Raw genomic sequence first — 64,140 nt, forward strand, 5'->3', positions numbered from 1 at the left:
CCCATTAAAAAGGGATTCATTGGTAATTTCAAGGAAGACGACCATTGTTATTTATCGCACAGGATTCTGAGGAAACTCTGGTTCAACCATCAGGAAATGAAGGAAAAAATTGGCACAATTGTGATATCACCTGTTTACTGTAATATTATTTCACATGCATATATATATATATATATATATATATATATATATATATATATATATATATATATATATATATATATATATATATATATATATATATATATATATATGTATATATATATATATATTATATACACATATATATATAAAAAATACATATATATATATATATATATAATATATATATATATATATATATATAATATATAAATATATATATGTATATTTATATATGTAGATCGAGGAGAGAGAGAGAGAGAGAGACAGACAGACAGACAGACAGAGACAGAGAGACAGACAGTGAGAGAGAGAGAGAGAGAGAGTGAGAGAGAGAGTGAGAGAGATAGAGAGAGAGATAGAGAGAGAGACAGGGAGAGAGAGAGAGAGAGAGAGAGAGAGAGAGAGAGTGAGAGAGAGAGAGAGAGAAAGAGAGAGAGAGAGAGAGAGAGAGAGAGAGAGAGAAGCCTACAGATCAGCCTTGGTTTGGCTTTCGTTGTAGAGAGCTACTGCTAAGTACAAAGCATGGCAGAAGGTATAAGAGACATCCTACCACCTATAACAGGAACTTGCACAGGCAAGCCTGTAGGCATATGGTGATGTTCAAAAGTGGGCCATTGCTAAATGGGAGGTGGACACTAAAAGAAAGCTTGCATCAGGTAGGGTAGGCTCCAAAACCTGGTGGTCCCTGGTCAAGGACAGGCAAGGTTATCTGCCTGATGAACTTATTCCACCTCTAAATCGACAGGATGGGACCACCTCTACTAGTAGTCAAGAGAAGGTGGACCTCTTTGCTGAACACTTTGCTACCAAAATCCAAGTTCCTGATCCAGCAAGGGTCCATCCTTGGCTAGAGAGGCAAATGTAGTCCCTGTTCACAAAAAGAAGAGCAGAGCAGAAATCAGCAACTACAGACCAGTGTCACTCCTGTCAATCACTGGCAAGATCCTTGAGACAATAATCTCAAGACAAATGACAGAGTTTTTTGACTACCACTCACTACATTGTGATCGTCAATATGGCTTCAGGAAAGGTTACTCCGCTGCTGATCTGTTGTTAAACCTCTCCACTAAGTGGCACCAGTCACTGGATGAATCCAAAGTCAGCTGTGTGGTAACACTGGACATTGCTGGCGCTTTCGACCGGGTGTGGCACCAGGGCCTCTTAGCAATACTTCAAGCACTGGGAATTGCAGGCTCTACACTATGTCTCCTCAGTGATTACCTTCATGGTAGATCTCTAAGTGTAGTTCTCAATGGAACGGAATCAGCAAGACATCCTATTGGGGCAAGTGTTCCACAAGGAAGCGTGCTGGGTCCATTGTTACGGAATGTCTACTTAACGACCTTCTTCATCTCATCCCAGAATCACATGCATATGCAGACGACTGTACACTGACATTCACTTATCCAAGAGAAGAAATGCCAGCTGCTCTAAGCTACATCAATCACCAGCTGAGAGCTATTTCAGCTTGGGGAAATAGATGGCAAGTAACATTTGCACCTGAGAAAACGCAAATGATGATCGTCTCTAGGCACCATGATGGTAATGCTGGTGTAGTAGTAAGGATGAATGGGAGGGTGTTGGCACCTAGAGAAGAAGTTGATATCCTTGGGGTGAAATTTGACTCCAAACTAACCATGAAGAACCATGTTGTAAATCTTGCAAACAAGGCAGCAAGGAAGTTTACAGCACTTCGCCGTATCTCGCATCTGCTTGACAGTTAGGGTTGCAAGATCCTGTACGAGGCGCAAGTACGCTCACACCTTGAGTATGCTCCACTTTCTTGGTTTGCCTGCCCCCCCTCTCATCTGCGACTGCTTGACAGAGTAGAGAACAGAGCAAGACGTCTCATCTCTCGCCTGGACCCATCCTGGATAGATCTGTCATTTCAGCAGAGCCTTCAACATAGGAGGGATGTGGGTGGCCTTACTGTTATAAACAAGGCCAATATTGTCAAAATACCACACTTGGATCCACTTCGAAGACAGCGTGAAACAAGCTTTTATGCCACAAGAAGGGCAGAAAGCAGCAACTTCACTCTGGCTGTACCCTTCTCCAGAACATCACTCCATCTGGGATCATACATACCCAGGATGACTCGAGTATGGAATACATTCGTACAGCATAATGATGTCAACGAGATAAAGTCAGTTGATCATATGAAAATGCTGGCCCACAAATGGCTCCAACTTCATCCTGTTCCCTACTAGTATGTCTCTTAACAATAAAAATGTTTTCAAATGAGTTGATGTAGGTAACAGCTCTTAGCTTGCCAATAAAGTTAGGAATCCTTAACCTGTAAATAGCTTGTCAATGAAGCTAGGGATCCTTAAAAAAAAAAAAAAAAAAGAGAGAGAGAGAGAGAGAGAGAGAGAGAGAGAGGATCCTTAACCTGTCAAACCCTGTGTAAAAAGAGAGAGAGAGAGAGAGAGAGAGAGAGAGAGAGAGAGAGAGAAGGGGGACAAAAGAGATCGTAAAAATTATAGATCCGAGTGTCCTCGGATCACGAGAAAACCATGTAGCTCAGTAGCATGCGTGATTCTTCGTAGGATTGCTGACTCAAGTGGTAACGCGATGCGTACATTGTGCAGTCTTGGAGGAGGTATAAGGTTCGTAGGGTCGAGTCCTGGCCTGCTGCAGTTTGGTAAATGAATTAAAATCACTTGTTTCACGATTTATTTGATATATATATATATATATATATATATATATATATATATATATATATATATATAGATATATATATATATATATATATATATATATATATATATATATATATATATATATATATATATATATATGCAAGGAAGTCGCGAGAGCAGACGAAATATACACAAACACTGATATCTGGCTGAAGGAGACTCGAACCTACGAACCTTAGGACAAGGTACGCACACTGGACAATAACTTGGCGTGTAGCATGCACTACACGTTTGATCCAAGGCAGCCAGCTTTCAGGGAGAACGCTTACAGCATTTTCATCTCATCCCCGAAATATCATGCTGAAGGAGATCTAGAACCTTACAAGGTACGCAGACTGGACTATACCTTGGCGTGTAGCATGCACTACACGTTTGATCCAAGGCAGCCAGCTTTCAGGGAGAAGGCTTACAGCTTTTCATCTCATCCCCTGCATGCATCAGCCTTACTAGAGATTTGAACAATGCAAGGAATTCGCGAGAGCACGAAATATACACAAACACTGATCTCTGGCTGAAGGAGACTCGAACCTACGAACCTTAGGACAAGGTATGCAGTGCTTTACCAATCTATCCACACTGGACAATACCTTGGCGTGTAGCTGGCACTACCCGTTTGAAAGCTGGCTGCCTTGGATCAAACGTGTAGCGCATGCTACACGCCAAGGTATTGTCCAGTGTGGGTAGATTGGTAAAGCACTGCGTACCTTGTCCTAAGGTTTGTAGGTTCGAGTCTCCTTCAGCCAGAGATCAGTGTTTGCATCGAACACTGACTTCTTTGTTATGGAGTGAACAACTTTTCAAGTTATACTTGAGCCAGCTTCTTGTCTTAAGATCATTGTTGATGTTCATATCTTCTGTTTCGAAAATGAAACTTCTGAGAATCTCAGCGAAATGCTGTAAGGTGATCAGGAAAGAGTGTTTTTTTAGTAATGGAATAACATGAATATGAGGGAGGCATTACCCTGAAGGATCCAAAGACACTTGGCTGGTCACTGGCTAAGAATTTGTCTGCCGACAACTTTACAAGTGGCATTAAAGACGAGCGCTCACAGACATTTTATTACTTGAACTTTCAACCCTTTCTCACTGAACACAATCAGTAGACATTTACAAATTTGCTGTACTTTCTGTGACTATGAATAATACTTCAATAACAAAATGCTACAAACCTGGGGATTTCATTAAGTTGAGAACTAAACTCATCAGCCATTGGACCTGAAGTTCCACAGGAGAATTTCTTTGTCATGTAATGAGGATTGGACACTCCAGTCATAGTAAGTTGATCACTACCTTCACCTGAGTATCTTACCATTTCTGGTGATTTCATTTTCAGGTAGCTGTTCTCAGTGTTCCTATCATCAGCTTTCTGTTGATTAAAAAATTAGAAGCAGATTTTTTACTATAAAGACCGACTCGTTTAATAATTCAAAATTAGTCAATAAAAATTTACATGCATAATTTACTAAGAAAAATATGTAAATCAATTACTGTAGATAGTGTCTAGAAACATAATCTATGGATGCAGCACAGCTTTTGTGTTAATAGCTAGTTACAGCAATTATACATGATTCAATATTTCCTTAATTCACAAAATCAGTATCATTTTCATTCACATCATCTAAATTTGCAGGAATTAAGATGACTATTTAAGAAAGTTTAACATAAGAACATAAGAAGAACATAAGAAAGAAGGAACACTGCGGCAGGCCTACTAGCCTATACGAGGCAGGTCTAATTCTCCCACCGGCTTAAGCCAATGCCTTGACCTAGTGAAGTCAGACACGTCACATAAGGCCTCCGACTTAGAAGCACAAGCTATTCAAGTCCAACTCACACCCACCGACACCCACTCATATACGCTGAGGCCAATGGTCACCTGCGGTCATACCTGTCCTAAGCTCTGGGAGTTAGTGTGGGGTGTTACTAAGCACCATGGCTTGTTGTAGTGTTTTAGGTTAAAGTGTTGAAGAAGGACGTTCTACTTCTTCAGGAAGAAAATAGGAGACTGAAGCTTCACCTATATGAGTTTGGCAGCGAGTATGAGAAGGGTTTAGCTGGTAAGGAGGAAATGGTAACTAGCAATGATAGTGGCAGCCGCTTTAATTAAGTGGCACGTGGTTCACAGTTCAGGAAGAATGAAGATAAGGAGGGTTAACAGAGACGTGAAGGTAGAAAATCGATTCTCTGTTCTCCAGGAAGAGTGCGCTTTAATGGTTAGTGAGGTTGGAGGTACCAATGATTCCCCTGCTAATCAAGGTAAGAGTATCTTAATAGTAGATGATTCTCATGTAAGATATTTGGACCGTGCTTTTTGTAACAGAGACAGAAAGGTCAGACAGAAAGTGTGCCTTCCAGGAGCTGGTGTTGGTGACATAGTCAGCAGGATGGATAATATTATGTCAGGAAATGGGAACAAGCCCATTATCTGTCTTAGTGCTGGGGGTAATGACACTGGGAAGGGCAGGAGAGAGGAGCTGCTAGATAAGTACAGGTCAGCCATAGAAGCAGTTAGGTCTAACGGAGGGATCCCAGTCATGTGTAGCATCTTGACTAGAAAGGGAGTGGGCAATGAATGGATGTCTAGGGCAATTGGTATAAATTGCTGGCTAGATAGGTACTGCAAGGAACTTGCAATACCATTCATTGCTAACTGGGACCTATTCTTTGGCAAACGTGATATGTATGCAAGGGATGGAGAAGGAGTCGTTGCATTAGCCAATTCGATTGCGAGGGTAATTGATGACTTGTCTAGTAATTTAAACTGATAGATTATAGAGGTATGGGTGTTTGTGGGAAACAATCAGGCTTCAGCATTAGGGTTAAAAACAGTAGTTATTACTTGGATACCTCAGGGAAATGTTTAAAAGAAAATATTCAAAATAAAGTTGCTAGGAATGGCAAATCAATTGATCAATAAAAAAAGAGAGATAGCAGAGGGCAACAAGGGACTAGCTCCCTTAAGGTTTATTATACAAATAGTAGGAATTTAAGAAATAAGATAGATGAGCTAAGATTACTTGCAAGTGTAGGTAATATAGATATTATTGGTATAACAGAGACCTGGTTCAACCTGAAAGATAGAGAAATGCTTTCTGAATGCAACATACAGGGTTACAAATTATTCCACACTGATAGGTCAACAGGAAGGGTGGTGGAGTGGCGATGTTGGTCAGAGAAAATTTAAATTGTTGTCTTAGATATGATATAAGATTAGAAACATCGAACACAGAATCTCTTTGGCTACAGTTTCTCGAGGGTACTGACAAATTAATTTTGGGTGTGATTTATAGGCTCCCAAACCTTGATAAGGAGTGCAGTAAGCGGTTATGGGACGAAATTCATAAGGCATCTAGATATGAAAATGTTGTGATAATGGGAGATTTTAACTTTAGACAAATTGATTGGAACAATATGACAGGAAATCTTGAGTTTAGTGACTTTCTTGATGCAGTTCATGATTGTTTTTTAGAGCAGGTTGTGACAGAACCAACTAGAGGAAAATCTGCTTGACTTGGTTCTTGCCAACAAAGATTCACTAATTAATATTCTTGAGGTTAATGATGAGCTTGGGGAAAGTGATCACAAATCACTTAGTTTCAATATATCTTGGAATTACCCAGATAACTGCAATCAAATCTCTGTCCCAGATTTTCGCTTGACCGACATCATGGGATTGAAAAATTACCTGGGTGGGCTAAATTGGGATGTCCTGACTATGGGTCAGGTAGGTGATCTTGGTTGCCAATGTGACGCTTTTCAGAGCATAGTTCTAGCTGCCCAAACAACTTTTGTTCCTAGTAGGGAAATTAGTTCTAACAAAAATTATCCCAAATGGATGAACAATAGATTAAAGCATCTCATTGGTCAATAGAGAGGCATATATAAGCGTATCAAAAGAGGGGATGGGCAGTTAAGAAATCAATATATTCAATTAAAGAGAGAAATAAAGAAAGGAATAAGAAAAGTGAAAAGGGATTATGAGGCTAAGGTTGCAAGTGATTCAAAGACTAACCCAAAAAGGTTTTTTCAGGTATACAGAAGTAAAATTAGGGACAAGATACGCCCACTTAAGAGTAACTCTGGTCAGATCACTGACAGTGATAAGGATATGTGTGAAATTTTCAGTTCTTACTTCCTCTCAGTTTTTACCCAGGAAAATGCTAGCAAAATTCCAGAAATAATAGATTATGTAGAACAGGACGATAATAAACTATGCACGATTGCGGTAACTAGTGACATGGTCCTCAGACAAATAGAGAAATTAAAACCTAACAAATCCCCAGGCCTTGATGGACTGTTTGCAATGGTGTCAAAGGAATGTAAAGAAGAACAGCACGACACGGCACCAGATCCAGCAGCACAAGCTAGTCAGGTCCAACTCACACCCACCCACACCCACTCATGTATTTATCTAACCTATTTTTAAAACTACACAACGTTTTATCCTCAATAACTGTACTCGGGAGTTTGTTCCACTCATCCACAACTCTATTACCAAACCAGTGCTTTCCTATATCCTTCCTGAATCTTAATTTTTCCAATTTGAAACCATTGCTGCGAGTCCTGTCTTGGCTGGAAATTTTAAGCGCACTATTTACATCTCGTTTATTTATTCCTGTTTTCCATTTATACACCTCGATCATATCCCTCCTAATTCTACGCCTTTCGAGAGAGTGCAGATTCAGGGCCCTCAGTCTATCCTCATTCGGAAGATTTCTGATACACTGGATGATCTTTGTCATTCTCCTCTGTACGTTTTCCAGAGCTTTTATATCCATTCTGTAATACGGTGACCCGAACTGAGCAGCATAGTCTAAATGAGGCCTAACCAAGGATATTCAGAGTTGAAGAACAACCTGAGGACTTCTATTATTTATACTTCTAGATATGAAGCCAAGAATTTTCTTAGCTTTATTGCAAACACTAATGCACTGTTGTCTTGGTTTTAGATTGCTGCTAATCAGAACTCCTAAATCCTTTTTGCAATCAGTAGTATTAAGGTCTACATTATTTAGTTTATATGTGGTATGGTTATTTTCCTGTCCATCATTTAGAAATTTGCGTTTGTCTGTATTAAACTGCATCTGCCACTTCTCCGACCATTGCATCAGTCAATTCAAATCATCCTGGAGTGCTTTAGTATCCTCAACAGAATGAATTAGACGGCCTATTTTGGTGTCATCAGGAAATTTGCTTATGTCGCTATTTATTCCCTCATCTATGTCGTTTATATAAATTGTGAACAACAACGGGCCCAACACTGACCCCTGTGGAACACCGCTTGTGACGTTCCCCGATTCTGTTTTCTCCCCATTTATGCAAACTCTCTACTGTCTATTTGTCAGTAATGCCTCTACCTAGAAAAAAAATTCTCCTTGTCTTCCGTGTGCCTTAAGTTTCCTCAGTAGCCTCTGATGTGGAACTCTATCGAAAGCTTTACTGAACTCCATATACACAATATCATACTCATTACCATGATCTACCTCCTCAAACACTTTAGTGAAAAAAGTTAGTAAATTCGTAAGACAGGAACGTTCCTTTGTAAAACCGTGTTGAGATTCATTAATCAATCTGTGCCTATCAAGATGGCAACGAATTGCTTTTGCAATTATTGATTCCATAAATTTTTTCCCTATGGGGGTAAGGCTTATTTGGCTATAGTTCGAAGTCAAAGACCTGTCACCTGCCTAATAAATAGGTATTACTTATGCCATTTTCCACTTATCAGGCACTATGTCAGTATGTAGTGATATGTTGAAAAGATTAGCGAAAGGAATGCTAAGTTCCTCTTTACATTCCTTTAACACCCTTGCAAACAGTTCATCAGGGCCTGGGAATTTATTAGGTTTTAATTTCTCTATTTTTCTGAGGACCGTGTCACTAGTTACCGCAATTTTGCATAGTTTATTATCGTTCTGTTCTACATAATCTATTGTTTATTGAAATTTGCTAGTATTTTCCTGGGTAAAACCTGAGAATAAGTAAGTATTGAAAATTTCACACATATTCTTATCACTGTCAGCGAACTGACCTGAGTTACTCTTAAGTGAGTGTATATTGTCCCTTATCTTACATTCCTTTCTGTAACTTAAATTCATAATGTAACTAATATAATACAAAAATTGTGAAATAATATAAGTATGCATGATACAAAAAATATTCAAGAGAAGTTTAACGAGTTTTGATATATGATTCACCTCTACGTTGATGTACACAGTCCTGGCATCATCATCTTGCCGGTGGAGGTTGTCATAATCAGGACTTGACATCATGTTCAGATAATCAGTTTCTGTGTTGAACCGCTGCTCATTCATCCTCAGATACGGATTATTCATTTCCAAATAATGCTGAAAATCAGACAATTAATTATATGAGCATTTACTCAACTGTCTTCTTCAACCTTTAGAAGAAATCATGTTTGATAGAAAATGAGGGCAACAGTATTTCCATGGATGAAGATCTTTCCAACAGAATCAAGAGACTACATAATAGGGTTTATATGTATACAAAGAGGTGAATGCCTTTCACATATAACATTGAAGGCTACAGTTTTGACTTTTGCCCGTCAACTGGTTTCCTAAAAATGTTCTTAATCTTGATGTTGTTGTTGTTGAGGTTCGCTGGTACTACCGGTGAGGGTTTTCTCCAGATGACGACCCGGTCTTGGCTCCCAGCATTACCAAGTAAAATTCCAATTAATATAATTCCTTTATGAAAAATGAAAATGCTGCTATCTGAATTTACATTATGTTACTTGTAGATTAAGAAGAGACCAATCATTTTTATTACTGAATTTCTGGATTTCTGTTTAGCTCTAATGATTTAAGATTGATGCAATCTTAAATTCATTAGAGCTAAACAGTGGAAGATAAAAATAAGAGTTTTTTTATATTTAGTACATATTTTTTAGCCTAAACCCACTATTTGTTAAAGAAATATTATTTTGTTTTATGTGTTGACATATGAACATATTTTGACCAATGTAAGTTAATTTTATTGTAACACAATTAAAATATATCATAGTCCGCTATTTTATGTTTGAAGGAAACACAAGAAGTTTGGCAGCGATGAATGTCAGAGGTTATCCCAGTGTAAAATATCGTGGAAGACTAATATAAGGAGAAGCTTATGAAACTGATCTATGAATATAAAACTGATGGAACCATTACTGTAGAGGGAAATGTTGGGAGAAAACTTGAGTGGAGAATTGTAGACGATTTATTGTTCACTACAAGAATTATGTACATGTTCCCCAGAATAAGGGAAGCGTATGGACAGTTTAACTTATCATCACTGATCGCATCTTTCTGAGGATCGTATAACACCCAATTAAGCAGTGTGAGTACAACTTGGTGAGTGCAAGTCAGTCAGTACAACTCGGCGAGTACAATTGTTGAATATAATTTGGTTAATATGCAAAAAGACTGTTAGCTAACAAGTCACAGGTGGAAAGAGGTGCAGGCAAACACGTATTTCCACAGTTGGATATTCTTAAAATTGTTTTCAATTTTGCTGTTGCTGTTATTGTTATATTTATTACTTTTAATGTTGGTTTAACTGCTGTTTTATTGTTGTTATTCTTGTACTTTTTTCTTCTTTTTCAATTTTAGTAAAATCTTATTTTCCGAAGATGGAATTTAAGTACCGTATTAAAGAGGAACATTTAAGTGTTGAGTTTCATCTAATCATTAGAATAAAATCAATCATTTGTGAATGACTTAAATACTGGTCAGTCTTACTACAGAACAGTTTGTATTGATTTTGACTTGTGTAAGTCCCAAGTCGCTTCCTCCGGTTTGTTTCAACACTTCAACGATGATAAGTTGATTATGTAATTTCTGAGCATCTTGGTTATTGGATTCTCTAAGAGTATGTCTCTTCGGTTTGTCGTGATAAAGAGTTTCTTATTGACTTTAACTAAGAATTATGTTTGTCTTAACTTACCGTTGACATTGAAAGAATTGAGATCACTATCAGTGTGATAACTTGTGAATACCTCTTTTTATTTGCTTTATGTCATTAATGCTAATAAATAACCGCAACTTATGCAGCACTATCTGTATCGTTGCTACAGTGTGTTATGAGGTACACTGGGCTGGGGTTATACTGTTCGGATGACATCTTTCTCGAATCCGAATCGCACAGTGACAGAAACACATCTAGTTATTTTTGTGGTTGTGTTAAACATAATGTTCTCAGTTTGTTTTTCCTGCACCTGTGAAGCTCGAGACAAACATTTTATTTTCACAATCAGGTTTCATCTCTATTAGATCAACAGTTCACAGAAGGACCCTGTAAATGTTGTTACATCCTTATTGTTAGTGTTATTATAAATTAACTCCTATGTACTAGTACGTAATTATAGAACAAGAAGAACATAAACCTATATAACACTGAGTATCACATAAAAAGGATGCCCCAGCACAGATTTTTAAAATACTTAAAAGTATTCAAACAATTTCCAATTCACATAATGTGGGGCAAACTATTTAAGTTTACAACTTACTCCTGTAAGATCTGGCAACATAAGAGCAGCAAGATGTTCAGCAGCTTGAGAGAAGCTTGGCCGGTTTATGGGTTCCTTTTCCCAACACTGGATTAGCACATCATATCTGGAAATGGAGAATAAAGAATACTGTGTCTTGAGCACTTCACAACTAAACCACTAATTGGATAGGACATTTTAGGTTAAATTTCAGTCTAAACACGTATTAATAATAGTCTAGAACAAACAAAATAGCTGTCTAAAGTTTCCTCTTCATATTCTGGGATATTTTTTTTTTAATAATTGAGTGTGTAATAGCTGTTATTACTGCTAGACATTAAGCAATAAAATTTCATAAATCAAGAGAATGAACAGCACAGTTTGGTTGAAGACTTTTGTTTAAGAGAGAAACTCACAAATGACTGAGTTATCACATATAATGAAACGAGTAGGATACTGATACATATGAAATCTAAATTTTGAAACGACTCATGGATAGTGATTCAACAAAATGGAACTACAAATGTGGCATCACATTGTGCCACATTCCCAGTGGTAATGTTGTTACCATGTACGCCTGGCAGAGCTGTATACGCCTGGCATTGCTGCCCACCGAAGCCTTTCTGACCCGACATATACCACACACCACAATAATCTTATTGTATAAATGTTGGTAGAATTACCGACAATATGTAAAGTAAAAGGACACGGCTTGACGAAGCTCCTGGAGAGCGAAACGTTGCCACAATAAAATGTCATATTAGTTGCACTTGTGTCCTTTTACCTTACACAATAATCTTAGCAAGAATTCATGCACTTGTGTATGTGCGGAGATCAGGAAATGTACCCTAACTGGAAAAGTCTGTGATGTTATACATAGAAATGTTTCTGATGGGTAACAAGTCTCGGTTTTTAAATTCATCTCATATACCCTATTACTGTCACCCTTAAACAACCAGTGCTGAGCAGAAAGATAAGGTGGAAATCAGATTTTTAGAAACATGCAGACTGAAGTAGGATACAGGCAAGATGTGAGTACAGTATACCTGTGGGACATGGGATAAGTTCCTTGGATGGAAGTCCAGGATCACATGCAACCTGTTTTTTTCTAAACATCATATTTCTTGTGCAAGAATGAACACTGCTTCTAAAAATGACATTCAACTAGCAAGGTGCTTCTGAATTTGCAAAAAGGATATAAAACTTTGGACAGGTATCAGAAAAGTACTCAGGAGGGTGTTAAATAATAAGCAAGAAAACAAAGAGGAACTCTTGGACAGTCTACCCAAGATATATAGAACATGGGAGGAAGGGAGAGGAGTAAAACTTTAAATACAGAATATTAACACATACTACAACAGATGACTCGGAAATAGTCACCCACTGTAAAAATACAGGAAACAAAAAACATCTGCTCTCCTTACCCCTACTCATAGTGATAACCCAGACTCAGTCCCCAGCCCTAGTACTGATTCAGATTCAGCCCCCAGCCCTAATACTGATTCAGACTCAGCCAACAGCCTTAGTACTAATCCATACTCTGGTAAAGACTCTACCACAGCCACAACTAAACCTTAAAGTTTAAACCACCATTACACAAAAAAACAATCCACAATACAGATGTAGTAGAGGTCTTCTACCAGGGAAAATGTTGGCCTGGAAATAGATAGTGGTGACTCTGGCTTGACTACTGACGATTGTAGTGCAGTCCTACAAACCGCACAAAATGAGAACACATCTATCACAAATTCTATCCAACCAAAAGAAAAATGGTGCAGATTGTTTGCATGTGGCATCTGTAAGCATGGAATATCAGGAATAACAAATGGGACATGCAACTTTGAGCATCCCACAAAATATCACGACCTCCTGTCTAATGAAGTGTGTCTTTCTACCTCCTGCAAATTCTTTCACCCGAAAATTGCCACTCCTCTGTCCTCCAAAAACAATGCTTCAACGTCAACTGCCCTGTATACCATCTAAAAGGAACCCCATAAAACAAACCATAGTAGTTACGACAACCCCACTGCAAGTGATTTTTTAGTGGCAGCAAACGAAGCAAGAAAATGGAAGGAAATAACCAAAATAGTAGACCACCTTGAACTTTGTTGGACAGGAGTCACAACCAGTGGCCCACCTGGTCCTCCAGAACTTCAGCTGCTGATGCCAACAACAAAATCTCCCAACAAACACACAATATGACTTCATTTATATTTGCTAATATACAGGGCCTTAAGCCATCCACTACCAACAAAATATCTTTCATCAGTGGACTAAAAGAGGAATCATATTCGATGTTTGTAGCCTTCACAGAGACCCACACAAAGAAATATGGATAAATGGGTAAAACATTTTTAGATGCGACAGAAAGAACAGGTAACAAGGGGAGGTTGACCTTTATGTCAAAGAGTCGCTTATTTGCACAGAGATGCTGAACACCACAAATGATGTAGTTGAAGTTCGAGAACCAGAACCTAGTCATTGTGGTTGTATATAAGCCACCAGATGCAACTTCCCAACAGTTCAAGGAACAGCTACTGAAAATCGATTACTGTCTGGAAAGCTTTGCTGTCCCATCCCCGAACATCGTGCTGCTTGGTAATTTCAGTCTAAGGGATACAAAAGCGAAGAATGATGTTATAGTAAATGAAAATCACAGTGCAGATGAAAATCACACACACATGAACTGCTAAATCTCTGCAATAAACACTCTAAGTCAGCAGACAGTGGAGCCAACATGACTGGAAAATACATTTGACATCATTTTGGCAATTAATGAGAACCTGTTAAGAAATATAACAATAAAAAAAGTCTAATTCCGATCACAATCTAATCGAAGTTCAGACTTACATGCACAAGGGCCAAGACCAGCAAAATGCACGCAGCCATGAAGATGTCTTTACCACATTCATATTCAATAACATGAACATCAGCTGGGATCAGGTGAACCTTTACTTAAATGAAATATGTTAAGAAGATATCTTAAATAACATTGATCCAAACCAGTGCCTTGAAAGGATCAGCTTTCTGGTAGCTGAAGGAATATTCCTCTAAGAAAAAGAAGAGAAGTAAACTGGACACAGAAAGATGTTCACTCTACAGAAGACGACATCGAGTCACCGAGCTTGTCATAAACGTTACATTATCTGGTATAGGGAAAAAAGCGCTGACAAATAAAGTGAAAAGTATTGAGCTTAAGTTCAAGGATTCATTTCAGGATCCAGGAGAGACAGAAGGAGCTAGAAGAGATTAGTAAAACTGGAAGAAATTCAAAATATTTCTTTTCATATATAAAAAGAAGGGCAAAAATCACATCTTATATTGGGTTCTTGCTCAGACAAAATGGGGCTTACACAGATGACAGCAAAGAAATGAGTGATACACTGAAATCTCAATACCACTCTGTGTTCAGAGAGCCACTAAACAGCCTGAAGAACGACAGTCCAAATGATATTTTCATGAATGAGCCTCGAAACTCCGTCAATGCACGCCAAATACCGGACTTTACAATAACTACATTGGACTTTGAGAAAGCCATTCACAACATGCCCATGCACTCAGACCCAGTCCCAGAATCGTGGAATTCTGTGTTTATTAAGAACTACAAGAAACCCTTTTCGTGTGCTATGGTGAAGGAGCATAGACATGGGTGAAATTCCAGTCACTAAAAACAGCAGATATATACAGACTAAGTAAAGCTAGCAGCAAAGCAATAGCTAAGAACTATAGACCGCTTTAACGTCCAACATCATAAAAATCTTTGAAAGAGTACTAAGAAACGTGATTGCAAACCACTTGGATTCCCAAAAACTGCACAATCCAGGGCAACATGGGTTCCAAGCTGGTGGCTCGTGCCTCTCACAACTACTGGACCACTTTGATATGGTTTTCGATGCACTGGAAGACAAACGGAGTACAAATGTAATGTACACATATTTTGCAAAAGCCTTTAACAAGTGTGATAATGGTGTAAGATCACACAAAATGCGTGCTAAAGTTAAAACTGGCAAAATGGGCAGATGGACCTTCAACAAAGAGAAGTAGTAGAAAGAGTTAAATCGGAAGCTGCCATAGGAAAAGCTCTGTTCCACAAGGCACAGTACTCGTTCCTATCTTGTTCCTCACCCTCATATCAGACAGAGATGTCATCCATTGCAGACGATATTAGGATCTACATGACACTGTCATTCACTGAGAACAGAGTAAACCTCCAAGAGCAGAAAAGTAATGTGAAGGACCTGGTAGGCATAATGTCTGAGGATCTCACCTTGAAAGATAATAACAGTGCCACTATCACATCTGCGAAGAAAATGATTGGATGGATAATGAGAACGTTCTAAACAAGAGATGCCAAGCAAATGATGATCTTTTTAAATCACTTGTTCTGTCTTGCCTGGAATACTGCTGTACATTAACATCCCCATTTAAAGCATATGAAATTGCAGATCTCAATAATGTACAGAGAACCTTTACTACACATATTAGTTCCATCAAACACCTTAATTACTGGGAATGCTTAGAAGCACTTGACTTGTACTCAGTCAAGTGCGAGAGAGAGGTACATCAAAATCTATACTTGGAAATTACTCCCTACGAAAGCAAAAAAAAAAAAAAACTGGGCAGGCGGTGCAAAATACCCCCAATGAAAAGTAGGGGTACCATTGATACACTAAGAGAAAACACAATAAGTGTCCAGGGCTCAAGATTGTTCAACATCCTCCCACCAGGCATAAGGGGAATTACCAATGGACCTCTGGCTGCCTTCAAGAGGGAGCTTAACAGATACTTTAAGTTGATGCCGGATTTATCGGGCTGTGGTTCGTATGTTGAACTACGTGCGGCCAGCAGTAACAGTCTGGTTGATCAGGTCCTGTCCACCTGGATGCCTGGTCGTGGACCGAGCCGTGGGGGCATTGAACCACGGAGTACCCTCCAGGTAGACCCTCAAGGTAGGTATTTCATTGTCCAAGGATTCATAGTATTTCAACGTTTTTATTTATAGTTGTTCCTATTATTATTAGAGTAAATAGGCTATTACAAAATTAGAGATATTATCAGATTTGGGATGAATTACTACCGGTTAATTTTCTGATCAATCAACTGGTCCCAACTGATCTGGAATGTTCATGAACTCATTAATTCAAATATTTGGAGCAATCCAATAGTCGAGGTTCAGCGGAAATACAACAATAATAGAAAATGTTGATGAAATAATCAAAGCAAATCAAATAATAATCAAAATTATCTATATAAACTGAAAAGATCAACAACGCAGAAGTTATAAGGTACTAAAACTGTGGTCCAAAAATATGACATAATAAGGTGCTATTGGTTCCTTTAATAAATACTTGTATAATAGTACTAACACTTGTATAATACTTGTATAATAGTACTAACACTTGTATAATACTTGTATAATAGTACTAACACTTGTATAATACTTGTATAATAGTACTAACACTTGTATAATACTTGTATAATAGTGCTAACACTTGTATAATACTTGTATAATAGTACTAACACTTGTATAATACTTGTATAATAGTACTAACACTTGTATAATACTTGTATAATAGTACTAACACTTGTATAATACTTGTATAATAGTACTAACACTTGTATAATACTTGTATAATAGTACTAACACTTGTATAATACTTGTATAATAGTGCTAACACTTGTATAATACTTGTATAATAGTGCTAACACTTGTATAATACTTGTATAATAGTGCTAACACTTGTATAATACTTGTATAATAGTACTAACACTTGTATAATACTTGTATAATAGTGCTAACACTTGTATAATACTTGTATAATAGTACTAACACTTGTATAATACTTGTATAATAGTACTAACACTTGTATAATACTTGTATAATAGCACTAACACTTGTATAATACTTGTATAATAGTACTAACACTTGTATAATACTTATATAATAGTGCTAATACTTGTATAATACTTGTATAATAGTACTAACACTTGTATAATACTTGTATAATAGTACTAACACTTGTATAATACTTGTATAATAGTACTAACACTTGTATAATACTTGTATAATAGTACTAACACTTGTATAATACTTGTATAATAGTACTAACACCGAGCGACACAACATAACCTGTGTATACTAACATAGTATTGAGATAAATAGTGTAATGCATAGAACTTAAGTAATGTGTGAAGGAAACAGGAAAAGTTACTACAATATATTAGTGCCATTTATTGTTTATAATTTTCAGACAATAATATACATGTGGCAAAAATACTTCAAAAGTAATAGTTTCTTATGAGGACGAAAGATTTGATAACCAGTGTAGCCACAGGGGTCATATAATAATAATAATAATAATAATAATAATAATAATAATAATAATAATAATAATAATAATAATAATAATAATAATAAGAAGAAGAAGAAGAAGAAGAAGAAGAAGAAGAAGAAGAAAGGATATTAACTCCTCCCTCCTACCTAGGACATGCCTCTGCCAAGTATTCTTGTTTTCTCTTCTTTTTCTCACTTGTTCTCATACAACATACATCTGGAAGTTTTTACAGTGTCTTTTTTAGAAACTCCACATTATTATAATAATTATTATTATTATTATTATTATTATTAATAGTAGTAGTAGTAGTAGTAGTAGTAGTAGTAGTAGTAGTAGTAGTAGTAGTAGTAGTAGTAGTAGTAGTAGTAGTGGTAGTAGTAGTAGTAGATTATTTCTGAGGTAAAGTGCTACGTCTGTTTTGGTTCTACAACGTCAGTGAACTGAGAAAAGTTGGTTGTAATTAGTATAAAACTGTACATCATGTCCACACATTATTCATGCTGTCAAACACATCATTAACTGAATACAAACATTTGTTGGTTGGCATATTTTGGTTTTTCCATGCGGTAGCCGTTTTCCAGCAAGTTAAAGAAGTCCTTGTTGACCTCTATACCAGGGTAAGGTGTTGACCCTAAAGAGAATATTTCCCACAAGGTGACGCCAAAGGCCCACACATCACTCTGGACGCTGAATATAAGATCACGGATAGCTTCCACTGACAGCCATTTAATTGGCATTAAATCCTGAAACAAAATGAATTGTGTTTTAGCTAATACAACTTGAAAGGAAGATAAGGAATTTATTAGGCTACGTAAGATTCGAAGGAAGCCTGACAAGTATTTTCTGAGGCGTGTCTTAGTCATATGAAGTTCCATCCCTGGAGCTTTTGGACAACTGGTCAAGGCCTTCAGCTGGCATACAAGTATGCTTTTTAAATATGGTATATATATATATATATATATATATATATATATATATATATATATATATATATATATATATATATATATATATATATATATATATATATATATATATATATATATATATATGTCGTGCCGAATAGGTAAAACGGGTCAGTTAGCCAGAACTCATTTAAAATTAAGTCATTTCTAAAATTTTCTCATATACGTTTAAAGATATATTTTTTTCATTAATGTTGATGTAAAAATTTATAATTTTGCACCAAAAGGAACTTAGAAAACTTACCTAACCTTATTATAACAAGCGTAATTTATTTTAGCTTAACCAAACAAAATATATTTTAGATTTGTTTACAGTAATTTAATACTAAACAAACACAGTGATATATATTTTTTTCGTTAGGTTCAGAATGATTTTGGCGAAATTATTGCATACACAAATTTTCACTTGTCCTATATGGCAAGATGAGCGTTGCTATTTAAGCCAAGATGCCAAGTTCTGCCTATTCGGCACGACATACATATATATATATATATATATATATATATATATATATATATATATATATATATATATATATATATATATATATATATATATATATATATATATATATATATATATATATATATATATATATATATATATATATATATATATATATATATATATATATATATATATATATATATATATATATATATATATATATAGTAGGTAGTAGGTTGGTAGACAGCAACCACCCAGGGAAGTACTACCGTCCTGCCAGATGACATATATATATATATATATATATATATATATATATATATATATATATATATATATATATATATATATATATATATATATATATATATATATATATATATATATACATATATATATATATATATATATATATATATATATATATATATATATATATATATATATATATTATATATATATATATATATATATATATATATATATATATATATATATATATATATATATAGTAGGTAGTAGGTTGTGAAACAGAAACCTGTAACTGTTTTGCATGATGGTAGGATTGCTGGTCTCTTTTTCTGTCTCATAAACACGCTAGATAACAGGGATATCTTGCTACTCCTACTTACACTTTGGTCACACTTCACAGACACGCACATGCATATATATATATATACATACATCTAGGTTTTTCTCCTTTTTCTAAATAGCTCTTGTTCTTCTTTATTTCTTCTATTGTCCATGGGGAAGTGGAAAAGAATCTTTCCTCTGTAAGCCATGCGTGTCGCATGAGGCGACTAAAATGCCGGGAGCATTGGGCTAGTAACCCCTTCTCCTGTAGACACTTACTAAAAAAGAGAAGAAGAAAAACTTTATAAAACTGGGATGCTTAAATGTGCGTGGATGTAGTGCGGATGACAAGAAACAGATGATTGCTGATGTTATGAATGAAAAGAAGTTGGATCTCCTGGCCCTAAGCGAAACAAAGCTGAAGGGGGTAGGAGAGTTTCAGTGGGGGGAAATAAATGGGATTAAATCTGGAGTATCTGAGAGAGTTAGAGCAAAGGAAGGGGTAGCAGTAATGTTAAATGATCAGTTATGGAAGGAGAAAAGAGAATATGAATGTGTAAATTCAAGAATTATGTGGATTAAAGTAAAGGTTGGATGCGAGAAGTGGGTCATAATAAGCGTGTATGCACCTGGAGAAGAGAGGAATGCAGAGGAGAGAGAGAGATTTTGGGAGATGTTAAGTGAATGTATAGGAGCCTTTGAACCAAGTGAGAGAGTAATTGTGGTAGGGGACCTGAATGCTAAAGTAGGAGAAACTTTTAGAGAGGGTGTGGTAGGTAAGTTTGGGGTGCCAGGTGTAAATGATAATGGGAGCCTTTTGATTGAACTTTGTATAGAAAGGGGTTTAGTTATAGGTAATACATATTTTAAGAAAAAGAGGATAAAGTATACAAGATATGATGTAGGGCGAAATGACAGTAGTTTGTTGGATTATGTACTGGTAGATAAAAGACTGTTGAGTAGACTTCAGGATGTACATGTTTATAGAGGGGCCACAGATATATCAGATCACTTTCTAGTTGTAGCTACACTGAGAGTAAAAGGTAGATGGGATACAAGGAGAATAGAAGCATCAGGGTAGAGAGAGGTGAAGGTTTATAATCTAAAAGATGAGGCAGTTAGGGAAAGATAGAAACAGCTATTGGAGGATAGATGGGTTAATGAGAGCATAGGCAATGGGGTCGAAGAGGTATGGGGTAGGTTTAAAAATGTAGTGTTAGAGTGTTCAGCAGAAGTTTGTGGTTACAGGAAAGTGGGTGCAGGAGGGAAGAGGAGCGATTGGTGGAATGATGATGTAAAGAGAGTAGTAAGGGAGAAAAAGTTAGCATATGAGAAGTTTTTACAAAGTAGAAGTGATGCAAGGAGGGAAGAGTATATGCAGAAAAAGAGAGAGGTTAAGAGAGTGGTGAAGCAATGTAAAAAGAGAGCAAATGAGAGAGTGGGTGATATGTTATCAACAAATTTTGTTGAAAATAAGAAAAAGTTTTGGAGTGAGATTAACAAGTTAAGAAAGCCTAGAGAACAAATGGATTTGTCAGTTAAAAATAGGAGAGGAGAGTTATTGAATGGAGAGTTAGAGGTATTGGGAAGATGGAGGGAATATTTTGAGGAATTGTTAAATGTTGATGAAGATAGGGAAGCTGTGATTTCGTGTATAGGGCAAGGAGGAATAACATCTTGTAGGAGTGAGGAAGAGCCAGTTGTGAGTGTGGGGGAAGTTCGTGAGGCAGTAGGTAAAATGAAAGGGGGTAAGGCAGCCGGGATTGATGGGATAAAGATAGAAATGTTAAAAGCAGGTGGGGATATAGTTTTGGAGTGGTTGGTGCAATTATTTAATAAATGTATGGAAGAGGGTAAGGTACCTAGGGATTGGCAGAGAGCATGCATAGTTCCTTTGTATAAAGGCAACGGGGATAAAAGAGAGTGCAAAAATTATAGGGGGATAAGTCTGTTGATTATACCTGGTAAAGTGTATAGCAGAGTTATAATTGAAAGAATTAAGAGTAAGACGGAGAATAGGATAGCAGATGAACAAGGAGGCTTTAGGAAAGGTAGGGGGTGTGTGGACCAGGTGTTTACAGTGAAACATATAAGTGAACAGTATTTAGATAAGGCTAAAGAGGTCTTTGTGGCATTTATGGATTTGGAAAAGGCGTATGACAGGGTGGATAGGGGAGCAATGTGGCAGATGTTGCAAGTGTATGGTGTAGGAGGTAGGTTACTGAAAGCAGTGAAAAGCTTTTACGAGGATAGTGAGGCTCAAGTTAGAGTATGTAGGAAAGAGGGAAATTTTTTCCCAGTAAAAGTAGGCCTTAGACAAGGATGTGTGATGTCACCGTGGTTGTTTAATATATTTATAGATGGGGTTGTAAGAGAAGTAAATGCGAGGGTCTTGACAAGAGGCGTGGAGTTAAAAGATAAAGAATCACACACAAAGTGGGAGTTGTCACAGCTGCTCTTTGCTGATGACACTGTGCTCTTGGGAGATTCTGAAGAGAAGTTGCAGAGATTGGTGGATGAATTTGGTAGGGTGTGCAAAAGAAGAAAATTAAAGGTGAATACAGGAAAGAGTAAGGTTATGAGGATAACAAAAAGATTAGGTGATGAAAGATTGGATATCAGATTGGAGGGAGAGAGTATGGAGGAGGTGAACGTATTCAGATATTTGGGAGTGGACGTGTCAGCGGATGGGTCTATGAAAGATGAGGTGAATCATAGAATTGATGAGGGAAAAAGAGTGAGTGGTGCACTTAGGAGTCTATGGAGACAAAGAACTTTGTCCTTGGAGGCAAAGAGGGGAATGTATGAGAGTATAGTTTTACCAACGCTCTTATATGGGTGTGAAGCGTGGGTGATGAATGTTGCAGCGAGGAGAAGGCTGGAGGCAGTGGAGATGTCATGTCTGAGGGCAATGTGTGGTGTGAATATAATGCAGAGAATTCGTAGTTTGGAAGTTAGGAGGAGGTGTGGGATTACCAAAACTGTTGTCCAGAGGGCTGAGGAAGGGTTGTTGAGGTGGTTCGGACATGTAGAGAGAATGGAGCGAAACAGAATTACTTCAAGAGTGTATCAGTCTGTAGTGGAAGGAAGGCGGGGTAGGGGTCGGCCTAGGAAAGGTTGGAGGGAGGGGGTAAAGGAGGTTTTGTGTGCGAGGGGCTTGGACTTCCAGCAGGCATGCGTGAGCGTGTTTGATAGGAGTGAATGGAGACAAATGGTTTTTAATACTTGACGTGCTGTTGGAGTGTGAGCAAAGTAACATTTATGAAGGGATTCAGGGAAACCGGCAGGCCGGACTTGAGTCCTGGAGATGGGAAGTACAGTGCCTGCACTCTGAAGGAGGGGTGTTAATGTTGCAGTTTAAAAACTGTAGTGTAAAGCACCCTTCTGGCAAGACAGTGATGGAGTGAATGATGGTGAAAGTTTTTCTTTTTCGGGCCACCCTGCCTTGGTGGGAATCGGCCAGTATATATATATATATATATATATATATATATATATATATGTGTATATATATATATATATATATATAATATATATATATATATATATATATATATATATATATATATATATATATATATATATATATATATATATATTGTAATGTACAACTCTGATCTCAAAGCATTTGTAAATAATTTTATTCAAAGAATCAGAAATGGCAAAATACTATTTTTAAATTCTCTGGTGCAGATTTGGTAGTTTACTGCAATATTATTCAAGCCCCTTAGATCCACAGAGGACAAAACGTAAGTATAAAATAATTTTAAATGATAGATTCACAGTATGCTGGTTGTATAAAGTTTTTACTGTAGCTGTGTACTACCTACTGTAAGTGACATAACGGAAAGTAAAGCACATTTCTTTAGTGTTAAATCATTGATATAATTTTATTAGGGTTATGGTCATGTACTTAAAAGTGAGAAGATCACTCTAGGAATATTAGGTGTCTAATAAAATATTAAGAACGATAAGCAAAGTGAGGAACCTTGACGTAAACCATTGATAAAATAATACCGAAATTGTGAAAAAAAATATTGTACACAATTGCCAACAGATAAAACAGCGTTTAAATATATTAATTAGGACATTCTAAAAATGCTATTGACAAAATATTTTGTGTAAGAATGGTATATAATACTGACAAGATGAAATTAAGACACATGTGCAACATCTTGGTATCTTAATAAAGATACCCAGATGTTGCACATGTGTTTTAATTTCATCTTGTCGGTATTATATACCATTCTTACACAACTTGTCAGACACTGCAACATCATGGAATCTTGATTCTGAGGACAACTACTACTACAACTAACCCATCTCTTTGGGAAGGACCTACTTCCACTGGGGAATCCCGCCTACCAGTGACTATGCCCTCGTCTGCTACACCTGACGTTACTATATAAGCGCCAGGTTCATTGCTTCTGCTTCAGAATCTCCACGACTACGGTGCTCTTCGCACCTACTCCTAGGTTGAGGGACTGATTACCTCATCTTCTGTACATAGTTCTACTGTCTTCAAGTTATGTCCTAGAATTTGTATTGATAAAGCCACTGGATGGCGAAACGTCTACAATAAAGATACTCAGATGTTGCACATGTGTCTTAATTTCACAAAATATTTTAAACAGAATTTCCAAAAAGCGGAAGTGATAAAACTTCTGTAAGTAAAAAAAAAAAAAGTACATGTACATGCCCATAACTTTGGTATATTTGAACAGCAAAAACATTAAAAAGAATGTAAATGCTTTCTGAAAAAAGGTATTCAAGTTAATCCAAAATTTTTAAGACTTACGAGCAAATTGGTTAATTAATATTCCTAGAAAATATTAGCCATTATTTGTAGATAAGTGCAGGAAGAATACTAGAAAGTCATTACTGCATTTTCTAAATGTTTAACTATTTAGTAAGTTAGTATAGATTTGTAGTTTAACTGAAATTTGCGTTCTAACTTTGGTTTGTAGTCCTCAGTAATAAAACCAACCAATGAAAGTGTCTCTGAAGAAAATTAAGTTTCTTGTAATAAAAATTAAGAAGCTTAGAAATTTAAGAAAGTATTATGAATCAAAATTCTCTCCTGGCCACAGAGAAATATCAAAACATAAGAAGATTCTATATATACATCTCCTTTCTTCATATAGGCATCTTTCTTGTACATTTTTCTTGACAGACCAAAGTCGCTAATTTTTACAACATTGTCATTTGATAGGAGAAGATTTCGTGCAGCCAAATCTCCATGAAGGACCTGAAAGATTAAATTACAAGTATTAGATGTTTCTCTAGGAAACCAACATCTCAAAGTTTTAAAATATATAATACACGTGGTTTACCTCAGTTTGGTCTTATAAAATATAAGGTTTTAATACCACAGTGAGGAAGGTTTGTTCTTGTGAAGTTCAGATAAATCACATTTTGGTTTTATGAACTCTGGGAATAATATCGCTAATGAGCCACAAATACTTAAAAATTGCATGAAGAAGAACACTGATGAAACATCAAACCACATTTAAAATTCACCTGCTTTATCTCATAACTTTTAATCCATTTCATTTATTCAGTACTATTATATTTTCTTAACTGAACCTACCTAGTTCTGGCAGGAAAAATATTGTATTATGGTAGAATTGCTGACAATATGTTAGGTAAAAGGACACAAGTGCAACTAACGTGATGTTTTATTGAGGCAACGTTTCGTTCTCCAAGAGCTTTATCAAGCCGTTACGATGGTAACCGTTTGATAACGGCTCCTGGAGAGCGAAACGTTGCCACAGTAAAATGTCACATTAGTTGTACATATGTCCTTTTACCAGAAAAAATATTGTTAACGGAAACAAATAATGCTTTCGAAGCATATTACATTCACTGGTAATATCTTCATAAAAGATATGGTTAATCAGGGACATACGACAGCAATAAAAGCAAAAGCACAATACCTTTCTGCTGGTGAGATAGTTCATTCCTTGTGTGATCTGCCAAGCCCAGCATACAAGAGTACTTGTGGTGAAGGCAGCGTTAATACCTGGTATGTTACCCTTGTCATGTGAGATATTGTTTCCTTGAAATTCCAAACCTTTCTGCGAATATTCTGGTAGAGAAATAAAGAGAACTTACACTTGATATGAGACGTATGATGAAATATGGAATAAATTATTTTTAACATGTCATCTATTTCTCATATTAATAGGTCGGGTGATAAAAAGGACAATATATATTCTCTTACTCTTTCATTAGCTCTCATCGCTTGCTGTCTTTCAAGAAATGCAGGAAAACTGCCACAAAATAGCAGAATGTGAAAGAACGATTACTTTTCGTGAAGTCATTTTCATTTGAGAAAATATATTATTCGGGACATGTATCTGTCATATGTGAACATCACCTTGACCATTGTACATTACTTCATGCCAGAATATTTTAGTTTAGTTAATTTTTACCTTCAATTCTAATCCCAACAGAAAATGGATTTTAAGTGTTAACTAATGTTCGAACATTAGAAAGTAAAGTTTTTGCTATTGTTATAAACAAAAGGAAAACAACCTAAAAAGCTTAAACTAACCTGTAGGACCGTCACTCATAGAGCATTTTAAACCAGCACTGACCACTGGGTTATCTTCAGCCTGACTTGGAGTGTCGACTACTGTACTTGATCCTCTCATGGATGTCGGATATTGTGGTAATTGAAGTGTTGTCACATTAATCCCAGTAGCACTTGGAACTTCACATCCATCTTTGTCTGTTACTGCTTCAGCTTGATATTCTCTGAAGAGAAAAAGTGGAAATTCAGAGTTACTAACTAAAAAGCTTCAGATAAAATTTAACGACTTAGAAAATTTTAAAGTTTAATGATAATTGACATCAAACAAATACAGGTAATACCCATAGAAATTGAGAAAAATGAGGTGCTAATAAGCCCCTAAAAAGAAGAAGTACAATAACCAAACTCTGATGGAGGAGCGGGGAAGCAGCAGTTTGGTGAGACATTTCAGCATTGATGTCTGTGCACCTGCACCTGTGGCAAGAGAGCTATTGAGCTATTGAATGATGATAAATATTTATTTGTCTTTGGATCGTGCCGAATAGGTAAAACTTGCGATTTTGGCTCAAATAGCAACTCTCTTCTTGCCGAACAAGGCATGCAAAAATTTGTGTATGCAATAATTTCGCAAAAATCATTCTGAATCTAACGAAAACAAACTATATTTCATTGTGTTTTTCATTACTAAATTATTGTTAACTTATGTAAAATATATTTAGTTGGATTAGGCTAAATTAAATTGCGCTTGTTATGATAAGGTTAGGTAAGTATTCTAAGATTCTTTGGGTACAAAATTATTAATTTTTTTTCATGAACATATATGAGAAAAATGTATCTCTCAACGAATGAAAGAAAATTTTAGAAAGATTTAATTTTAAATGAGTTTTTGCTAATTGACGAGTTTTACCTGGTGTATAGACACTGTTTGAGTGCCGCCTATCCATCATGAACACCTGGCATAATGAGCAATCCTGTGATTTTTGTATAGCATTGTTATTTAAGATTGTGTACAATAGACTACTAAATAGGTATCGAGCTTGTATAACACATAATTTGAGTTAAATGCGGTATTCCTGTCATGTTTCAAGAGAGAAGATTCCGTTAAGTTTCCTTCTGTGACAGAAATGTTGGGTACAATAATCTGGGCTGCAGCCCATCCTGGTGGGTGATTACATGAGCTAAAATGGTTAAAGATAGCATTCGACTCCTGTCTGTCTTGATTGAGTATTTATGTTGGGCTATTCTGGTTTCCAGAGGTTTACCTGCTTGAGAGTTCACTGTTTGCATGGGACCTTGTAAACCCGACCAACTTTGTTAGAGGTTGTGTGTATAATCAACCTCTGTTTCACTCTCCTTGTATTTTTGAAAGTAAGGTTTATATTGATCTTTTTTAATGCCTCATGAGGGTAGACCAGGTTCTCATTGTATGGCGAAACTAGGACTTTTTTCTTGCAATCACTTCCATAGGTTCAGTTCTATAGAACGTCTTCCTTACTGACATTTTTTCCTTGACATAATCCCTGCCTAGGGTCAGGGCCGGATTAAGAAGTCTCCGGGCCCTAGGCTATTCAGATTGACGGGGCCCCTTTGAGTTACGGGTAAGCGAAGCGACCCCTTCCAGCTTGGGGGTGGGCGGGGTGGGTCGGTGTGAGCCTGTTTAAGGTCTAATTAAATACATTCTGGCTATTTAGATTAAATTTAATAGGGAAAGTACATCAAGACAACCAAAACCATTTACCAACAGCCATTATAACTATCTTGTTAAATCATGCATTTTAAAGAGAATAAACTCAAGACAGCATAGTATTACTAGATTAGGCTATTAAAGTAGTGACATCATGTACCTATTATATTCAGCATAACCACTACAGCACTGTTATTCCCTTTATAAATCACTGGCCATTATTGTTATCATTGCATCATGCATAAGACTATCAAATCATATAAACTCAAGAAAGTAAAGAGTTGTTTATATTCACAAGCACTTCTTAAATAAACTTTTTTCTGGATTTCATATTGGCAAAATCATCAATTATATTCTGAAAAATCAATATTTCTTGTTAGATCAGACTCAATGGTCAACAAGGCTTGGTTACACAATTTGTCTTGGCTCATTGTTGAACGGAGTTGGTTTTTCACTCTTTTCAAAACAGAAAATGAACGTTCTCCTTCACAGTTAGTAGCGGGAAAACACAGCTGTTCTGATGTAAACAAAGGCGTGTTGAGTGTTGCCATCTATGGTTAGGTTTATTTATTTTTATTTTATTTTATTTCATTATTTATTTTTGTTTTGATTAATTTTTAAAAATCAATTTTACTCTCCAAACACTTGAACTTTTTAGGTAGGGACCCCTTTGCACTTGCACCATGTGCGCAGTCTTGGATGAGCCCCTGAACCCCTTGGACCGCGGGGCCCCCAAATGCACGGGGCCCTAGGCAAATGCCTAGTTTGCCTATGCGGTAATCCGGCCCTGCCTAGGGTATCTCAGTTTTGTGGCTATGTTGAATATTTTGCTGATTTCCTCTTCTAAATACTCTGGACAGCAAATGCACAAGGCTCTCAAGAACCTTGTGAGCAACACACTCCTTTTCTTCCAAAAATTCGTGACTGGAATAGTAATGAATGTATGACGACACATTGGTGGATTTCCTATAGACAGTAAATTTGAATTTTCTATCAACACAATGGATTAAAATATGTAGAAACGGTAAAGTGTTGTTTATTTCATATTTTGTTTTGAACTTAATTGAGTCTAGGTAGGAACTCATCAATATTGTGACCCCTAGGCCATAGGTAAAGAACGTCATTTACGTATCTGAACCACCTAGCTTTATTGGGGAGAATGTTTTTAAAAAGTCTAGTTTCACTAAATTCTACATAAAAGTTGCTAAGAGGCTGAGGGGGGTTTCCCATTGCCATGCTTTGTTTTTGAGCATAATATTTTCCATCAACACAAACTATGAGACCTATTACATACTGTATCAGCAGCGCTCCACACAGTCTGGCAGAAGTTTTGGCGAAATATTAATCTAAACTCCTGTGTACGATTAGTCAGGCTCATCTGACTAATCGTACCTGCATTCGGGGTGACCTCCTTAACCGTGTCAAGGATCTCGACATGAGTGATAAGAAACTTGCCAGTTTCGACATGACTGCCGTATTCACCAATGTCCCAGCTGATCAAGCAATTGATCTTCTTTGCAGGGTGATTAACGATCATACAGAATTACCTGTACCTCGCCAGGATTTTGTGAGCATTGTCGAACTTTGTGATCGTTAAACTGCTTTAGGTTTGAAGACAAGAAGTATAAACAACTGTTAGGGCTAGTCATGGCCTCACCTCTCAGTGCAGTACTTGCCAATTTATATATGGAGGACCTAGAATCCAGAGAGATCCTTAGTAACATCCCTAGGTCAGTTACATGGATGCGGTACGTTCATGATATTTTGATCATTGTACCCAAAAATCTAGACGTACGTGGCATCCTCAACACCATCAGCACTCTGAAACCTACTATTAAATTTACACTACATCACCAGTTCTTTTAGATCACTACACTCTCCCCTACACTTCATGTGTGACTGCAAGAAACGTGCAACACGTATCCTCAACAAGACCAACACCAGTCAAGTTGAAGAAAGGTCTCCAAGTTACATAGTTTTACTGCTCAACAACGTTGCTAATAACGTTTCAAATATGTTTGACAGAAAACTGACTAAAATCTCTACCAGCTCTTCATCTACTATTAGGAACCTGATACGAAATCTCAAGCATGATTCTGACACAAATACAGGAATTTACACTATACCATATGAGGGTGTGACAAAGTATATGTGGGGGAAGCAGCCAGATCGCTGGACATTAGGATCACCGAACACAAAAATGCTTGCAGAAATGATGACCGTAAAAACGCGTGTGTTCAACATAGGGAAGATGTTGGACACCTCATGAATTCAGTGAGACTAAATTAGTCATTAAAGAAGACGATTTAAGATGTAGAAAATGCATAGAAGCTGCCCTAATTCATGTTAGTAACACTATAAAGTAAAATCTGGTAGTTACAGTATCTCAAAATTGCTAGTCAACAGGATATTACCCATTCTGGAAACTGCTGTTATATGATATGAACAGGTCCCTCTGTAGCCATCCGTCTCACCACATTAGTTCCACTACTACTACTATGACTACTGCTACCACTACTACCTGTACCCACGCGACACTTCACCGGACTCCTGCCATTATATATATACGCGTTTCCTAAGTATTCTCTGTATTAGGACTCAGAAGCTACTCGTGGCGAAACGTTTCCTTTAATAAATGTACTGAACTGTACATAAGTGTCTTTTTTCCACACCAAAGCTAAACGTGATGTAATTATAGTTTTTTTCCTTCGTGCACTCAGAATCTGCAGCAGTGAGTTCCTTGAGGAAGAATGCTCTCTTATTGAACAAGTATTTTCTAAACTTCACTCCCCTCATCACTTCATTAGAGACTGCAGACGACTGATATTAATCATCTTTAACACACCCAGAGAAGACAGCAATGACTGCAGCAAATTATACATCGGCGAAACATCCAGAGACCTTCAAACACTTAATTCGGAACATCAGTACGCAGTCAGATCTGTCGATCCAAGAAATGCCTGTGCACACTATACTGCTTAAATGTTTATATTTCCAGACAGAGGTATCGTGATGGGGGATTTACACTGTATGTCCGAGATCGCTTGAACTGTTGCCTAAAAACGGGCATGAAGTCTGAAATAACACCTTCAGACTCTGGATTGAATTTTCAGAGGGGTATAAAAAATGTTTTGTAAGAGTTATATACAGTCTTCCAAACTTGGATAGGGACCAGTGGGGACTACTTTGGGAGGAAATTGTTAAGGCCACAATGTACAATAATGTAGTAATTCTAGGGGATTTTAACTTCAGTCAGATTGGCTGAAGTTTCTAAAGCAGTTTATTACAGAACCTACAAGGGGAAATAACCTGCTTGACTTGGTACTGGCAAACAAAGAAACCCTTGTTAATAATTTAGAAATTACAGAGGAACTTGACACAAGCGACCACAAATCAATTATCTTTAGCATTGAATGGAAGTATGATAGTAGAGATAACTCAGTAACGGTCCCAGATTTTTGCTTAGAAGATTATAATGGGCTTAGAGAACACTTGTCATCTGTGGACTGGGGTAAGAAAGAGATCTATCAATATGACAGCTTTTTAAACATTATACATGCTGCCCAAAGAACGATTATTCCTCATAAGGAAATAAGACCAAACAGAAATGACCAGATATGGGTGAATAATAGACTAAAACCATGGATAGTTTCAAATTTAGGTTGGACAAATACATGCGTGAGAGAGGTTGGATTTGCGTGGGACTTGCACATAAGTAAGTAGATTTATCAAAGCTTATTGCTGGGTAGCGTTAAAAATGAGTTGGACAAATATGCTGTTAGTTGGATGGATTGTGAAGGGCCTGCCTAGTATGGGCCAACAGGTCTGCTACAGTGTTCCTCCTTTCATATGTTCATATGTCTGCCTAGTAGGGGACTGAAGCTAAAACCTTAGGTAACTTCAAATTTAAGTTGGATAACTACATCAGTGAGAAGGGTTGGATATGAGTGGAATCGTATTTTACTGCATTTGTGTCTAATATTCTTCAGTCATTTATAGAGGTAGCAGGTGTAGTAATTATGTAAAGATGATGTAATCAGTCCATCAAACTTGGAGAAAGAATATTTGAGGAAGTCACTCCGTTCTCGCTCATAACTAACAGTTAAGCGATGAAGTTGTGAAAGATGTCCTCTGTTCCAAGATACCGTTGTGTTGTTGTACCTGAAAGCTATTTTGAAAGTGGAATAAAATGTGTAAAAAACATGCAACAGTTGGGCTTCTTCAGGAACGATATAAAACTGCAGCATGAGAACTGAATCTACTCTGTAGGGTAAACATTTCAACAATAATGATACCCAAATGTTACACGTCTTACCCATCAAACTGCCTCTTGTATCAACTCTTCCAGACTTTACATCCACCTAGATCATGTACTTCTTCATCTATGCCCACATAAAAAACGCCACCTTTCCTGGAACCTTTAACTCCACAGGAAACTCTTCTGCTTCATCAACCTTCCCAGCTTTAATTTTCCTAGCCTGCACCACCAGCAGAAACACTGAAAATCTCCAACGTATGAGACGTCATCACCGTCCCCACAGATCCAGCAACCACAGCTTCCCTGACCCTCCTGACCCACCTGCATCCCAAGCTACTCCGCCAGGCCTGCCAGCCACCGCCTCAACTCTCACTGTAACTGTTGAAGATCAAGATTCAACACACTTCTGATGAAGAAATTGAAGATGATTATACCTCAGGCCTCACGCCTCACCTGGTGAGACCAATAATTCTTCATTACTTCTACGAACAAGAACACCAATTTCGCCAATAAACTCCATCTTTCACTCTGCAATAGAACTGTTATTACACCTCCGTCGCCGTCGCTTCATATCAAAGCAAGTCAAAAATTTTGTGAAACAATTCATCGAAGACTTCAACAGCTATATACAGTTCAGTACCTACCAAAACAGTTGTTCAAAAATCTCAATAGTGTAATTCCAAATAAGACAGTAAACAAAAGTGATTTTTTCCGCCTAAGGTTATACCCAAGCTGAATAATGATACTTGTCATCATCAAGCGCTCCACTGCTGGGTTAAAACCTTCCTCTATACGATTGAATACACTGCTCTCCAACTATATTCTTCGTCTGTCCCCACTCCCCTGCTCTTTTCTTTTCTTAGAGCTAAATAAGGACACTCATCAAACCTCCAGAGAGCCTCATTAGCCACCCGGGAGCTCTGACTGCGGCCCAAGCGCTGGGGGAGGTTACAATTGGACCTAGATTTTGGGCGAGTACAGAAACTCATTCCACCGAGAACATCGGTCCTTAGACACCAGAGATGCAACTCTGACTCCTGCTGTACCAACACCTCTCCTACTTATTACGAGCTCTGGGAGAGTGGGAATGTACCAGACAAGTCTGCTCAGTTGGATGTGACACACCATTATATACTCTGGACGGGAGTTATCACTTAAACCGAAGATGTGCTGTGCCCCAACTACAGGAAGTCTTTGACGATTGTAGTTTACTGCCTCACCACATATGCGGAAGACTTACCGCGCCCTCGCCATAGGGCTGTAAACGGTACTCCACTTAACCAATAAAAGATTAACCAAGCTGCCCCTGTTCAAGGGCTGCAAATAGAGCATCTCTTGTACATACCCCGATACTCTTTTGGAACTCAGTGACAGGTTACCAGCTTGCAAAGACCCTTGTCAGGAGTGCGTTCCCAGGAAATATATTATCATTATTATGTCAAGAAGAGGAACGAATGGGTAGAATATACAAAGAGAGATACAGAGATTACAAAGAGTGAAGGACAGAGGAGATAACGAGATGAACAGTGGTGAGTGTGTTGCTCTGTAAGTAGTTTAACAGTCATTAACAATCATGATTTTTGAGTGACTCCCGAAATAATTTTTCGGTTTCACGTGAGGGGATTGATTTAGGTTAACTGTTTAATTTAATGTGTTTTACTTATTTTCATGTATTATTTATTATGATGAACCTTATGTTGGATCAAGGAATTGATAAAGCTAATGTATCACAGTGTTAGGATGTGTATTTGATGAACTTTATAACGTAATTTACTCCTATCTAATACGTCAGCGTTATCTTATTGACCCACAAGATAACAGACATTATTTAATTTTTAAAAAGAAATCAACGTCAGTTTATATTTAAAAAAATATAAATTTCGATTTGTGGAAACCTATAAAAGCACAATACTTTCTTTGTGAAAATTCCTGAAGGTTGAAAATTTGAAGCCAATCAGAGGAGGCACTCTCCAAGTATCTCATGGATTCCAAATATTCCAAGAGTTTTAACTAATTTATACACTTATAAATCTTGAGATGTGATCTGCAGGATGTGGTTAGTATTGTGAATACTCAGTGAGGTGAGGCAGGGCTTTCTTTTCATTTACATTTAATCCTCTCTGAGTTATTACGAGTTTATCCTTCCCGGAGATTTTTTTAAGTGGAGTATCTTCCCTTGACTGCAGTGGCGTTGCATTTTTCGAATGTTGGTGTTGCAAAACAAAAAATATTCCACTAACATGTACTTTGTTAATTTGGTTGACTTTTTTTGATATTATATCTTATTTAGTATGAGGTTTGTTATATTGACTGGATGAATCACTTCATTACAGTAATCTATTAGTTAGCTCCTGAGGTGGTACATGACGGCCTCCATATTCTCATAGAAAGTATTTGAGGTATATATACACTGAAGCAGAGTATGAGGGTACGGTAAGTTTTAGAGTGCTTTTAGGAGGGTAAACAAACTGTTCAGAGGCCATAATTGGTTGCAAAAGCGCATTAAGAAAATTAGTTACATATATAGAAATAATTAATAAATAACCTGCAGCATAATGTAAAACTGATTTCGAAAGTATTTTATATGATAATCATGTACAGCACTAGCAATGTATAACATACAATAGTAAGCCATCAGAAAACAGTATAATATCTCACCTTTGACTCAGTGACAAGAGTGACGAAGGAGGATCCATCAACAATTCAGTTGTGTCAATATGACCGCTGACAGGATTGATTTCATTTATGAAATGTTTCCGATGACGTTGCATGAAGTCAAGAAGATTACCATGGGGACAGTACTCAACCAGGATCCACAGCTCTCCTAAAATTATTAATTTCATTTAAATAAGGTGGATTATGCTCAATTATGTTCTTATGGCAAGTTAAAGTATAGAGAGACAATGGAGCGATAATACTTTAAACTTACCTTTACTTAATTTAAAATCAGTTAAAAAGGCAATCAGTTATATTTTCTAGGCAAACGCCATTAAATTTTTAACTTATGAAAAATGCAAAAATTTATCAAATTCTACACAGATCTGTGTAGAACACAAAGAGAAAAGTCATTGTAATAAAACCTTGCTCTCTGTGTATTTATTTTCTTTTTGGAATACATTGTATTAAAAGTAACAATGATATACTGTATATTATTTACAAGGCAAACTTTCTTGAACTTATTAAGCAAAGTTTAAATTTTTTTTAAAGGAAATTTCAAGTGGCTGGAGAAAAATAACAATGCTTAAATTAATTGATGTTAAAAAAAAAGGAAACATTGGAAGACAGTTTGAAAAGAAAGAGAAGGCAAAAAAAAAAGAAGCTATTTTGGAATCAAAGTAACAAGAGAGTTAAAGACTGTGAAAAAAAATGCCTGGAGGCAAAAATTAAAATTACCGTAGTGGTGCCATTTATCTCATTATGGTGATCATTTTCCTCTAAGGACAGATGATCCAAGAATAAGAAAACAATTTTAGCATCAATAGTTATCTTTTCAGAAGTTCAGACACCTATAGAGCATCTCTTAACTATTTTGTAGAGACGAAAATTTTATTACAGAAAATATTATAGGAAATTCCCTTTACTGTTTATCTCCTTCACATACGCATTATTGTTTTTTATTTTTATTTAAGATCAGAATGAATATCTTTATTTCCATCATATTATAAACTCATCAGATCTCTAAAACATGTTTCCTTCAATAACTGTCTTGATGCTAATGAAGTGCTCTAGATCCAAATTGGAGCTACACTTAATTTCCTGGATCAAACCTGATTACTTTCACTTCTGCTGGAAATGTATGATCATTACAGTTTAGAGCTTTCCTGTTTGAATTATAATAATAATTATATCCCTTATTCAAATAATATTTTCAGTAATCTTTATCACCTTCATTTCCATTTAAAAATCTAAAATTCATTGAAACATTTATGTATTATGAGCAATGTTGACTTTGTGATAGAAATGTGATAGAAAAGTCGACAGTGAGTTAACTTTACCTTTTCCAATGTGAACAGTGTTGGCACCAATAAGATTAACAATATTGAGATGCTTGCCAAGGTGAAGCATGATCTTGAGCTCGAGGGTCAGAGCTCGTGTCTGAGATGTGTCAGCCTGACTCTTGCACATTTTGATTGCGACTGTTGTTGTTGGCTCACTGTCAATATGCAGACCTGTTACCACAGCTTCCACAACACGACCAAAGGCTCCAGAACCCAACTGCTTACCTGTGAGCACATATATATTAAAGTTGATCTGGAAAATTCAAGTGACAAAAAAATAATGACAAAAAAAATTAGATTAATACAGCATACAAACAAATTAGCCTTACCAAGTTTGATATTCTCTCTAGGAACTTCCCATTCTATATCATATGGCAGCAACTCGGCTTGTTCATCAGCTGTGCAGTTCGGGTTCAGTTGGCAAATGTTGCCCTTTTTAAATAAACATAACTCGTTGTTATAGAATTTTTTTCGGAATTTCATTTCCTTTTTTACTTTCTTGACCAAGACAAAGATGATCAACAAAAGTACGACAACGGCAGTGCTTGCAAGCACAATTAGTATATTGTTGCCATTTCGTCCAGTTTCTGTTGAACAAAAAAAATCGAAATTTCCAAATTAGATAATTATATGACAAACTTTAAAAAATCATAAATATATTAAAATTTTTAGTCTTAAAAAGTTAAAGGCATGTGGTAAGAAGGGAAAGATCCTTTGTATTTTGCACAAAAATTGAGAAATGTGTTTCCTGTGTGGGAGGAGTGATACACAACAGTGAACTGAAACTTCAGAAGTTTCAAACTTACTGCCGAAGAAGATAACTTTTGTTCAAAGAGTTTGTACATCGTATCAAAATTTAGCATTTGAAGAATCCGTGATAATGTCTAGAAATGGATAAATGAGAAACTGTTAGATATCTTTATTCCGGAACATTTTGTCTAAGCAGTAGCCTTCTTCAGTCGAATACAGAGAAGGCAGAGGAAACAGTGGAGAAGTAAAGACGATGTAATCAGTCCATCTCCTTCGTAAAAGTAGTTTTAAGGTGGTCAGTCCCTCAGTAAAGAAAAAACTTCTGCTCCATAATCTGGAACATTGTTCCAGACTATGGAACAGACTATTGACTGATCACCTCAAAACTACTTTTTCGAGGGCAATAGACTAATTATATTCTCTAAATCTGCTTCCGGTGTTTCCTCTCTATTCTGAAGAAGATTATATTGTAGGAGACAAGTTTCTGAATAAAGATACTTAACTGTTGCACGTATCTTATCGACCTGTCAGTATTATATGCCATTGTTATAGATGGTATAAACCTTGGTAATAAATACCGGCAGGTTGAAAGTTAAAACACATGTGCAGCATCTGGTTATCTTTATTGTAGACGTTTCGCCATCCAGTGGCTTTATCAATACAGATTCTAGGACATAATTGGAAGACAGTAGAACTATATACAAAAGATCAGGTAATCAGTCCCTCAGCCTTGGAGTTACTGTTCACAGCATCGTGGTGGAGGAGAATCTGGAGCAAAGGCAAGAAGACTGGCGGTTATATAGGCGTCAGTGGATCAGGACGTGCAGCAGACGAGGGCATAGTCACTGGTAGGTGGGATTCCCCAGTGGAAGTAGGTCCTTCCCAAAGAGTAGGGTAAGTTGTAGCAGCCGTGAAGAAGGTCTTGTAGATGTCCTCTGAACCAAGATTCCATGATGTTGCAGTGTCTGACAAGTTGTGCAAGAAAGGCATAAAATACCGACAATATGATAGTTAAGACACATGGGCAGCATCTGGATATCTTTATTGTAGACGTTTCGCCATCCAGTGGCTTTATCATTACAGATTCTAGGACATAATTGGAAGACAGTAGAACTATATACAAAAGATGAGGTAATCAGTCACTCAGCCATGGAGTTAGTGTTCACAGCATCGTGGTGAAGGAGAATCTGGAGCAAAGGCAAGAAGACTGGCGGTTATATAGGCAGAAAATAGGAAGAAAATAGGAGGCTGAAGTTTCGCACAGATGAGTTTGAGAGTGAGAGTGAGAAGGTAAGGTAGGAATGGTCACCAGCAGTGATGGTGGCAGCAACATTAAGTGGCAAGTGGTTCACAGTTCAGGAAGAAGGAAGATGAGGAGAGTTCATAGAGAAGATGTGAAGGCAGGAAATCGATTCTCTGTTCTCCAAGACGAGTGTACTTCAGTGGTTAGTGAGGTTGAAGGTACCACTGATTCCCTTGCTAATAGTAGGCGATTCTCAGGTAAGATATATGGACCGTGCATTTTGTAATAGAGACAAAAAGGTCAGACAGAGAGTGTGCCTTCCAGGAGCTGGTGTTGGTGACATAGTCAGCAGGTTGGATAATATTATGGCAGGTAATGGAAACAAGCCCATTATCTGTCTTAGTGCTAGGGGTAATGACACTGGTCTAAGGGAGGGCTCCAAGTCATATGTAGCATCTTGCCTTGAAAGGGAGTGGGCAATGAATGGATGTCTAGGGCAATTAGCATGAATTGCTTGCTAGACAGGTACTGCAAGGAACTTGCAATCCCATTCATTGATAACTGGGACCTATTCTTTGGCAAATGTGATATGTGTGCAAGGGATGGGGTTCATCTCTCTGGGGATGGAGTGGGTGAATTAGCCAATTCGATTGAGAGGGTAATTGATGATTTGTCTAGGAATTTAAACTGATAGATTACAGAGGTATGGGTGTTTGTCGGAAACAATCAGGCTGCAGCATTAGGGTTAAAAACAGCAGTTATTACCGGGATACCTCAGAGATATGTTTAAAAGACAATATTCAAAATAAAGTTGTTAGTAATGGCAAATCAATTGATCAACAAACAAAGAGAGATAGTAGAGGGCAACGAGTGACTAGCTCCCTTCAGGTTTACTATACAAATAATAGGAGTCTAAGAAATAAGATAGATGAGCTAAGATTACTTGCAAGTGTAGGTAATACAGTATAGATAATATTGGTATAACAGAGACCTGGTTCAACCTGAAAGATAGAGTAATGCCTTCTGAATGCAACATACAGGGTTATAAACTATTCCACACTGATAGGGTCAACAGGAAGGGTGGTGGTTTGGCGATGTATGTCAGAGAAAATTTAAATTGCTGTCTTAATTAAACATGATATAAGATTAGAAACATCGAACACAGAATCTGTTTGGCTACAGTTTCTCGAGGGACGTGACATATTAATTTTGGGTGTGATTCATAGGCCCCCATACCTTAATAAGGAGGGCAGTAAGCTGTTATGGGACGATATTCATAAGGCATCTAGATATGAAAATGTTGTTATAATGGTAGATTTTAACATCAGACAAATTGATTGGAACAGTATGACAAGAAATCTTGTGTCTAGTGTCTTTCTTGATATGGTTCAGGAATGCTTTTTAGAACAGGTTGTGACAGAAGCAACTAGAGGAAACAGTCTGCTTGACTTGGTTCTTGCCAACAAAAATTCACTAATTAATAATCTTGAGGTTAATGATGAGCTTGGGGAAAGTGATCACAAATCACTTAGCTTCAACATATCATGGAATTACACAGGTAACTGCAATCAAATCTCTGTCCCAGATTTTTGCTTGGCCGATTTCATGGGACTGAAAAATTACCTAGGTGGACTAAATTTGGATGTCCTGACTATGGGTCAGGTAGGTGATCTTGATTGCCAATATGACTTTTTTCAGAGCATAGTTCTAGCTGCCCAGAGAACTTTTGTTCCGAGTAGGGAAATTAGATCTAACAAAAATGATCCCAAATGGATGAACACTAGATTAAAACATCTCATTGGTCAAAAGAGAGGCATATATAGGCGTATGAAAAGAGGGGATGGGCAGTTAAGAAATCAATATATTCACTGAAAGAGAAAAATAAAAAAAGGAATAAGAAAAGCAAAAAGGGATTTTGAGGCTAAGGTCGCAAGCGATTCAAAGACTAACCCTTTAGTGTTCACAATAAAGCTAACAATATTCTTGGCTTCATATCTAGAAGCATAAATAATAGAAGTCCTCAGGTTGTTCTTCAACTCTATATATCCTTGGTTAGGCCTCATTCAGGCTATGCTGCTCAGTTCTGATCACTGTATTACAGAATGGATATAAATGCTATGGAAAACGTACAAAGGAGGATGACAAAGATGATCCCATGTATCAGAAATCTTCCCTAAGAGGATAGACTGAGGGCCCTGAATCTGCACTTTCTCGAAAGGCGTAGAATTAGGAGGGATATGATCGAGGTGTATAAATTGAAAACAGGAATAAACAAAGGGGATGTAAATAGCGTGCTGAAAATATCCAGCCAAGACAGGACTCACAGCAATGGTTTCAAGTTGGAAAAATTCAGATTCAGGAAGGATATAGGAAAGCACTGGTTTGCTAATAGAGTTGTGGATGAGCGGAACAAACTCCCGAATACAGTTATTGAGGCTAAAACGTTGTGTAGTTTTAAAAAAATGTTAGATAAATACGTGAGTGGGTGTGGGTGGGTGTGAGTTGAACCTGACTAGCTTGTGCTGCTGGGTCTGGTGCAGTGCTCCATCCTTGAGTGGAGATGATCAGACTGGGTGGGTCATTGGGATAATCTGGGGGGTGGGTCATTGGTCTAATCCAGGGGGGGGACATGGACCTGCTCCGCATGGGTTAGGAGGCCTGTTGCAGTGTTCCTTCTTTCTTATGTTCTTATCAGGGGCTTACCTTTCAACCTGAGACCATGTTTCTCCTTACGCCTTTGCTCACTATACTTATCACTATCTCTTTTTCTAGCCTCACCTTTTCCTTGCCCCTTCCCCCCACCCCTGTGACTTTAAGTGGCACTACCACCAATGGTTTTTTACCCGGTCTCTGGGCCGGTGTCAGGACATCATCACTGTCAGATGCACCAGCCTCTCTTTTACGAGATTCGCCTGATATTTGCATGTCCTCATCGACACCCTACTCCCTGTGCACCTCAACCTCCGTCTCACATACCCTCAGTGACATCTCTTGTCTGCTACCCTCATTACCAACTTCACATATCCTGCCCTCCTCCACAGGTTCTCCATCCTGTACATTATGTTGACTTCATTGCTCATTATGATGATCCTGTAAACTTTGTAACAGAGTTTATTGCATCCGACACACCGGTACCCAATTCCTCTGGACCCGCCTCATCCTCCAATCTGATGACCTCACTGACCTGTGTAACCTCCGGTAGAGTTACACACTCCTATAAATGACCCTCTACCATCTCACTCCATGTCTTTTGAGCCTCAGAATTCCGTCCTGGAATCTGATTCATCACCAAACTATCCCTCGCCACCCCCTTCCCTGCACCGCGAGTCTCAGACACTGCTCGCTCAGGGCACTGAGCAGCCATATGTTCATAGGCCCCGCACAGTCTACATGTGCACCTCTGTCTCGCATATGAGACATATATCTGCGTCCTGAAATCACTCAACACCATATAAGACGGTATGGATCTTTGCAGAGTCATTTTAAGGGCAAATGTGCCCTCACATATGCCAGCATACATACCCTCATTCCACCGTCCCATTGTTGCTAAATGTATAATGCCATATACTTCAAATGCCGCACGTATATCCTCCTCATCAGCCTCAAAAGGCACATTCCCTAACTTTACCCAAGTGTAGTATGTACTTGGATACATCTTTCATCCATGCCTCCAAATCTGGATTAACAATCATGCACACTTCCTGGCGCTTCTCCACCATCTTGTCGTAGTTCTTCACCGTCACAAACTTCACAAATATCCTCGTCGAGCCGTTCAATGCAACGCCATACAGGTCTTCATTGTTGATACCACAGGTGTCGCTCAAGCTGGCAAGCAACAGAATGGATTTTCTAGTTGTACATCGTGTCTTTCAAGATCTCAATGCACACAGTGTTGGTTCCCCTCCCTGTGGCTTGCGCCATCATGCGAAAATTACTAAGAGCTACCAACTGGTGCGAGTGCTGTTGCTGACGTCTGACCTCTACCAAGGGTTATCAACGAATGAATGCTTACACTTAAAATACACTAAATTTGCATTAGTATAAAGATATTCATATTGTAACAGGTACACGTAACATCACTGCATTCGTCTACATGACAAGAAAGACCGTTATGCAAAGATAGTATCATTTTTCTTTTTATAACTTATGCTCGAATAGGTGACTTTATTGAGAGAATTCTTTAGAGTTCCTGTGAGGGAATAGTTCGTTAGATAAGTGAGGAAGCATGAATGAGTTGTGGTGCTGTAATTAGCTGAATGCTTGTTAGGCATTGGGCACACAGCATTACCTCCACTTCCCCTTACTCCACCTGGTGGGAGTTAACATGTGACTCTCCTGGCTAGTTGACGTTTCTTGGCTTTTGGCACACATCAAGTCTATAAGAAAAAATAGTTCCACTTTTGTCTATTGTTTTGTTATGTACCAGACCGATTTAACTTGCGTAATTTAACGTAATTTTTCATAGTCTTCGCCATTTCTTTTAAAGGCCTTCTGCCTTGTGAGTGACTATTGATCCTGTTGATCAGACTGTCACGCGAGACAAGGTGGGCAGGTTGATTGGGCAATTGATCAAAAACTTTACCTCATCTTTAACTGAACATTGCGATGTGACACTTTGCCTTCGTATTTGATCGTCTGTGGTCATCAACGCCTTGCAGTAAACTTCTATCAGTTACCCAGACAGCCTATAACGTCTGTTAAACAACCACTGGCATCTGTATTTAGTCTTGGGCTGAAGTTTATACCAGTCACTCCCACTACTGATTAACTCTTCTTATATAGGCTTCTTGTCCACACATCATGAATTCTGAGAGCTGCTTGCCACATCCTTCGGCACATCGGAATTCCATCAGTCTGTGTATTATTGGCGTGACTTCATGAAATTTATTTTATTTTTCATTGTGAATCAGTTACGATCATTCATGTTTCACATTTTTGTATATCAATCAAATTCTTATAACTTATTCTATATATTCTTTTCATAAAAAGGTGTAGTAGTTTCAATTACTCTTTGAGGGTTCAAAAGGGCCGTTATACCTTCACCACCATATGAAATTTCACCTACATTATTACTGCCATCTTCCGTCATCAATGTTGTAAGTTTAGAGTTTGCTGTTGTCCCTTGAAAGTCACAGTCTATGTTCTAGGAAGTCGCAAAAAAAGTAAATAAAGCAGGAGAGGAATTAGTCTCAAGGGTTTTTGCTCAAATCAAGAGCTCTGCCACTGAGCTATATAAATCACTATTTGAATGTGACTGTCTTTCAGGTGTCTTTCTCTATGTGTAATGTGAACTACATGTTTTCTCCAGTCACATTCTACTATCATCATAAATACAAATGGAGAGCTGGCTAGCTCTTGCTACTGCAAAGCTAGTGTCAATATAATTAGAAATGTCAAAATAGATAAAGCTTGAACTTGAAGAAAATATGGATGTGACATGAACCTAAAACTTCGTGTATGCACATTTCTGAACTCATCGTACTCCTACTCTTCCACAGGGTTATTTTCAGGCATAGTCTGAACGTATTATGACCTGCAGCTTCATTATAAATTATGTAGAAAATACTGTATATTTTCGAAAATACAGTGAATTTTATATGTAAATTGATGGCCTATATTGTAGGTAATAAAAATTAATTTGTAAATAAATAAAGAACCAGCGATGGGTGAGCGTCGCTGGAGAGGAGAGACTAAATTGTTTTGAATGTGGTACAAGCACACTAGTGAAATGTGCATAATTTTCGTTGCTCTAGAGGTTATATGGGGCTTGAAACCTCTCAAATAGGAGCCGAAATTGTTGGATTTCCAGGAACATCAGCTAAGTTGTCTATGTTCTTGTTCTTGTTCTTGTTCAGACCAGAGCTTTGGTGAGATGGGGAAGGAAGAAGGATGGGTAAGGATAGAAATATTGGAAAAGGGTGGGAGGGGGAAGAGAGGTAGGATATAAAAGGTAAGTGGCCCAACCACTTTGGTGCAATTTAAAAAGTGTATGTGAAATGATAATATATTTAATGGGTATAAGACTAACCCATCAGAGTCACATAGATATAACAGATATATAAGTACATGACTCTGAATTCGTAGTAATTATACAGGTTGCAATTGCTTTTTTTTTTTTCTTTTGCGATTGCACAACGGATATTTATGCGACAAGGAAGGCAATAATTTTCTGGCCAGTTTATAAAGTTCGTTACAATGGCTTCTTACAGGTGGTGTCCAGCCATAGTAAATAGCATAATTTTTACATTAGAAAGTTATATAAGATGTCTCCCTAATTGGGGGCGATGATTTTTTCAGTATACATAGAAGGGTTCTGGTGGTACCCAATCCTCTTCATCAGTCTATGTTTATGTTTGGAATTCTGGCTAGTGCTCTCTTCATAAATTTAGGTAGAGGGGGGTTTGAGCATGACACACCATAATCTCCAGACTAATTGGTGAGTCTTATGATTATAAATTCTCCATCTGTTACATAATGTGTATTTGTAATCATTTACTAATTTTAATAAACAGTCCAAAATTTGTATTAATGTTTACCATAATTCCTGGTAATGCATATTTCATTTGAAATTAATATAGGTCTAGAGCAACTTGTGGAGATAGAGATTATAGTAGGTATCGAAGGGGGATATTTTTTTGACCTAGGTATCCCAAAACTCCTACTTGTCTATGTAACTTTGATAAATAATAATTATCTTTGTTACCATTTACTGGTATATATCTTATGAGTTACATCCAGATAAATTTAATTTTCCACAAATTAGTTGTTCGTTGGTCCTTGATCGAACTGGATGTAATTAGTGAAGTCATTAATTAGTGAATTAATTACTTAATAATTATGTAATATTATATAATCCACTAATGTGTAGTGGATTATAATTATTACAATACTAAATTTGATAAGCCAAATCCTGGCTAGGATTTATATTAGTGTGTATAATATTAATTTTGCTAAGCCAAATTCTGGCAAAGATTTATATTAGTTTATTTGTATAATATTAATTTTGCTAAGCCATGTCTGGCTAAGATTCATATTAATGCATTTAAAATTTATATTATAATTTTCTTACATGTAATTACTAAGCTCAAGTAGCTAGGATTTATTCAAAAGTTGCAATATTTACCTTTATAGTGCATAATTAAGTACATAATCATTGTTATTAATTAAGTTGTATTTAATACATTGCATCATGGGTGAAAATGAGGAAATTATTGTAGATGACAAACACATGGAATTTAGAGCAAAAAAAAAAAATTATCATTGCAGGCTAAAAGGGTCATGTAACCAAGGCATACAATAGATGCTTGGAATTAATGAATCAAGAAACTGTGAATACTGATGATTCAAAATTATATTTAGATGCTTTAGGGAATAGATATGATTCATACAAATTATATTATAAAAAATATGAAGGAGATTTGTTAGTAAATTATACAGACGAGACCGAAATGGATCTTATGATTAACCAGTATTACGAATTAGAAGACAAAATTCTTTCTTGCAAAAGTCAGGCTTTGAAGAAATTAAAAAGTGTAAACCAGGCAGTTAATCAATCTATTCCAACAAATAAGATGTCTTTGCCAAAACTCCCAGAATTATGCTTACCTGTATTTAATCCTGGAGAAAATTGGGAGGAGTTTTGGTCAATTTTTAAAGCAGCTGTGCATGATAGGAGTGACCTAGCATGAGTAACTAAATTATTTTACCTCAAAGGGCAGATAAGAGGAGATGATCACATGCACATATAAGCCTTTCCCAATGTAGATGATTCTTACAATGAAGCAGCAGTTGACTTGTTGAAGGTCACTTACGGTAATATAGAACAAAGTAGGTTGGATCTAGTTACTATCATTGTTAATTTAAAAACTCCAGATCACTCTTAAAAAGATTTACAGCAGTTTAGTAATAAATATAATCTGAAGGAATCAGACTGGTTATTGAGTGTCATTGTACAGAATAAATTAATCTGTAAAACACTTGAATGACTCTCGAACAAGAATCACAAAGGTTATTTTGGTCTGGAGGAAATAAGACTAGGTCTGCAAAGATTAATTGTTCAGTTGCAGACCAGCCAACCAACTCATTTTAAAGAAACAATACATAATAACTCTGAGGTATCTGTCAAGTTAATAATCAGAATTCATCTACTAATAAGAGTTGCATAGGTACATATCAAGTAGCAGGAATCAGAAATAATGATTCTCCACAAGGTAAGAAGAATAAATAACCTCATAAGAGTAGCCCAGTTAATAAGAAAACAGTAAAAGAAAAGAGAGATCGTCTCTTATTAAGGGTACTCATTTTTCTAAGAATTGCAATGCATACAATTCATGGAATGATAAAGTTGAAAGATTGGAGGAACTTGACAGATGTATCAAGTGTCTAGGTAATCACAATGTAAAGGATTGTCATGTTAAATTAAACAACTGTTATCAATGTCACAAAGGAAGACAACATATATTCATGTTTAAGGGTCTATATGATAATGTTGATAATAATGATAACGTTGACAATCCTGACACAACAGTGGCTAATGTAAAAATTGCTGCTAATGTTAATAATGATGGTTTTGCTGAAGTAGCCTTACCTGTGTTACAGGTAAAAATTGATGATAAAAGGCATAAATCAAAAAATGTAACTGCATTATTAGACCAGGGATCCCAACGTACTTTTATTAAATGTAAATGTCTTAATGGTATGAAAGTACAAATGGGCGATCCTACAACTCTAAAATTATCTGGTTTTCTCTCAGATAAAAGGGCTCAATTGTATGACACGGTTTATGTAACTGTCAGGTTGGGCAATGAGAAAAAACGTGTTAATGCAGTAATTGTAGATAGACTTCCAGAGAAAATATCTGCAGCAGGGCTTAGTAAAACTACAGAAAGACTTTCACATAATGTAAATTTAGCACCTTCTAGTGTAAATGATGATTCTGTAGTCCCAATAAATATTTTGATAGGTAGTGACTATTATGCCTCCTTTGTAAAGGGTATGGTAAAGAAATGTGGTGTCACCCTTTTAAAGACTGCAGGAGGCCACGTAATGTATGGTAGGATTCCTCGTAATAATAATGCATGACTAGAGAAAAATATAAATACTATCACTGTGTGTCTTACTCATGAAATCGTGTCCCAGTATAATTCTTCCATAGAGGATGGTGTTGAGCCAGTGCATAAATTGTGGGAATTAGACAGCAATGAAATAAATGTAAATGAAGAAATTCCAGACGATTCTTTTACTCAGGAACAATACCTGAGAGATGTAAAATTTGAATCTGTGCAATACTGGGTACGACTTCTGTGGAGACTGAACCATCCAGAATTGCCCACTAATTACAGAATGGCATATGGACAATTAAGGCTCAGCTCCGCGAACAGAGTAAGACACCAGAATTGTTGACTGCTTATATAATTACTGAACAATTGATTAATAAATTTACAGAAGAGGTACCTCCTGAGCAAGCCAAAATTTATGGTCACTATTTGCCACATCACAGAGTGAAGAAGGATTCTAAGACCACTCCTTTGAGGACTGTGTTTAATTGTAGTGCCAGGAGTAAGGAAAATGTACCTAGTTTAAATGACTGTTTGATGACAGGTCCGTCGTTGGCGGAAGAATTAGGAGATATCTTATTAAATTTCAGGGTGAAGAATTATGCCTTTATGGCTGACATAAGTAAAGCTTTCCTAAGAGTGGGTTTACAAGAGGCTGACCGGGATTGTACCCGCTTCTTATGGCCTGAGAATCCTAGTGACCCACTTAGTCCTCTGAAAACCTTTTGCATATTATTTGGTGCTACATCCAGCCCATTCCTACTTCAAGCGACGATAAAAGCACACCTTAAAAGTATGGGAAGTCCATTGAGTAAAGCAATAAGCAAACAATTTTATGTGGACAATTTCCTGGGTGTGACGTCAACTGAACAGGAACTGTTAATGACCTATTGCGAGGCTAATAAAGTAATGCAAAGTGCAAATATGCCTCTGAGGGAATGGGATAGTAATTCGTCCAAATTAAATGGCAAAATAAGTAAAGATTACCCTGGAGATGAAGTACAAAAATGTAGTAATGTATTGGGATTAACTTGGGATACTGAGAGAGATTTGTTAATGTTAAAACCTAATAATTACAATATGCCCAATAAATTAACTAAGAGAGTCTTGCTTGCTGAAGTTCCCAAATGTTTTGATCCACTAGGTTTAGTGTCACCCCTTACTATTAGAACGAAATTATTAATACAAGAAGCATGGAAGCTTAAATGTGCTTGGGATGAAACTCTACCTGAGAAATTCATTAACAGGTGGGATGAATTAATTGGTGATTATAAAAAAATTGCAATGTTAGAGCTCCCATGCCAGGTGGCCAATCCAGATGGGAAAAATATACTTCACATTTTTTGATGCTTCAAATTTGGCGAATGGAGCAGTTGGTTACCTTCAATGTAATAGTGTTATTTCTCTTGTTATGTCTAAGGCTAAAGTGTCTCCAATTAAATTACGTACCTTATCTCAGTTGGAATTAACAGCCATTTATGTAGGTGTCAAATTAGATAATTATATAAGAAAAAAATGCAGGAGATAAATATTAGCGACACTGTAATTTGATCTGATAATGAGGTATCCTTACAATAGATTCGTAATGGAAACAGTAAGATTGTGTACGTACAAAACAGAGTCCCTGAAATTAATCAGATGCAAGAGAAGTATAATAGTTTGGGTCAGCATATGTTAATGCTTAATCATATACCTGGTGAGGAGAATCCAGCTGATTTCTTGTCTCGAGGTTTATCTTATGCTAAATTTGTAAACGCTGTATCATGTTTTAAAAGACCGAGCTGGCTGGTAAATAAAGCTAATTGGCTTGTACAAAAGGTGTATACTGCGCCTGTTGAAATTACTGTGACCACCGCTCCAATAGTTTGTCCTTCCTTAGCCATTGATATAAATAGGCATTCTTCTTTACCCAAACTAATCAATGTAACTAAGTTGTTGTTTAAATTTCTAAACAAGATGAATATCTCATATAAGTTTTCACATCCTCTTGAATATTGGATAAAGAAGGTACAGGAAGAAATCTATGGAAATGAGAATAAATTGATGATGGAAAGAAAACTTGTGAAAGGTTCCGTAATAGAGAAATTGGGGCTGTATTTAGAGAACAATGTAATTAGGTGCAGAGGTAGGTTACAAAATGCAGAATTGGGTGATTATGCTAAACACCCTATCTTACTGCCCACAACTCATAATCTAACAAATTTAATTGTTTTAAATGCCCATAAAAATGCAATGTTTGGTGGGGTGCAAGATACCTTAAATTATATTAGGGAAACTTTCTGGTTTCCACAAGGACGGCAAAGTGTTAAAAGGGTGATTAATTAAGTTTTGTGTAATATGTCGCTGGGTAGATGCCAGATCCTATATGTACCAAGGTCCTCCACCATTGCCAAAGGAGCATGTACAATTAGTGAAACCGTTTGATGTAACAGGTGTGGACTATAGTGGTCCAATCATTTTAACAGGTACTTCAAATGGTGTTCCACTGAAAGAGTTTATATGCTTGTTCACTTGTATTGCTACAAGGGCAGTTCATTTAGAAGTGGCTCAGGACTTGTCTGCAGAACAGTTTATACAGCTGTTTCGAAAATTTACAGCTAGGAGATACTGTCTGAAATTGATGATTTCGGATAATGCCACAAATTTTGTAGTGGGTGCTCAACACTTGATAGAATTAAATAATAGTAACAATGTTCAATCTCTGTTAACCCAACGAGGGTGTACCTGGAAATTTATTACTCCTAGAGCCCCTTGGCAGGGGGGCTGTATGAAAGACTGATAGGCACAGTGAAGAGGTGTCTCCATAAAGTACTACACCATAAGAGAATTAATTTGGAAGAATTCCGTGCAGTGTTAGTGGAGGTGGAGAATCGGATAAATAATAGGCCTCTCTCATACATGAATGATACACCTGATGCAGATGTATTAACACCTTCTCACCTAATATGTGGAGGGAAACTGGAAGCTGCCCCTGTCTATAGAGATAATCCTGAGGAAAGTGATGAAGATTACAATGATGCGGCAGTGTTGTGTGATAAATTTAAAATGTTAAATAAAGTAATTGATCATTGGTCTAATGTGTGGCGTAAGGAATATTTTACACTACGTGAACACTTTTATGGTGCGAGAGACAGTAAATCGACAGAACATTCAACCAGGTGACATTGTGTTAATTGATGCATTGAACATTGTGGCCTCTGGGCAAAGTATTGACATTGTACCCAGATGCACAAGGTGTCGTCTGGAATGTAAAAGTGTTGTGTCGTGGCCAGGAAAGTTTATGCACAATTAATAAATTGATTCCCTTGGAATTAAATGGTATTCAATCAAACGTAAATGAAAATCTAAGGGAAAGTGACACGAGTGATATTGAAGGTAACACTGACCAGTTGATGCAGGAAGATGAAATTGTAATAAGACCTACTAGGAGAACAGCCACTCAAGCCAAAACCAGTAGGTATTGTCTCCTAAAGGAGTAATTTGAGTCATTTATCAATGACCTCTGCCCGGCCGCAGTGTAGAAAATACTGTATAATTTCGAAAATACAGTGTATTTTATATGTAAATTGATGGCCAATATTGTAGGTAATAAAAACTAATTTGTAAATAAATAACCAGCGATAGGTGAGCGTCGCTGGAGAGGAAAGACGCAATTGTTTTGAATGTGGTACAAGCACACTAGTGAAATGTGCATAATTTTCGTCGCTCTAGGGGTTATATTGGGCTTAAAACCTCTCAAACAGGAGCCAAAATTGTTGGAATTGCAGTCCTGCATAATGTGAACATTAAGCAGATGGATAGGACAGCTCCAGGAACCTCAGCTAAGTTGTCTATGTTTATGTTTGGAATTCTGGCCAGTGTTCTCTTCATAAAGTTAGACAGAGAGGGGTTTGAGCATGACACACCATAATCTCCAGACTAATTAGTGAGTCTTATGATTATAAATTCTCCTTCTGTTACATAAATGTGTATATGTAATCATTTATTAATTTTAATATAGTCCACAAATTTATATTAATGTTTACCATAATTCCTGGTAATGTATATTTCATTTGAAATTAATATAGGTCTAGAGTAACTTGTGGAGATACAGATTATAGTAGGTATCGAAGGGGGATATTTTTTGTGACCTAGGTGTCCCAAAATTCCTACTTGTCTATGTAACTTTGATAAATAATAATTATCTTTGTTACCATTTACTGGTATGTACCTTATGAGTTACATCCAGGTAAATTTAATTTTCCACAAATTATTTGTGGAACCCTTCTCTTACAAATAACTAAAAAAATCGAAAGTTAAAGTTGTAGCATGAATGATGTATATACAATGTCAACTGATTTTACAGAAAATACAGTAATGGAAATAAGAGAACCGGAAAAAGTATATGGTGCTCTTTCTCAAACAGGTTTAGCTCTTCACTATAAATATAAACAACCACCTACTTTTATATTTGCAGATAAATGGACTGGTTTCTTTGCAGTGGTGGGTAGACCATTGACCATCCATGACTCTCAGTCTGATACACTTGCCTTCACTGAGAGAAACGCCTGTCGTCCGCCAGTTCTGGTATCTTGGCCGCGATTCATCCTCAAAAAAGCACATAAACAATTATTTTATGCAAATTTTTAATATGATTAGAAAAGTTCTACCCGTTGGTGGTCATATAACATTTATGAATTCCGAGGCATTTTTGTTATTACTCCAGTTATTTACCACAAAGGAAGGGTGACTAGAAAAAGGGTGTACATTAATCATTCAATTAATGGATATTTGAATTCAACGTTCAAAAATTACAATTAAAATGACCCTCTGAATGCAACATCTTTTCATCTTTCTTCAAAATGTAGGTATTATGGGTAATGAAGGAGCGATTAATTCTTCAGCATAGAAAGCTCCTTCAGTGCCTTAATATAATGTGGCCATAGGTAAAGAAATATTTGTTCTCGATATAATTAAAAGTTCTTATGCAGTCTGTGAAAGCCACGACTAAATGTAAGAGTTCTTTTATTAAGCACTACGAGTTCTCTCTGCCCGAAAATAAACTTTGCTAAACTGTTTTCTGTTAGAACTGGTTATTAATAACATCCAGTGAGGTAATTCCATGCATTTTCAAAGTTTTTTTCCATCAAACCAGAATGTGGAGTAATATAAGTTTTCATGATTCTCCGTAATACAAGTGCATGTTTCAACATATTAAGAGTCGTGAGATACTTGTAATTTTTACGCTGAAAGCGTTTGAAGCACATTTTTGGCAATGGATGCCTTTGTTTCATTCGAAAATACGTGATAAATCTTAGTACATTCACTCCCCAGTTAACGTTCGATGTGTTTGAGGAACTCTGTACAATTATCTGTGCAAAATCTCGATACACTTTTCTACTCCGGTCTAAAATATTACTCATAGATTCTAAAGTGGTCAGAGTTTTTAGTTGTTTAGTGTTTTAAAGCTGAGACCAAATATGGTCAATATGCAAGTAATTTACCATTTAAAAAGTAGATTTCACTGATTTAGTAAACATTTGACTGATGGAAGGAATCCATGAAAATCCAGGTTGTTGCATGGGTTATCGAATGCACTGAATCATTTTATTTAAATACATTTCCAGCATACTTCTTCAAGGGGGTTCTTTCTTATGGTGAACAGGCTATCGGTCTGAGGAATTCAACCTCTTGGTCTTCTTCCTCAGACCGAACTTAATTTTTTTTTTATTTAAAACCAATACAGTTTAACATAAAAATAAAGAAACAGTATGGATCTCAATCAAATTAACTGACAAACGGATTGCACCTATATGCACGCAAGATATTGCTGCCAAACATACAACAAGAACTTACGGCAAGAACATAACTAAAAAAAAATACTGTCACAGGGTCATGAATTGACATATATACACATTCATTAATGCAAAACCTTGCATATATATAACTTGTACATATAACATGACATCTGACAAAGGCTCAATACACTTGAACATAAAATATACAAAGAAGTTATGTCAGTTAAATCCCATCCTTCGCATTAATCAAAAAACCAAAACCTAACATCATAATCTTACTAGAACATCTACGTATGTATCCCTAACAATACAGCTTTACATATACCAACATACGAAAAAAAACATAAACCGTCTAGATATGTCTGTATACCATACAGACTAAAACTTAACATCAAGAACTTAGCATTGACACCAAACCGGTATCAGTGTACAGACCATAATTATAAACTTTAAAAAGAATCGAGTCATACATATATAAAGTATTACATAACGTCTGACCCATGACAAAGGCTCAATACAATAGAAAGGGATATAAGTAGTAATGATTTCTACAGAGTGGCTCCTCCTCTCAGGCATCCCTTCTACAGTATGGCTCCCACAGTATGGCTCCTCCTGAAAAGGCCTTCTACAGAGCGGTGTCCTTTTCACACCTATGTGCTAATGACCTTGACCTCGCCCTCGAGACCACCTCGCCCTCGAGACCACCTCCCCCCTCGAGACCACCTCGCCCTCGAGACCACCTTCCCCTCGAGACCACCTCGCCCCCCACCCGCGCCCGCCCACGACCCCAGCCTACGACCCCCGCCCACGACCCCCACCCACGACCCCCGCCCACGACCCCCACCCGCGCCCTCCACCCGCGCCCCCCCGCCCCCACCCGCGCCCCCCCCCTCCCCCCGCGCCCCCCCCCGCGCCCCCCCCCCCCCCCCCCGCGCCCCCCCCCTGACCGTCGCGCCGACCCACCGGCCCCGCTGCGCCCTCGCGATCCGCCCGTGCCCCTCGCGCCCCTCGCACCCCACCCCGTGCCTTCTGCTGCACCTTCTGCAGCGTCGTCCGGATCGCCCCCGCGCCCCGAATTTTTTTCCTATTTTTTTCGATTTTTTTTTTAATTTCATTTGCTCTCCTCGAATCAAGTTTTCTCGATAATACCAAGACTCCATCTCCTCGGATCAAATTTTTGAGGTTCCCCCTCCCACTTTCACCTCCACCCCAAATTTTTTTTCCTCGATAATACAAAGACTCCAATTCCTCGGATCAAATTTTTGGGTTCCCCCCTCTGGGGGTAAGCATTCAAATGAACTCCCACTTGCATCCCAATTTTTTTTTTCGAATTTCATTTTCTTATGATCTCCTTGGATCAAGTTTTTGGATACCCCCCCCCTCTGGGTATAAGCATTCAAAATGGACTCCCACTTCAACCCCATTTTTTTTTCTCGATATCAAAATAATACAAAGACTCTACTTCCTTGGATCAAGTTTTCTCGTTAATACAAAGACTTCATCTCCTCGGATCAAATTTTTGAGGTTCCCCCTCTCCCCCACGTTCACCCCCACCCCAATATTTTTTCTCGATAATACAAAGACTCCATCTCCTCGGATCAAGTTTTTGGATCCCCCCCTCTGGGGGTAAGCATTCAAATGAACTCCTCCTATGGGGCATGGTGCTCTCTCTTACTACAGGTCTAAACAAGTGTGACGTCAGTATTCCTCTCATTAAGTTAAATGAACTAAAAAGCGTGTTTACTCGGCGGTCAGTGACGTCACGTGATGACCTCACACATACAGGCTGAATCTTGTCGACTTCCCCCTATGTCAGTGACGTCACGTGATGACCCTGCACACAGGCTGAATCTTGTCGACTTCCCCCTACACATTTCATATGCAACATAGGGAAAAACATTTTCACTCTTAAGCTGTACCATTTTTGGTATATGATTCTTAAGAAAACATACCAAGACAAAATAAAACTAATCTATTCAGATACCGATAGTGTCATCGCCTGTTTAGAGGGCATCAAAAACCTTACTGATGAAATCGGTAAGGAACCATTGAGGAAATGGATAGACACATCTAATTTCCCCACAGATCATCCTCTCTACGATGTCTCAAGGAAGGGATCTCTAGGCTTACTTAAAAGTGAGGTGGGGGACCGCCTTATTTCAGAAATAGTCTGCATTAAACCCAAAATGTATAGCATCCTGCTAGCAGATAATAACAACACTATCGCTGCGAAAGGAGTTCCTCAGTCTGAACAACAATTATTAACTCATAATAACTTTAGAAGTGTGCTGGAAGACGGTTCTAAACATACCTTCCAATATAGTCAAATTAGAAATTTAAAAGGTCAGATGACCACTATCACCACTAGGAAACGAGGTCTTAGCTCATTTGATGATAAACGCTTTTACTTAGATGCCTATCACTCTGTATCCTATGGTCATCCAGATGCCGGAGAAACAAAGTTTAAATTATTTAAAGATAAAACAGATGACAAAGTGGAGGAAGACGAGGGAGCTAATAGCAGTACTGAAGAAGGGAGTACAGAAGAAGAGGAACTAGAGATGAGAGACAGTTGCAATCTTTGGCGGGGAAGAGAAAACACCGTAAGAGATTTTTTTCCCCAGGGTCAAGCATCGCCACTGCTCGTAGTTTCATGCTCTTAGAAGCTAGCTGTTCTGAGGGAGAGGAGGAATAAAACAATGTAATGTTAACTAATAAATATATTTGCTGAGTGAGACTTTTGTTTTCTCCTTTGAAAAATTAGGTTATTATCTTTTTTTTCACACAGATGCCCCCGATGTACCCGGAGAGCGAGCGCAGCCAGATAATCACGCCGATGACCCCGAAAGAAGCAGTGAACTAGACCAGCAGGCTGGCTGCAACACTCCCTCAGAGACCCCACCCAATTATTAAGTCGTACCCAGCCACCTGAATCCTTTGTACTAGCCTCCCATCACGGAAATAAACTTCTCTATCCCCTTTGGGGGATGCGTAGTGACCCCACCCAGTTATTAAGTCCTCTGACAGTTCGAGGCTAAGCTGTCTTCCATTACCGCATTCTTTGAACCACTAGGTGTTGGGAAGAAGTAGCACTTGCGTCAGTGATCGGGGGGAACTCCCTCGGAGATGGCAAGCTTGTACCCAGTCACCTGAATCCTTTGTACTGCCTCTCCCATCTATCAGAGTGATAGAGTTTGGGGAGTCAGAAGTGATCATTATCTACCTTCTTATACTTAGTAATACATAGAAATAAGTCTATCCCCTTGGGGGATGATTAAACATATTAAACTTGTACCCTGACAGCCCTGAGGTTATGCTGTCCCCGAGTATCACTTTCTTTTTCCATGCTCATTATCTTGGAATCTGCCACCCAGTGACCTGAATCCTTTGTTCTACTTCTGTTCCTACTTAGTAATGCATAGGAATAAGTCTCTCTATCCCCTTGGGGGATGATTAAACATATTAAACTTGTACCCTGACAGCCCTGAGGTTATGCAGACCCCCCATTATCACATTCTTTTCCATGGTCATTATCCTGGAATCCGGCAGTGTTCCTAGATCGACAAGGATATACTACTTAGGCGATTCTCAGGTAAGATATATGGACCATGCATTTTGTAACAGAGACAGAAAGGTCAGACAGAGAGTGTGTCTTCCTGGAGCTGGTGTTGGTGACATAGTCAGCAGGCTGGATAATATCATGGCAGGTAATGGAAACAAGCCAATTATCTGTCTTAATACTGGGGGTAATAACATTGGGAAGGGCTGGAGAGAGGAGCTGCTGGATAAGCACAGGTCAGCAATAGAAGTAGTTAGGTCTAAGGGAGGGATCCCAGTCATATGTAGCATCTTGCCTAGAAAGGGAGTGGGCAATGAATGGATGTCTAGGGCAATTGGTATAAATTGCTGGCTAGACAGATACTGCAAGGAACTTGCAATCCCATTCATTAATAACTGGGACCTATTCTTTGGCAAACGCGATATGTGTGCAAAGGATGGGGTTCATCTCTCTGGGGATGGAGTGGGTGAATTAGCCAATTCGATCGAGAGGGTAATTGATGACTTGTCTAGGAATTTAAACTGATAGATTATAGAGGTATGAGTGTTTGTAGGAAATAATGAGGCTGCAGCATTAGGGTAAAAACAGCAGTTATTACCGGGATACCTCAGGGATATGTTTAAAAGACAATATTCAAAATAAAGTTACTAGTAATGGCAAATCAATTGATCAACAAACAAAGAGAGATAGCAGAGGGCAACGAGTGACTAGCTCCCTTAAGGTTTACTATACAAATTGTAGGAGTCTAAGAAATAAGATAGATGAGCTAAAATTACTTGCAAGTGCAGGTAATATAGATATTATTGGTATAACAGAGACCTGGCTCAACCTGAAAGATAGAGAAATGCCTTCTGAGTGCAACATACAGGGTTATAAACTATTCCACACTGATAGGGTCAACAGGAAGGGTGGTGGTGTGGCGATGTATATCAGAGAAAATTTAAATTGTTGTCTTAGACATGATATAAGATTTTTTTTTATATTTTATTTAAAACTTCATGTACAAATATTTATAGGTACATATATAAAAAAATGAACAAGGACAACATCAATAAAACAATATATAAACACAAAACAATCCAGGCAACATCTGACAGTCTACTATATACAAGTTTTTAAAACATATCACAATTTAAGAAGGAATAAAGTTATAATAACAAAGGCCACAAAATGGCTATAAATAAAACTCCTAAAATTACAACCTCAACACAATAATGCACCAAGCTTAATGACAATCACCAGTAATACAACTCGCAACAAATACACCAGACCTACAATATGTCTTATTAAGAAACCTGTGCTGCAACACAGGTGACCCATTATCCCCCCCCATTCACACACACATTGAAAACTAACCCTATCACCAACCTGAATAAGCATGACATTAATTATCCTCAATTTAGGATTATTATGACACATGTCACTTGAGGAAACATTATTTACAACCATGAATGGTACAGGACTACCAAAATTACAATACCTTAAATAAGAATAATAATAATAGGTAATTACGTCAAAACTGATGCTGGACCACGTTACATAAAAAAGGCAAAAATAACTCAGTGCTTCAAGGAAATAGTGAAAGGAAAACCCTCTCAAGAAAATTCAAATTGTGATGAATGGTTTGAAAAACCGACAAGTTGAAGATTGAGACACTCATGCAGCACATGGGAATCCCTATTCAGGAAACGCCTCGCCACACAGTGGCTTCACCAGTCCAATACAAAGAGGAAGGCGCAAGGAGAGGAGGAGCATGAGGCAATCAGTCCCTCAGCCTGGAGTCGATGTGCTCAGTCCATCAATCTTGTAGAATGTACATTCTACAAGATTGACGGACCGAACACATCGACTCCAGGCTGAGGGACTGACCACCCCACACTCCTCCTCTCCTCACGCCCCCTCCCCCGTATTGGACTGATGAAGCCACCGTGTGGCTAAACGCTTCCCGAACAAAGACTCCCACATGCTGCATAGGTGTCTCAATCTTCAAAATTCAAATTCAATTGCAATACCAGTGCAAGTGGAACCTAATACGCTACCAAAGAAATATACATGTTATATAATTTATAGGTTATACATTAATACATGTTATATATTTAATCTGCTCCTTACACCTTCCCCATCAAGGAAACTAAGCAAAACTTATCTTGCACAACCTCTCATCTGGTCACACACTAGTACCTCCAATCACACCCAACCACATCACTGCATACCCAAGGAGGTAAGCCCGTTGAAATCCCCTGAACCCCCCCCCCCCTTTTACCAACCTACTCACCCCGGCTGTTAAGCCCCTTATAACGCCAATAAATTCCCTATTGTTAGTCCTCTATAACCCTCAGAAAAATACTCTTCCCACCTTTTCCCAAAAATGTCTCTATTGCGACACAAAGTTCGATAAAACGTCGCCGCCAAAGTCCTTCTCATCACATCCCCACCCACCTTCTCCCTCATACCCCATAAAACATATATGTAGTCCACGATGACATATGCTAAACCTCTTACCACACTCTCATCCACACCACTCATATCAAGACTCAACGCTCGCAATACCGACACACCTTGACCCCCCACCCTCACCACTACCTTACTCATCCATACCCTGATGCACTCCAAACCTTCACAAAAATAGACGACATGATACGCAGTCTCTTCCCCATTGCATCTGCCACACCCCCCACCCTCAATAACCCTCCTATCTCGGAGCATCGCTCCCGTTGGCAAAATCCCATGCAGGAAACGGTACATAACCTCACGCGCCCTAGGTCGTATCCTTAATTTACTAAATCTTCACCATATTACATCCCATGCATACATGGGGTAGATCCCTTCAACTGGCGCCGAAAAACCAGACTTTACTATATAGTAATACATTGATGACAATTGCACATTGCCTAAGGGTTAAATGGTGAGGTCGCAGCATTCCCAACCAGTCGCTGCACCTGTTCCACCATCCTATTCGAATTGCTAACCCTTGCAGCACTCAGGTCAGCCTCATACATGACACCGCAGATTTTCAGACTCCCGGTCCTCCGCTGCACAACATCACATCCCCAATCTAACCTCTCTGCCCACTCTCCCAGCCCCATGATCATTGACTTTTCCGGATTTACCTTCATCCCAGTAGCTCTCTCAAAAGTGTGTACAACTTCCCCCAAAAGTCCTAACCGTGTCTCCTCACTTACCAAAATAGTGGTATCATCAACATAGCCCACCAAACCAGGCCACGGCTTCAGCTCACCATCCCTCCCCCCCGTCCTTAGACGATCCTCCACCATCCTATAAAAGGGATCCTGAACACATGCAAACAATATTTGTGATAACGGACATCCCTGCCGAAGACCCCGCTCCATGTTGACTCTCCCCCCCACACACCCATTGATTTGCACCCTTACCTTCGCGTTTGAGTACAACGTATCCACCCACCCCACTATTTCTTCGCCAAACCCCTGTTGTAGGAGAATATCCCTCAAAGCCTTTCTTTCCACCCTATCATAAGCCCCTTGCCAATCCAACGCCACCAACGCCCCTCTTCCCCTTTCCATGTCCTCCAGGAACCCCTTGATAATCCCGTGGCCCTCGCTCATTGACCTACCAGGTAAACCAAACTGAGACTCAAACACAACCCTCCCCACAACACATTTAAGCCGATTCCCAAGAATTTTCGCAAATAATTTATAATCAGCACAAAGCAACGAAATGGCTCGGTAATCCCGAAGGGTACTCTGCTGTTTACCCTTTGGGACCAACACCACCACCGCCATTGCCTGAGATTCTCCCATCTTACCTCCGTCTTTCATGGCATTCATTAACCTTACTAGGAAACCCCTAAGCAGACCCCAGTGCTGTACATAAAATTCGCTTGGTAAACCATTGATCCCGGGTGCCTTACCCTTCCTCATGTCCATAAGGGCTCTCCATATTTCCCCCTCCTCAATGACCCCACCCAGTGCCTCCCGATCACTCCTCCCCAGTTTGCACGGCACATACTCACATACCTTCCCAAAAACCTCGCCATCCACCCCACTACTTTTCCCGTATTCCTCAAACCATCTATCTGCATATGCACTCATCCCCTTGGTGTCCCTTAATACCTGACCCTCTCTAAAACCACCCACAGAAGATATGACTTGCAAACCCGGTATTGTAGTCGTTCGCTGTCGTACCTTCTGTCCTCGCAGCACACAAGCTGATGGCTTGTCACCCCAGAGTACTTCGTCCAACCCCGCCTGTACCCGTACTGCTGCAAAACTTTCTTCTTGCAAATCCCGTATTCTGTCCTTCAACATGTGTATATCCTCCACCGGGTACACCCCGGCCACCGCCCCTCCCCCTCGTAACAATCCCGTAATCTAGATTCTAAGTAATTTGACAAACCATACCGCAATTGATTAATGCGTTTGCCCTCCCTCACGTAATATTGACGTATTCTTAACTTAGCCACACTATCCCACCATCCTACCACATCTTCCTCTGTCCTTCTTTCGGCACAGAGCTGTTCCCAAAATATTGCAAACGCTTCCACTCCCTCCCTATCCCCCAAAACCATCGTGTTCAGTTTCCAATAACTTCCCTGCCTACGAGCCAAAGCATCCCATCCCACCTCCACTAATACTGCCCTATGATCGGAAGACACCATCTCAATAGTTTTAAAAGACTCTACCAAAACCCTCTGAGATAAATATAACCTGTCCAAACGAGCCGCATATCCCCTTCTTATAAACGTATGTTCCACCTCCCACAGACCTCTCCCGAAAGCATCACGTAACTGAAGAATTCTAAGCAGGCCCCCCAAGACTGAGGAAAAATATCCCGCTCCTCTGGGTTCCATGTCTGTCCTCTTAATTACACAATTCCAGTTCCCCCCCACAATCGCCACAGACGGTAACGTGCATAGGTAGTACACGAGCTCCTCCCGCACAAAATCCATCTTCACTTTCACGTCACTTTCTGCTGGGGCATACACACACACAAACGCCACTCTCTCTCCCATCCACCATCCTTCCACACGTAATACTCTCCCCCCTCCCCTCCTCTTTCCTATGCAATACAAACGGGCTCGCCTCCCTGATCAACACACCCACTCCTCCTTTTAAACGCTCAGACGGCAACACATAAGCCTGATACCCAGGCACCACTAATTCACGACCAAGCTTAAAATTGTGCTCCTGCACAAAAGCTACGTCAACCTTGTACCTATTCAAAAACATCCTGAAGCACTCCCGTTTAACACCATCACACAGACCATTAATATTTATTGTTACACACCTGAGGCCAGTTTAAGGTTTCCTTCCCTGCCTCATGTCAAGATTCTTCCCTTTCAGACCGTTCCCCTGGACTGTGCCTTTGCCACAGACTCCCCCCTCCTTCCCAACCATCCCCCCCCCTTCTGTTGTGGCCCTCTCGCAGAGTCACTCTGGGTACAATAACCCCATGTCTTTTTCCCCGGCCTTTGCGCCGGCGTCAGAACATCGTCCGAATCTGACGCTGCTGCCCTTTTCCTTGTAGCTCCCTCAGTTTCCATATCTGAGTCCTGGGAGCCAGCACAATGGACTTCCACCTCTACCACCCTCAATCCGCCTCCATGTCCTTCCATGGCACTCGCACTGTCCACCACAGGTGCCACCTGATCCTCCCTTTCCCCACACACACCTTCCGCCCTGATCCCAGGTTCTTGTTCGCTGAAACTCTCCACCTCCGTAGACTGTAACAGCCTGTATCACCGTCTCCAACTCCTCCTCAATAGCCTTCACTGCTGCGCCCTCCTGCACCTCCTCACTTGACAACTGTACTGTTGATGGGCCAGGTGATTCATGGATCACCACTTCTGATTCCACAGGAGGAGCCACCACCTCTTCACTCCACATGCGACCACGCCCTCCTCCTTGCCCCCGTTCTTCCTTAGGCATCGGGTGCTCATGCGCAGGTGCTCCGCCCCTTGCCGGCCCAGGAGCCATACTCTGCTTGCCACAGTCTGCCGCCATATGGTCATATTCGCCACTCAGTCGGCACGTACATCTCTGCCCCACATATGCTACCATTACCTGGGTTCTAAACTCCTCGAGATATACAAACGAGAATATAGGATGCCTTAGCATCATCTTGAGATTAAAAGAACCCTCAGGAAATCCTGTGTAAGCTCCTTTTACCCATTTGCCAGGTTGGGCCAGATGTACAGTTCCATAACGTTCGAATACATTTCGAATATCTACCTCATCAGCCTCAAAAGGCACGTTGCGGAGCTTAACCCACGAATAATGTCGTGATACATCCGTCAACTTGACCCTCACTGCCGGTGTTACGTTAATGCTGACATCTTGGTAACGATCAACCAAAGCCTCGTATACTTGAGCAGTTAGCACTTTCACGAAAATTCTATATACACCGTTCAGTGCCACTCCATATAAATCCTCGTCTCTGATGCCATATGTCTCTCTTATAAATTTGGGCAATAACACATCGACTGACGTAGGCGTTAAAGCCCCACTAATAAGTTCAATGCCCACAGTATTCACTCTCCTGTGCACACCTGGCGCCATGTTGTTGACTGAGTAGCTCGTCTGGGAAACAGTAGAGGGGTGCAAAGCACGACCGCACTCTACCTCATCCAGGCAGCAAATATAATATAAGATTAGAAACATCGAACACAGAATCTGTTTGGCTACAGTTTCTCGAGGGACGTGACAAATTAATTTTGGTTGTGATTTATAGGCCCCCAAACCTTGATAAGGAGGGCAGTAAGCTGTTATGGGACGAAATTCATAAGGCATCTTGATATGAAAATGTTGCGATAATGGGAGATTTTAACTTTAGACAAATTGATTGGAACAATATGACAGGAAATCTTGAGTCTAGCGACTTTCTTGATACGGTTCAGGATTGCTTTTTATAACAGGTTGTGACAGAACCAACTAGTGGAAACAATCTGCTTGACTTCGTTCTTGCCAACAAAGATTCACTAATTAATAATCTTGAGGTTAATGATGAGCTTGGGGAAAGTGATCACAAATCACTTAATTTCAATATATCATGGAATTACCCAGATAACTGCAATCAAATCTCTGTCCCAGATTTTCGCTTGGCCGACTTTATGGGACAGAAAAATTTCTTGGGTGGGCTAAATTGGGATGTCCTGACTATGGGTCAGGTAGGTGATCTTGGTTGCCAATATGACGTTTTTCAGAGCATAGTTCTAGCTGCCCAGACAACTTTTATTCCGAGTAGGGAAATTAGATCTAACAAAAATGATTCCAAATGGAAGAACAATAGATTAAAACATCTCATTGGTCAAAAGAGAGGCATATATAGGCGTATCAAAAGGGGGGATAGGCAGTTAAGAAATCAATATATTCAATTAAAGAGAGAAATAAAATAAGGAAAAAAACTAAAAGGAATTATGAGGCTAAGTTCGCAAGGGATTCAAAGACTAACCCAAAAGGGTTCTTTCAGGTAAACAGAAGTAAGATTAGGGACAAGACTGGCCCACTTTAGAGCAACTCTGGTCAGATCACTGACAGTGATAAGGATATGTGTGAAATTCTAAATACCTACTTCCTCTCAGTTTTCACTCAGGAAAATACTAACGATATTCCTGAAATAATAGCTTATGTAGAACAGGATAATAAACT

General features: G+C 38.3%; 1 protein-coding gene across 1 annotated transcript; it reads right to left on the reverse strand.

Annotated features, from left to right (window-relative positions):
* Window positions 1-4,018: 4,018 nt before the first annotated feature.
* Window positions 4,019-42,710, reverse strand: LOC128706355 (platelet-derived growth factor receptor alpha-like; the record flags this gene model as incomplete). Its single annotated transcript, XM_070081308.1, has 12 exons — window positions 42,706-42,710; window positions 41,752-41,948; window positions 36,460-36,717; window positions 36,128-36,355; window positions 34,791-34,956; window positions 26,212-26,414; window positions 25,592-25,743; window positions 24,781-24,903; window positions 18,201-18,412; window positions 11,356-11,461; window positions 9,047-9,196; window positions 4,019-4,215 (listed from the first exon to the last, which is right to left on the reverse strand). Coding segments are annotated over exons 1-12 (1,997 nt in total), but the record flags the coding sequence as incomplete, so codon positions are not given.
* Between the last annotated feature and the right edge of the window lie 21,430 nt (window positions 42,711-64,140).

The sequence above is a fragment of the Cherax quadricarinatus genome, unplaced genomic scaffold (genome assembly GCF_038502225.1).
Source record: "Cherax quadricarinatus isolate ZL_2023a unplaced genomic scaffold, ASM3850222v1 Contig2284, whole genome shotgun sequence".
NCBI classification, from domain to species: domain Eukaryota; kingdom Metazoa; phylum Arthropoda; class Malacostraca; order Decapoda; family Parastacidae; genus Cherax; species Cherax quadricarinatus.